This window comes from Euphorbia lathyris, chromosome 9 (genome assembly GCF_963576675.1).
Source record: "Euphorbia lathyris chromosome 9, ddEupLath1.1, whole genome shotgun sequence".
Lineage (NCBI taxonomy): Eukaryota > Viridiplantae > Streptophyta > Magnoliopsida > Malpighiales > Euphorbiaceae > Euphorbia > Euphorbia lathyris.
This window is the reverse complement of record NC_088918.1, coordinates 47,137,658-47,209,746: the sequence shown is the minus strand read 5'-3', so window position 1 is coordinate 47,209,746 and position 72,089 is coordinate 47,137,658. Positions and strand designations below refer to the sequence as shown.

The 72,089-nt window shown below is 36.9% G+C and overlaps 1 protein-coding gene across 2 annotated transcripts; it reads left to right on the top strand.

The window, feature by feature from the left end:
- The first annotated feature begins 30,894 nt into the window (after window positions 1-30,894).
- LOC136205474 (uncharacterized) lies at window positions 30,895-55,926 on the top strand. Of its 2 annotated transcripts, XM_065996080.1 has the most exons (24): window positions 30,895-31,384; window positions 31,519-31,590; window positions 31,741-31,784; window positions 31,867-31,978; window positions 32,102-32,173; window positions 33,155-33,217; window positions 33,325-33,402; window positions 33,511-33,603; window positions 33,745-33,864; window positions 34,183-34,269; window positions 34,390-34,599; window positions 34,672-34,719; window positions 35,290-35,544; window positions 36,093-36,172; window positions 36,230-36,474; window positions 45,609-45,677; window positions 45,762-45,826; window positions 45,958-46,127; window positions 51,844-51,922; window positions 53,254-53,509; window positions 53,789-53,834; window positions 54,434-54,542; window positions 55,241-55,303; window positions 55,653-55,926. In XM_065996080.1, exons 1-24 carry the CDS (start codon window positions 31,046-31,048, stop codon window positions 55,731-55,733), a joined length of 2,856 nt encoding a protein of 951 aa, XP_065852152.1. In that variant the 5' UTR covers window positions 30,895-31,045; the 3' UTR covers window positions 55,734-55,926. The 2 variants fall into 2 exon arrangements, with proteins under 2 accessions (XP_065852152.1, XP_065852153.1); XM_065996081.1 differs by lacking the exon at window positions 30,895-31,384 and having other exon boundaries at window positions 31,905-31,978.
- Window positions 55,927-72,089: the final 16,163 nt, after the last annotated feature.

Sequence of the window (72,089 nt, the reverse complement as noted above, 5' to 3'; positions counted from 1 at the left end):
TACTTTTGGCTTGTGTTGGTTTCGAGCCTTGCACTTCTTGGAACCTTTAGAGTTGGGAAACTTCCCTTTTCTCTTGTTAGATCCCTCAATAACAAGTGATGGCACTACCTTGTCTTTCTTCAAATTGGGCTCAACAGACTTGAGCATATTCAAGAGAGGTCTGTAAGTCATTCATCCCATAGTTCATGATGAACAATGGGAAGGATTGTAGAATTAAGTCGACACTTAACTCATGATCCATCACAAATCCAATATTAGAAAGCTTGGTGTAAGAATGGCCCCCGAAAGGTTCTTATAAGCCCATTATGAAGAAAAATAGGCAAACACATGGCAGCGGAAATATAATTTTTTTTTACCTATTTCCTTTAACCAAGATCCGTTAAACGTTATTTCATACAAAGAGGGATAGAACGAAATACCTTAAATGTCGATCTATCTACAGTTGCAAACGAAGTGCCCCTAACTCTTATCCCAAGTTTCATAAGCACAATAATAAAACAAACAGTCAAAGCGATTACAATCTCAACCAGGAATAACAATCAATAAAGATTGTCTCTAATAAAGCAAAACAAGATCAAAGAAAGAGAAACAGAGATAGGAATTGATTGAATGGAGACGAGCGGAGTGAATATCTTCTCTAACTTGAGTTGGCCGAAATATCAACCTTTGGTGGCTAGTACGCTTGACCGAAATTCACTGTATATGGGGTATAAATAGCCTCTTGTATTCTAAATAATACTCTATTAATATTATTTATAACTATATCTAAATATAATAGATAATATTTGTTTATTTGATAGGATAATAATTAGAGATATATAATCACATTAAACCTCCTAACTTATTTATCCTATAATTAATTTAACCACGATTATAATCCAATTATAATTTTCTAAATAAATTAAATAATATATATACATAAAATGCATATAAATTTCGGCCCCCCTTATATACATAATTAAAACAATTTTAATCTTCCATTCATTAATTACTATTATGTCCTCTTTTGGTTCTAAGTCTTATGTGTGACCCATTAGGTTCTTATTGCTACTTACCATATACAACCATTGAATTAATTTCCTAAAATTATATTCAATCTTTTGTATATCGGAATGAGTGCGCGGACTGTAAATAACGGAACCGTAAACATTCCCCCAGAGCTATAAGAAGATAGGTTGATTCCGTCGTTGACCTTTCCGCATTAGGTCCAGTATAATTCGATCTTTCATCAACTATATCCTCGAACGAATCTTATGACTATGGATATTGTGAAGTCACATATAGCGAGATGTTCATTTTACTTGTTTAGGTAGAGTTAACTCCGAATAGATAGATTAAGTGAAATCTCTATTTCAACTTTTAATCCATCACCTTGCAAGGATTTAGAGTTAAGTCTTCCACAAGCGATCCTTGGATATATCTCCCATTTATCAGGAGGAGTGACGAATGCTCAATCCAATATTAACTATTTTTCAATTACTCTGTGTGATATCCAACGCCTGCCCGCACACACCCCAGGGTCATCCCTGTTATGGATCGTGTTTGAACAGAGTCAAAGTATCACACTCCATAATCCAGAATCACTAATTAATATTCCTTTGAGTCTGAGGATTACTTATACCTACTAATACCAATGTGATGAACATGTCACATAGGATAAATCCATCCATCCTGTTATCTCAAGTCGGGTCCCTAATCCTAATGAACTCCTTCACCAGATCCATGTAATTTTCTAGATATCTCCATATCTGAAGCTTGTGAGATCAGCTTTATGTTCATAACAGAAGACACTATTACATGCAAGTCTCAACAGCATTATGCCAATCCTTATTTAAACATATTACTTGACTTGGGGAGGTTTTAAGTTTATCAGTTTATTATAAGGTTTGGTCTCACTTCATGCTTGTATGAACAGTTCATAATCACTTTAAATAAACTTTAGGATTTTTTTTTATTTGACTTATTTAGTTCTTAAAAGTAATTGCCTTTATATAGTCGAAAAAAACTATATCTTATTAAAACAAATGATATAAAAGAAGAATTCATTTACAGCTGGTTTATATCCTACAACAATTGACTATAGGACACTAGACCCCAACATACTCCCACTTGGACTAAAGCCAATTGTTTCTGTAACTAATCCCAGTAGAATTTAGATGACGATCATGAACTCTTTGGGTTAAGGGCTTTGTCAACGGATCTGCAACATCGTCCTCAGTAGGCACTCTTTCTATTCTCACATCTCCTCTTGTAATAATCTCCCTTATAAGGTGGTATCGCTTAAGGTAATGCTTGGATGCATTATGAGATTGTGGTTCCTTTTCTTGCGCAATGTCTCCATTGTTATCACAGTACAGAGTAATGAGATTTACAATGTCAAGCACCACTCCTAGTTCAGTGATGAACTTCTTAATCCAAACCGCTTCCTTCGATGCCTTCGTAGTTGTGATGTACTCAGACTCGGTCGTAGAGAAGGCTACGCTTCCCTGCTTGGAACTCTTCCAACTGACCACGTCCCCATTTAGGATAAACAGGTATCCTGATTGGGATCTAAAATCATTCTCATTTGTGAGATGACTGGCATCTAAAAATCCTTCTATTTTCAGTTCCCCTTCTCCATACACTAGGAACATGTCTTTAGTCCTTCTCAAGTACTTAAGAATGTTCTTGACGACATTCCAGTGATCATCACCTAGATTTCCCTGATAGCGACTCATCATGCTCAATGCAAACGCTACATCAGGCCAGTGCATAGCATAACATACATAATCGAACCAATCGCACTGGTGTAAGGAATTACAGCCATGCGTTTCTTATCACCTTCCGTTTTAGGACACTGATGATTATTTTGTTGGAAATTAGGCTAAGGTATAGCAGCGGAAATATAAATTTTTTAACCTATTTCCATTAACCACAAGATCCGTTAACCGTTATTTCATATAAAGAGGGATAAGAAGAATTACCTTTTGATGATCAATCTACCGTTGTTAATGAAGTGCCCACAACTCTTCTCCGAGTTCCCAAGCATGAAATAAAACACGGGAAGATTAATTTAGAATCAACCGTTGGATAGCAACCAAAGTAGATTGTCTCTAATTAATCAACACAAGATCAAGGATAAAAGAAATAGATGAAATCAATTGATCGGAAAGAATCCGTAGAAAATCTCGTCCTCGAACTAGGGGTGTCGAAATTCTCTCTCTCTCTCTCTTTAATATAGGATTTCGAAAATCACTAGGGCTTACTCTCTTTAATATAGGATTTCGAAAATCACTAGGGCTTACTCTCTTGGGGATTTCGAAAATCACTAGGGGAGGGGTATTTATAATCTCTTGTATCTAATCCCTAGTTAGATAGAATTAGGTTACTGAATAGGAATTCAATTCGGAATAAAATTCCTAATTATTATCTCATTATATATCTAATATATTAAGGATAATAATAATAACCTTATTGGATAATAATAGGAGTATTATAATCTAATTAAAACTCCTAACTTATTTATCTCTTAATTAATTTAATTCATAATCCTAATCTAATTAGGATTAACAAAATCAAATTAATTATTCATGTATTTAACTACATGAATTTCGACCCCCCCCCCCCCCTTTGTCCATGGGCCTTATTGGGGCCTTATTGGGCTCAATTGAGCTTCCATCAATTAATTAACATCTATCTCTCTTTTAGGTTCCAAGTCTTATGTGTGACCCATTAGGTTCTTATTGCTTCTAGCCGTATGCAACGTTATTAAATTAATTTTCAAAGAATTATATTTAATCTTTGCATAACGGAATGATGTACAGAGTATGTGATTAGCAAGTCCGTAATCATTCCCCCAGAGCCATAAGAAGACAGGTTGATTCTGTCGTTAACCTTTCCGTATTAGTTATAGTATAATTCGATCCTTTATCAACTACATCCTTGAACTGAATCTTATGACTATGGATGATGTCAAGTCACATATAGCGAGACGTTCGTTTTACTTGTATAGGCCGAGTCAACTCAAATAGATAGGTTAAGTGAAATCTGTATTTCAAGTCTTAAGCTATCACCTTGCAAGGATTTAGAGTCGAGTCTTCCACAAGCGATCCTTGGATGTATCTCCCATTTATCGGGAGTGATAAATGCTCAATCCAATATATAACGATCCCGCAATCACTTCCTGTGATACCCAACGTCTACTGTTCACACCCCAGAGTCATCTCTGTTAAGGATCGTGTTACACCAGAGTCAAAGCATCACATTCCGTAATCCAGAATACCAATTAATATTCCTTTGAGTCTGAGGATTAGTTATACCTATTAATACCAATGAGATGAACATGTGACAAGGATGAATCTACCCATCCTGTTATCTCAAATCGGATCCCCAATCCTAATGAACTACTTTTCATCGGATCCATGTAACTGTCCAGATATCTGTATATATGAAGCTTGTGAGATCTGCTTTCTGTCGGACAGAAGACATTGTTACATGCAAGTCTCAACAGTGATATATCAATCCTAAACATATCACTTGACTTGGGGTGGTTTTAAGTTTATTAGTTTATTATAAAGTTTTGTCTCACTTCATGCTTGTATGAACACTTTATAATCACTTTAAACAAACTTACGGATTTCCTTTTATTAGACTTTATTTAGTGCTTAAAAGGGGTTGCCTTTATATAGTTATAAAACATATATCTCATTAAAACAAATGATATAAAGAACAATTCATTTACATTAAGTTCGTATCCTAGAACAATTGTCTATAGGACACTAAACCCCAACATATTTAACTTCATCCTATGTCGCATGGGTAAGTTACCTCTTTTCGATTCAAGCATGTTAAACCGCTTTAACACCTTATCAGTGTATGTAGCTTGTGAAAGACCAAACAGTCTTCTTGATCTATCTCTATAGATCTTAATCCCTAAGATATAAGCTGCTTCACCTAAGTCTTTCATAGAGAAGTTACCTGATAACCATACTTTCACCGACTGTAGCATAACTACGTCGTTTCCCATTAGTAATATGTCATCCATATATAGTATGAGAAGCGCGATTGAGCTCCCACTAATCTTCTTGTAAATGCAAGCTCTTCGCGATTTTGCTCGAAACCAAATTGTTTTATGGTTTCATCAAAATGCTTGTTCCAGCTCCTAGATGCTTGCTTGAGTCCATAAATGGATCTCTAAAGTTTGCAAACCTTGGTTGCATCCTTTGATGTGAAACCTTCAGGTTGCATCATGTATACATCCTCAAGTTTGTTTCCAATTAGGAAAGCTGTTTTCACATCCATTTGCCAAATCTCATAATCGAAGTGAGCGGCAATAGCAAGCATAATTCTGATTGATTTGGACATGGCTACTGGAGAGAAAGTTTCATCATAGTCAATCCCTTGTCTTTGACGATATCCTTTCACTACTAACCTATCTTTGTAGGTGCTAACCTTTCCATCCATGTCTGTCTTCTTCTTGAAGATCCACCTGCACCTAATGGGTTTTATCCCTTCGGGTGGATCAACCAAAGTCCACACTTGGTTGGTATACATGGAGTCCATTTCAGAATTCATGGCTTCAAGCCAAGCTTTGGATTCTGGACTGGTGAGAGCCTCTTCGTAGTTTTCGGGTTCATCGTCTAGCATGGGAACCTATTCATCGTCTCCCACTAGAAAACCATATCTAATCGGGAGTTCTCGAACTCTTTGAGATCTACAAGTGGGCAATGGCACTGGAGTCTCATCTAATGGGACTGCTTCGGGTTCCCAACCACCTCTGTTGTTTCAGCTGGTGTTTCTTCTTGAACTTCCTCAAGTTCTATTATGCTTCCTGTTTGTGTTTCTTCCAGAAACTCTTTCTCCATAAATACCGCATCCTTAGATACTATTACTTTCTGATCATCTGGATGATAGAAGTAATATCCCATAGTTTCTTTTGGGTATCCAATAAAGAAACACTTATCAGATTTAACATCCAACTTATTTGATACTATGCGTTTAACATATGCTGAACAACCCCATATTCTCATAAAAGAGAGAGTGGGCTTCCTACCAACGAACAGTTCATATGGTGTGAACTGACGGATTTGGTGGGTACTCGGTTTAAGGTAAATAGGGTAGTTTCCAAGGCATAGCCCCGGAACGTCTTTGGAAGGGATGCATTACTCATCATGGATCGTACCATATCCAATAAGGCATGGTTTCTCCTTTCGGATACACCATTGTGTTGTGGTGTATAAGGAGGCATCCATTGTGAGCATATCCCACATTCAGTTAGATAATTCAGAAAATCATCTGAAAGATATTCTCCACCTCGATCTGATCGAAGTATCTTAATAGTCTTTCCAGTTTGATTTTCTACTTCATTCTTAAAGAATTTGAATTTCTCAAAAGCTTCTGACTTGTGCTTCATCAAGTAAATATAACCATATCTAGTATGGTCGTCTATGAAGCTTATGAAGTATCTGAATCCTCCTCTTGCTTGGACTGACATAGGACCACATACATCTGAATGTATCAATCCTAGAGTGTTTGATACACGCTCACCTTTATCGCTAAAGGGTGTCTTTGTCATCTTTCCTTTTAAACAAGACTCACATGTTTCTATTGATTCACAGTCAATTGAATCTATAAGCCCATCTTGATGTAGCTTAAGCATACATCTTTTGTTTATATGGCCTAGACGACAATGCCACAAATAAGTTGAATTATCTATCTTATGTCTTTTGGTATCAATTGTGAAAACAAAAACTTTATCATTCAAAACATAAATCCCATTTATTGATATTCCAGAAAAATAGAAAATTCAATTTCTATAGAATTCACAAATTTTGTTCTTTATTGAAATATTGAAGCCATCATCAACAAGACAGCTAATAGAAATAATGTTTCGAGACATTTCAAGAACATACAAACAGTTCCTTAATTCTACTACAAGTCTAGATAGTAAATTTAAAACATAATCTCCAATTGCGAGTGTTGCAACTCTTGCTCCATTTCCAACTCGCAGATTTATGTCTCCCTTCTTCAAATCCCTAGTCTGCCTTAGTTCCTGTATCACATCTGGTATCCAATACCCAAGACTCAGACTGTGAAACTGTATTGATTTTAATATATAACATACCATAGGTAGAAGCACAATCTTTTCCCTTCTTGAAGTAGGCTAAGTACTCCTTGCAGTTCCTCTTCCAATGCCCGTCTTTACCGCAGAAGTGGCATTCCCCTTTGGGCTTCTTCACTTGCTTCCCCTTAGCTTGGGCTGGTTTGGCTCCCTTGTTCTTCTTGGGATATCTGGGATTAGGAAATTCCCTTTCCTCTTCTTGGATCCCTCAATGACAAGTGCATGTATTGCCTTATCTTTCCTCATATTGGGCTCAACATACTTGAGCATATTTGCGAGCTCTTCAAGAGAGGTCTGCAAGTCATTCATCTGGTAGTTCATGATGAACTATGAATAACTCTTTGTGAGGGATGTAAGAATTAAGTCGACACTTAGTTCATAATCCAGCACAAAACCAATATTGGAAAGTTTGGTAATATAGCCAATCATCTTGACACAGTGTGTCATAATAGATGTGCCCTCTTGCATCCTGCAGCGAAACAATAATTTAGCTATCTCATAGCGTTCGCAGCGAGTCTGTTTCCTGAACAACTCCTTCAAGTGCATGACAATAGAATGGGCATTCATCTCCTCATGTTGCCTCTGCAGTTTTGGTGTCATAGATGCAAGTATGATGCATCCCGCATGATCATCATCGGACCAATGCTTCTGGTAAGCATCAATCTCTTCTATGGGAGCATCATTAGCTGGGGTAGGAGATATCGGTGTATCTAGTACATACCCTATCTTATCGAATTTCAAAACGATTTTGCGGTTGCGATACTAGTCGGTGAAGTTTGAACCATTCAGCTTGTTACCGGTAAGTATATTTTGCAGATTGGTTTTAGTCATGATTTTAGGAGTGTATTAATATAACCTGAGAGTGAGAAAGAGTGATGTATGTTATTCATTTGCTTTAAAGTATATCAATTTAAAACATAAGACTTTAATTCATTTTAAATTGCTTCCACTATTTTGCCAAATTAATAACCCTCCATATCAATTCGAAGAATTTCAGAAATTGTTTAGGAGCTAGGATCCTAACTCATAAAATTTCATCTTGAGTTTACTCAACAAGCTAGTTTCATTTATTAGGTAGCTTCATGCAATCAGTCACATCAACCATATAATTCCTAGGTTGTTGGGTTACTAACTACATTAGTAACTAATATACATTAATATTAATCCCAACCATATTGCCCATTAGTTTAGAATAACAAGAGTTTATGATAGCTCCCATTTATATAGGGTTTTTAGGATTAATTTAGTTTGTTTTAATTAACTTTTAGTTAAGTTTTTATATTAATTTGATAGTTTTTAGTTAAATTTAGTATTTTCTGTTATTTATGGCATTTTCTGTGTTTTCAGGTGTTTTTAAGCCTATCTGAGCATTTCCGAACCAGACCCAAGCCTATTGGAGCATTTCCGGATCATTCAGGGACCATCAAAGCACTTTTAGGATTCATCAGGGACCATTAGAGCACTTTTCGGAAGCCCATGGACCTAAACGGATAAAAGCCGGAGCAAAATCGCCCCATTTAGGACATGTCTCGTCGAGACAGGCCCTCGTATCGTCGAGACACTCATTGTCTCGACGAGACGAGGCGGGGAAAGGCACACCAGCGCCTTCCCCATTGCTGAAATGTGCGGATCAGGCCCTAAAGCCCATTAAAAACACTTTGTAAAAGCCTATATTGCCCCCGGAGACATTAGGGTTTCTCCCTAACTCTATAAATAGGGAGCTAATCTTCATTATTCGGGGGGGGGGGGGGGGATTAGCCACTCAATAAAATCGGAGAGCCGCTAGGGCTTTCTCGCCTCCACAATGTAATTTATATTTTTAGATTAGATTTCCTGCTTTCTAGATTAGGTTTATTTTCAGTTTTGTCTTTTCTTTCAAGAACGATTGATGGGAGAAGCTCCTCATCTTCTATTTTTATAATCGAATCAGACAAAGCCGGTTTTAGATTTCTATCTCTCTCTTTTATCTTTTGCTTTTATAATTTATTGGGGATGTTTTCCGTTATTCATGATTTCCTCCTATTATGATTAGTTTGTCAATGAACTGATCTCCATCCAATTTGGGATGGGGATGAAATTGATTATATGAATATGTATGATTAGGGATCTAGGACCTTTGATTGATCAGTTTATGCATGCTTAATGCCTAGAAATTGTTAGGAACATGATTTATGCTAGAATGAACATTGATAATGATCAACTAGCCTGTTTATGTATATAATGTGCTTAATGTCTGTGACCCTGACATTAAATAGGATTATAGATAGATGAGAACCTGACCACGGAATCGTCTATACCGAACTTGTGTAAATCTGACTTCGCTAGAGACCACTAGGAATGAGGCTTTGTGGCTGGGCTACGGCTTTAGCCTTAATTGTCAATAAACCTAATGCTTTGCATGACCTAGGGTATATGCCTAATCAAGCCGTCACCCGAATGCATGTAAATAGGAAGGACAATACTGATCACATTGGTCTTTCACTTAGGGCAATTACCTTCAATCATTGGGGTAAATTACATACGTGGTGTACAACCTTTACCCATTTTCACACTTTGGTGTACAACCTTCAATTTTGCACACTAAAGTATACAACCTTTTGGTGACCTCCCACTAAAGTGTACAACAGGTAATTATGACCGGTCAATCCGAAGTCAACGCACCACCTCAGCAATTTAACTTTTCTAAAAATAAAAAATTAACCCAATTAATATAGAATTACTTTTATACCCTTTATAACATCATCTTCTTCAACCTCCATACTTATTTTCTTTCTACTCCATTTCCAAAAATTATTTGTCTCTCTAACTCTCCTCTCTCTCTCATTCTCTCTCTAACTCTCATCTCTCTCTTATTTTTTCTCTCTCCATTTTCTTTTTATAAGCTTTTCTTTCTGGGTTTCTTTTCCTTAGGTCGAGCGAAACATGTCGTTTGATCTTATGTTGAAGCCATCTTGTAGCGGATGTGGATCGACCACTGACCTGTATGGAAGTAATTGTAAGCACATGACTCTGTGCTTAACCTGTGGGAAAACCATGGCTGAGAATCTTGGCAGATGTTATGACTGTGGCGCTACAGTTACTGGCTTGATTCGAGTTTGTTTCCCCCCTCTCAATTTGTTTGGATTTTTGTTTTCTGTTTCCATTCTACAGGGGGTTTGATTTTGTTATGTTTTATTTTTCACCAAGTAATTGTATTATGTAGAATTGTCTTCGTTTTCCCTTTTCTTCCATGATTTTTCTGTTGTATGCAATTCACAAGGAATTTCCATAAGATAACTGCATTTTACTCTTTTGTATCCTTTGCATTACCTTTTTTTTCTTATTCCATTCAAAACTTTTGATGGTCTTGAACTTCTTATAATCAAACTCCTTTTGCAGTGCTTACGAATTAAAAAGAAATAAATTATATGTTGCTGCTTTGTTATGTTTGGAATGTTATATTGTTGATTGCTTAATTATATATTTACTCATTTTGCAAGGGAAAATTGACATAGTGTTGGTTCTATTAGAGAGAGAAATGAAAGTTAGAGAGAGAAATGAGAGTTAGAGAGAGAGAGAGATAAATAATTTTTAAAAAATGAGTAGAAAGAAAATAAGGATGGAGGTTGAAGAAGATGATGTTATAAAGGGTATAAAAGTAATTTTATATTAATTGGGTTAATTTTTTATTTTTAGAAAAGTTAAATTGCTGAGGTGGCGTGTTGACTTCGGGTTGACCGGTCACAATTACCTGTTGTACACTTTAGTGGGAGGTCACCAAAAGATTGTACACTTTAGTGTGCAAAATTGAAGATTGTACACCAAAGTGTGAAAATGGGTAAATGTTGTACACCACGTATGTAATTTACCCTCAATCATTGGTAAAACATAAATCTGAACTCCCTAAACTCATACATAGGATTTAATCAAATGATTCCTCAGCCTAGATTTTGCCATCCATTAATTCACCTTCTACCCTGTCAATTGTTCACTTTATTTTGTATCTTTATTGCTTTCGCTTAGTTAATTAGTTATTAAAAACCCAAATCATTATCCAACCCTCTAAACAATTAGATCATTCTAGGTAGATTTGCTAGTTATAACAAATAGTCTTTGTGGTTCGATCTCGTGCTTAGCACAATATTACTTGTTGCGATAGGATACACTTGTCCTATTAAATGCTATATATTTTACGAGCATCAAGTTTTTGGCGCCGTTGTCGGGGACTATTTTGTTTATAATTAGATTAAATTTTCTTGGAACTATTTTATTTATAATTAGATTATATTTCGAAATACCCGACAACAACGCCATCAAGTTTTTGGCGCCGTTGCCGGGGACTATTTTGTTTATAATTAGATTAAATTGAATAGGTTGAAGTAATTGTTTAGATTTGTATATAAAAATAAAATAAAATATTTTTTTCGGGTTTTTCGTGTCGTTTCGTCGAGACACCTGGCTGTCTCGACGAGACACATTAAAAAAAATTCCGTCTCGTCTCGGCGAGACACTGTTCATCTCGCGCGAGACGGACATGAAAAAAATTAAAATAATAAAATAAAATTAAACGTTTTTTTTTTTCTTTTTCTTTTTCTTTTCTTTTGCTTTCTCTATTCTTATGTTTGTTTCTTTTTTTTCTATTGGCAGAACCCTCTAATCAGAATACTCATCGACGCCGGATTGATTTTCAGGACTGCAGCTTGGATTTGAAAATTTAGCATCGGACATTCAGGGTTGGATTGACAAGCCACCCCTGAGGGAGTTTTTCTATCCTATTTCTTTTCTGCACTTTATGTTTTACTTTTATGTAATGATGGAAGTAAATGCATGTTGTAAGTGTGGGAATGAGATACTAGGATATGATGATTTTTTATTCTGCCATTTGCATGTTTTTAATTTCTTTTTGTTTTTATATTAGGTTGCATGTTTTTGTTTTAATTTTAGGATTTAATGCTTTTTGTTTTCGTTTGCTTTTTAATTCTAAGAATAAAAAGAATCTTAGGCAGTTGAATTTGATACATTTAGCTACCCCGCAATACAGTTGACAATGCGCTTAAAAATTTGCACATTCTAAATGAAATTTATGCATGCGAAAAATCTTGAACAACGTTTGAGTCTCCAAAGAATATTATTTGCCTAAAATTGACATGGAACGGAACGTTAGTTGAGGCTAGGATTGATACAAATAACCCTTCAATTGTGAGTTAGAGCCATACAGATCAATATTTTAGACTCATGATTAGGAACAATTGATCTCTTAGGTGTGAGATTACATTCATTGTCTTTGTGCTCATAGGAATTGCATCCAATACTGGTTGAATTTTGTGTTCTTATTAAACTTGAAATGATTAGGCAAACTAGGTATAGCCCTTTGTGAATTTAGCCTATTTCTTTGTTTAGCCAAAATCCCTTAACAATTCCACTAGATAAGCCCCTTTGAGCCTTTTACCCCTTTCTTTGATCAACCCTGTTACAAACCTTAGTCTTCTTAAATATCCTTTCTCACCCAAGTTAATTGACTCAATTTAGTTTTGATAAATCCTTAGACACACATATCCTTCAAATTCTCGCTAGCAATCATTAAAAGGTTGTACTTTTAATAGAAGAAGCAACCTTTACCCATTTGATTCTCACTCTTTATCCTCTCTATTCAAAAGAAAAAAATGGTTAAAAACCAAATAAAAAAAAGATGAAAGGATAAAAGACGTGTTTATATTTTTAGTTGCTTCCCGAATACTTCATTGCCTCATAAACATAACCTTGAGCTAAAACCTTCTTATACATAGCGGATAACGTGTCCCTTTTGGATTCTGACTTGCTTGAGGACAAGCAAGATTTTAAGTGTGGGGAGGTGGTTTATAGCTCCCCAATGCTGAAAATATGTCATTTTTGCAAAATTTTTAACTTTTTGAGTCATTTAACTTTTTGTCTATAAATTCCCTTTTTCCTACCCCATCCTTTAGCCAATGTTACAACCCTTCAAGACCTATGATTTTGTTTAATTTTAATGCATTAATTTTGACCGGATGGATGATGCAATCCCAACGTGACCACTTTGTGCAATAAAATGTAAAGCGTTTTCAAAAAAAAAATTTACACCCAAACACTTGAGCGTTAGAGTGACCACTTGTGAGCTATCAATTTTAGTCATTTTCTTTCGTTTTCATGAAGTGTTGATCGATAAAACCAAATTAATCAGTTCTGGAGACTCGTCTGAGGTTCATTATGTTTTTAATTGCAAAATGAGTAGTCTGAACTGTTAAGGATAATAAAGTGTAGTAGATTCTTGTTTTTGTAAGGGAGCTATTTGTTGATTTTTCTCTGTTTTAGATTGTGTCTTGCTTGAGGACAAGCAAGATCCAAGTGTGGGGAGGTTGATAGCTCCCATTTATATAGGGTTTTTAGGATTAATTTAGTTTGTTTTAATTAGCTTTTAATTAAGTTTTTATATTAATTTGATAGTTTTTTTGTTAAATTTAGTATTTTCTGTGTTTTCAGGTGTTTTTAAGCCTATTTGAGCATTTCCGAACCAGACCCAAGCCTATTGGAGCATTTCCGGATCATTCAGGGACCATCAGAGCACTTTTGGGATTCATCAGGGACCATTAGAGCACTTTTCGGAAGCCCATGGACCTAAACGGATAAAAGCCGGATCAAAATCGCCCCATTTAGGACCTGTCTCGTCGAGATAGGCCCTCGTCTCGTCAAGACACTTGTCTCGACGAGATGAGGCGGGGAAAGGCGCTCCAGCGCCTTCCCCCTTGCTGAAATGTGCGGATCGGGCCCTAAAGCCCATTAAAAACACTTTGTAAAAGCCTATATTGCCCCCGGAGACATTAGGGTTTCTCCCTAACTCTATAAATAGGGAGCTAATCTTCATTATTCAGGGGGGGATTAGCCACTCAATAAAATCGGAGAGCCGCTAGGGCTTTCTCGCCTCCACAATGTAATTTATATTTTTAGATTAGATTTCCTTCTTTCTAGATTAGGTTTATTTTCAGTTTTGTCTTTTCTTTCTAGAACGATTGATGGGAGAAGCTCCTCATCTTCTATTTTTATAATCGAATCAGACAAAGCGGGTTTTAGATTTCTATCTCTCTTTTATCTTTTGCTTTTATAATTTATTGGGGATGTTTTCCGTTATTCATGATTTCCTCCTATTATGATTAGTTTGTCTATGAACTGATCTCCATCCAATTTGGGATGGGGATGAAATTGATTATATGAATATGTATGATTAGGGATCTATGACCTTTGATCGATCAGTTTATGCATGCTTAATGCCTAGAAATTGTTAGGAACATGATTTATGCTAGAATGAACATTGATAATGATCAATTAGCCTGTTTATGTATATAATGTGCTTAATGTCTGTGACCCTGACATTAAATAGGATTATAGATAGATGAGAACCTGACCACGGAATCGTCTATACCGAACTTGTGTAAATCTGACTTCGCTAGAGACCACTAGGAATGAGGCTTTGTGGCTGGGCTACGGCTTTAGCCTTAATTGTCAATAAACCTAATGCTTTGCATGACCTAGGGTATATGCCTAATCAAGCCGTCACCCGAATGCATGTGAATAGGAAGAACAATACTGATCACATTGGTCTTTCACTTAGGGCAATTACCTTCAATCATTGGTAAAACATAAATTTGAACTCCCTAAACTCATACATAGGATTTAATCAAATGATTCCTCAGCCTAGATTTTGCCATCCATTAATTCACCTTCTACCCTGTCAATTGTTCACTTTATTTTGTATCTTTATTGCTTTCGCTTAGTTAATTAGTTATTAAAAACCCAAATCATTATCCAACCCTCTAAACAATTAGATCATTCTAGGTAGATTTGCTAGTTATAACAAATAGTCTTTGTGGTTCGATCTCATGCTTAGCACAATATTACTTGTTGCGATAGGATACACTTGTCCTATTAAATGCTATATATTTTACGAGCATCAGTTTACCCATCCAATTATTATAATCTAGTTTAAGTCATTACCCCATATTCGTGAAAACAATTTTTCAATAATTCAGGTGTTCCCCAAAAGACACGAGCTTGAGTTTACTCAACAACCCAAAGTCCCTAGATACTACCGGCTGAATTATAATATGAGGGAGGGGCAACCTATTTTATAACTTATTTATGGACTTAACTTTTGATTAGTGAGGAATTTATTTTAAATCTCATAATCTAACCTAGTCTTGATTTGCTTTAGCATACATCAGACGCATACAATTTACATTGGTGGTTATGGACATATTATCTAAATTATTCCGTTGAGCCATAAATGGAATAAATGGTCAACCCTAGGGAAATACTAACTATTACATATTTCTTCTTCAGGTACTCCGTCTTGTCCTTGGCGCCTTGAAATTACATCAATATTAATTTCTATACTACTTAAGAATACTTCAACTAATTTGAAGGGATTTAGATGAGAAGAGAAATTACAATAGAGAGTAGATAAGGCAGGACACACATGTCCTATTTTCCAAAAATACCAAAAGACTAAATAACTATTATATAAGGTCTTAATATGTCCATAACACCAAACATGCAAAGACCCAATTAAATAAATTTAATTGGTTGATTACATAAACTATTTTATGTAATATTTAAGTTAATCAAATTAAACCTTTTGAATCAATTATTATTCCATTTTAGATTTTGTATCCTTTATATTTTAATCTAATCAAGATGCATCAAAATACAAATTAGATAAAATATAACCTATACAAAATAAGATTATGCATATCCAATTTAATTTTATTATTCACTTAATATTTTGATAAAATCAAACTTTTAAATAAACTTTATAAACGAGCCTTATTCTGAAAATATATGTTTATATATATACATAAAACTGTTTTTAAACTAATTTTGAAAACCCTTTTTAAAAATTAAAACACATTGGGCCGAGCCGTTTCAGCCTGACCCCCTTTGCTACTGCCGCAAGGCAGCAACCAATATCGCAAGGCAGCAACCCCACTATATATATATATATATATATAACACTTTTAATTAAAACAATTTTAATTAAAACAATTTCAGAAATACAGTTTTAATTATCAAAAATTAAAATGCCCATTTAACTTTAGATCAATTAGACAAATCAACCATTTGTCAAGTAACCTAACGCAATCTCGTTTCATCGATTAATAATTAAATTAAGATTTATGCATAACCATGTGTTAGCGATATTTTGCGAATATGCTAATTTCAACCTTGTCACGTGTGGTTAGGGTGCGGGCGTGCCAGAGAAGATTATTTCTCAATTAAAAATGGTTAAGTTTATGGAATTTGCGCGCCAAAACTTGAAATCTAATCTAAGCGATTGGCGAGGGACGCAAGGATTGAAAAAAAGTCCCTCTTGGGTCTCTAGCGCCGTTATAGAAACTTTGCTAGATGAATCAATTTTATTTAAGCTAATGCGGGTAAATTGAAGTTGTGTAAAATAAAGAAATTAAAGTGCGAAATTGACACGAGATTTGGAAAAATTGGTATTTATTGATATGGATAAGTGTTTGAATACATGTGTTCAAAGTAAGCATTAAAAATGAAATGAATTACAATTGAAACATCTCTATATTAAACATATAGATAATCAATTGAATTATAATAAACAAATCAATACAAAGAATTGAAATGCGATAAAATAAATTAAAATTCAACAACAAACTCGGAGCCACAATAGCTATCTCGGATTGACGTTGAATTTTGGTGTTGGTGCGAGGTTCTCGGAGAGCCGGTATGTGCTCTTGGTAATGACTAAACGTGTGGTAGGCAAATGGGGCAGATTTAACCTTTGACTTTGGTGGGCTCGTTTGAGTGCTTAAGAATACAGAATTGGACGAGTAAATAGGCTAAATTTAACTTCGGGAGGTCAGGAACAAACTTCTATAAGGGATCGAAGGCTAAAATGGACTCTAAATAGACGAAATTGGGAGTTGAAAATAACTGGACGAATCTGGGAAATTCTAGAAACAGAATATCTAAAAGAATTTGAGCTGTAAAGATTGGCTTGTAACTATAGTTTCTGGGCACGGAATTGGGAAAATAAATATACTAGATTGAAATTCAAGACGTCAGGAACAACTTTGTTGAAGGGATCGAAAGCAAAAAATGAATTTAAATGGACGAAATCGGGCTTTGAAAATACTTGGACGAATCTGGAAAATTAATTTGAAAACAGAATTCTAGCTATGAATTGAGCAAATTAAAGGCTTGAGAATGCTAAATTGAATTGAAAAACTTGGAAAGAGGCTATTGGAACTTGGATTAAAGCTAAAGGAAGCTAAAAGAAGGAATTAAAACTAAGAACTTGAAGAACAAAAAGAAGAACTTGAAGAACTAAGAACAAAAAGGAACTAGAGATTAAGCATTGGAGCTTTGAGAGGGGGTTTTTGTTGTGTTGAGTGTGTGTTATTATGAAGAATGGAGGGCCTATTTATAGTTTTTTGGAGTGGAGTTTTGGTAATTATTTAGTGGTATTTTGGTAATTATTTATCAACTAACCCTTATTTTTCTCTCTAACCTTGCCCACTACCTTGCCACATCATCAACTTCCTCCAACTACCACTAACCTCCACTAACTTCCATGCCACATCACCCCACTACCTTGTGGTTAGAGAAAATCTTAAGGCTTGGGCCTAGATGTGGGGATGGGGCTAAGTTTGTAGGCTAGCCCGTGGCTATGTCCGGATGCGTTCTGAGAAATTGGTGACCGACAACGGGCTCCGGGCGAGAACTGATCTCTAGTTCGCCGAGAGAAAGAACACGCCCCGCGTAAGTCTGGCTACGCCCTGCGTAGTGCAGCTTCTGAACCTGATGCGTCTTGTTGATGCGTTTTACGCGTGGCGTATAGGAAGATATGCCCCGCGTAGTGGAGTCTCTGAAGTGGAACGTCTTCGGGTGTGTGGTATACGCCCCGCGTATAGAAATGCACACCTCGCGTACTTGAGGTGAGTTTACGAATGTATTTTTATTTTTATTTTATCCTTTATTATTTTCTAGATAAAATATAAACTATATCCTAAAATCAAAACCCAAGCATTCTATATACATAAAATAAAATTTATTTTATTTTGGGCCAACACCATGTTTAATTATCAAATAATTAAAATTACTATTTATCTTTTAGATTAATTAACAGATTAATTAACCTAACAATAAATCTATTCAATCTAATTAAAAAAACTTTATATTATTCATATATGAAATAACGGATTTAACGCAGACTCTGATCCCGAGTTTCACGAGCACAAACAAAACAATCAGTCAAAACGATTAGAATCTCAACCAAGAATAACAACCAATAAAGATTGTCTCTAATAAATCAACACAAGATCAAAGAAAGAGAAACAGAGATAGGAATTGATCGAATGGAGACGAGCGGAGTGAATATCTTCTCTAACTTGAGGTGGCCGAAATATGAACCCTTGGTGGCTAGTATGCTTGGCCGAAATTCACTATATAGGGAGGTATAAATAGGCTCTTGTATCTAAACCCTAGTTAGATAGAATTAGATTACTTAAATAGAGTTTTATTCTAAATAATACTCTATTAATATTATCTATAACTATATCTAAATATAATAGATAATATTTGTTTATTTGATAGGATAATAATTAGAGATATATAATCACATTAAACCTCTTAACTTATATATCCTATAATTAATTTAACCACGATTATAATCCAATTATAATTGTCTAAATAAATTAACTAATATATATATATATATAATGCATATAAATTTCGACCCCCCCTTATATACATAATTAAAACAATTTTAATCTTCCATTCATTAATTACTATAATGCCCTCTTTTGGTTCTAAGTCTTATGTGTGACCCATTAGGTTCTTATTGCTACTAGCCGTATACAACCATTGAATTAATTTCCTAAAATTATATTCAATCTTTTGTATATCGGAATGAGTGCGCGGACTGTGAATAGCAGAGCCGTAAACATTCCCCTAGAGCTATAAGAAGATAGGTTGATTCCGTCGTTAACCTTTCCGCATTAGGTCCAGTATAATTCGATCCTTCATCAATTATATCCTCGAACGAATCTTATGACTATGGATATTGTCAAGTCACATATAGCAAGACATTCATTTTACTTGTTCAGGCAGAGTTAACTCCGAATAGATAGATTAAGTGAAATCTCCATTTCAACTATTAATCCATCACCTTGCAAGGATTTAGAGTCAAGTCTTCCACAAGCGATCCTTGGATATATCTCCCATTTATCAGGTGTGACGAATGCTCAATCAAAAATGAACTATTCTTCAATTACTTCGTGTGATACCCGACGCCTGCTCGCACACACGCCATGGTCATCCTTGTTATGGTTCGTGTTTGAACAGAGTCAAAGTATCACACTCCATAATCCAGAATTACTAATTAATATTCCTTTGAGTCTGGGGATTACTTATACCTACTAATACCAATGTGATGAACATGTGACATAGGATAAATCCATCCATCTCGTTATCTCAAGTCGGGTCCCCAATCCTAATAAACTCTTTCACCGGATCCATGTAATTGTCCAGATATCTCCATATCTGAAGCTTGTGAGATCAGCTCTCTGTTTATAACAGAAGACACTATTACATGCAAGTCTCAACAACATTATGTGAATCCTTATTTAAACATATTACTTGACTTGGGGTGGTTTTAAGTTTATTAGTTTATTATAAGGTTTGGTCTCACGTTATGCTTGTATGAACACTTTATAATCACTTTAAATAAACTTTAGGATTTTCTTTTATTTGACTTATTTAGTTCTTAAAAGTAATTGTCTTTATATAATTGAAAACAAAACTATATCTTATTAAAACAAATGGTATAAAAGAACAATTCATTTACAGTTGGTTTATATCCTACAACAATTGACTATATGACACTAAACCCCAACACATTAGTCCATACTTTTAGCTGGCCCACTCAGGGTCCCGAGGTCTTTTGATAGAAACAGCAAAGATAAAAGGCCTTGGACCTCAAACACACGCTAAAGTCACTTAATACGAGAATTTAGATTCCAGACCAATCTAGTGATGACACGTGTATCCAAACACAAGTTTAAATATCTATAAATAGGAGCCAAGTTCAAGAAGGAAGGTACCAACTTTAAATACTAAAACACTATTACTTTCTCTCCAAGCTTTGTATCCACATACTGACTTAGCATCGTAGAGGGTTTGCTGGACTTCGGTCCCCTGTCTAATTATTTTCTGTCTTCTAGGTCCTTGGAAGACACATCTAAGTACTTTGAGGATATTCCAATATCATTTGGTGCGGTGAACATGGAGTGAAATTCATTTCAGAATGGTCTATGTTCACTCGTTTGTTGTTCATCCCACGGTGGAGCCTGTTCTTCAACAAGTGATTCCACATGTTATTCAACCTAATATTCCTTCAACTTTTCCAATTAACCAGAGGAAGGAAGATATTCCGAGCTCTTCAGTTGCACCTCCTCGTGGCTTGACGGATTCAAGCAATCATCTGATTCCGCCTCTATTCGTCATGCCTGTTTTAGATCAACAGATCGAGGATTGCTTAGGATCTCTGGATCCTCAATAGAGATGTTTCATGGATGGACTTACGAAACAACTCATATACAATATAGGTTTGGTTCAGGAGTCAATGAATATTTTAAAAGGTGAGCATGCTTCACAGATTGAAGCAATGCGGTTAGAATTGCTGAAGTCAAAGAGAGTAAGCAGGTATGGGGGAGATGGAAGTTCCGTCGCATGTACTATTGGACATTATGATACTAAGACATGTCCAAGGAAGAGGGATCCTTCGGTGGAATATCACCCAAAAAGAGGAAGAGGCAGATCCAAAGAAAAGTCGTATAGTCCTCATTACCAAAGGTACGGGAACTCTCCTTCTCCGTTAAAATTAAAATTAACGAATGGAGGAAGAGATTCAAGATCTCCGAAGAGGCAAAAGCATTACCGAAGGGACTCTCCCAAAGGTAGAGGGCAACAATATTATTCTCGAAGAAGAAATTTAGGAGAATCCAGATCTCTTGGTTATCACAAGCCCAATTTTGCCAAAGTAAATTTCGAAAGAACTTTCGCTGAAGGAGGAGATGTTGAGTCTGATAAAAGGAGAACTTATGCAAGCCATGAAGGATGAGGGGTTGCATGCTAAGGGAGATGTGGCAATGAAACTGAAACTTCTTTGAGTGCAGACATCATGGGCCAGTCGATGCCCAGGGGATTCAAGTAACCAGTATTGAAAGATTATAATGGGATGACTGATCCTACTTTGCATGTCAAAAACTTTCAAAGAGCTCTTCAAACTACTACGGCTACAGATGTTGTAATATGTAGACTTTTTTCCACAACTCTGCGTGATTCGACAGCCTATTGGTATGATCAGTTATTGATAGGATCCATTCGTTCGTTCAAACAAATGTCACAAGAGTTATGTGATCATTTCATTACATCCATTCCTGAAAGCAAAACTATGCAAGATCTGAACTATTTAGTTCAGGAGCCAAACGAATCATTGAAGGAATGGGTGGAGAGGTTCCAAAAAGTGGCTATCCAGATCAAAAGTCTCAATGTGGATGGAGTAGTGGAGGTAATGGCAGGAAACTACCGAAGTAAAGATTTGTCCAAAGAGTTAACTACAACAAGACCTCACACGTTTCCTGATCAGATGAGAAGAGCTAGGGATTTTGTAAAGTGGGATGGTCATTGGTTAAATCCTTTGCTAAAGGACAGATTGAGTTCGGTGCACCAGCCGAAGGAGGGAAGAGGCGACAGAGGCGGGGAAGAAAATAAAAAGGTTAGAGAGCATGTTGATCGTAATTATATTCCTTTGAATGCCTTTAGAAAGGAGGTTCTGTATTGGGTGGAAGGCACAATGGCTTACATTGCGAATTCCATAAAAGTGAGGGCCATGACACCGAAGACTATAGGCAACTGGCTGCTGAGTTGAACAAGATGGTCGAAGCAGGAAAGTTAGACAACTTCCTAAAAAACGCTATCAAAGTCAGAGAGACGAAGGAAAAACAGCAAGGTGATCGTGCCCCAAGGGGAGTTATACATGTAATTGCTAGAGGGCCTAGTGAAGATCATTCGGCTAAGAGACGAAGGATGGAAAAGGGGAAGGAAAGGATTTCTAGCTCAAGAGCAGATTTCTCTTTTGGAAATTTTAATCGACAAGCACATAACGATGCTTTAGTTATAAAGGCCAATGTAGAAGATTATAAAGTTCGAAGAGTTTTCATTGATACTGGAAGCTTTATGAACATTATCACAAGGAAGGCATATGAGGCCTTGAAGCTTAATCATGATCGGCTGGTTCCCACAACGTCGCCGCTGGTAGGAATTTCTGGTCATACTGTGCCTTTGTTGGGAAGTGTTCATTTGAAAATATCCATTGGGGATGGGCCAGTTAAGTGGAACTCAATGGCAGAATTTCTGGTTATTGATTCGGTGCTACCATACAACATTGTTGGGCGAATTCCGCAAGTGCATGGTTTTGCTTGTAGTAATAAAAAGATATCCATCCCACATAGAACGTCTGATAATTTGATTAAAATTTATTGTTTGATTAAATTCGTTTTCTCAAGGTTTATAGAAAATCGTTAATGGTTTAAAAAAGGTTTCTAATTCTAATTTTGGTTATAGTTAAGATTACAATTTATAGAAATTATATTTAGATTAAAGTAATATTCAAGGCTTATTTACACTAAGCAAGAAAACAACTTATAACTTTGATCTGATTATTAAGATGTAACAATTTATCAATTAATTCAATTTAATAGGATTTGAACTATAATCAATCTTTCCCCTCGGTCTAAGACTGAAAGCCTTAATCAAATTCGGTGTTTATATCCGATTAATCGATCTCTCGCAATGACCAAATATAAATCCGAATTTGCTTAAGTGTCCAACAAAGTTTTCATGGAAAATATCGGATTTGTTTATGAATGTTTTTATGAAAACATCAAATAAATTACTTTAAGAATATCGCCTAGATCAGACTTAAAATAAAGTTCGAAGAGTTTTTATTGATACTGGAAGCTTTATGAACATTATCACAAGGAAGGCATATGAGGCCTTGAAGCTTAATCATGATTGGCTGGTTCCCACAACATCGCCGCTGGTAGGAATTTCTTGTCATACTGTGCCTTTGTTGGGAAGTGTTCATTTGAAAATATCCATTTGGGATGGGCCAGTTAAGTGGAACTCAATAGCAGAATTTCTGGTTATTGATTCGGTGCTACTGTTGTCCTCTGAATAGACTCTAGCAAGTGCACTAGATACAAGTAATAAAGTGATAAATAGAGTATCGTCTCCACAGGGATTGAGGACCAAATTTTACTAGAAAAACCTTGCAGAACATGGTGTTCGTGGTGTGTGAATTCTTTAGATTGAGAGATATCGTGAATAGGTAACAAAGTCAATGATTTAACTTATAAAAACGATTACTTGATAATGGATAAAAGGTAGAACAGGTTAGGCACAGCGGAACAGGTTACTTTAAGTCCCTAAACATCCTATTTATTCATGAATGAAGTAAAGTGAAGTCAAGGTTTCTGCTTTAATGCTCACTTAAGTCAACTCTCGTGTGTTCTTAAGATTCTAAGACTTACTACAACCATAAGCGTCCCTAAGGTTGGTTCTTTCTTGCATTACGATCGAAACAGCATTTTAATAAAGAAAACCCTTGATACAACCTCCTAACATTCCTGCTTCGGGGTTGGATGTTTGATGAAAAGTTCCGTGAAGATGAAAGCAGTTCCCTATCATTCATCTAACACTAGCATACATGCATAAGTAATGGAATAAGAAGCTTCATCAAACACTTCATAAATTATCAACATTCATTCATAAATAGAAAATAGAGAGCTTCTTCCTCGAGAGCTCTTCTCTCTACCAAAACGTCTATTTTTTAGTTCACAAAAAGGTATATCCTTCCTTTCCCCCCACTACGTCTATTTAAAGGAGAAAAGAAAAAACGGTACCGAAAGTATGTGATAAAATATTACAAAACCAAATAAATTGTTCATAGATCCTATATTACTAGAAGTGGTTAAGATCCTTTTGACCCTTGAACACTCAAGGGTCGAACACTCTTATCATCATGCTTTTTTAGCTGCTCTTTTCCTGCCTTTCCTACCTGCCGCTCCTGCCTCCTATCAAGTCGCTATCCGTCATCAGAAACACAATGTTAGACCGCTGGATCATAGGTTGCTCATCTCCTCATGGTTTGTGCAAAATAGGCTGCTTACAGTCTGTTTGACTTAATCTTTCCCAATCTGCATAAAAACACTTATAAGACCTTCTTTTACGTAATTTAACCCTAAAACATCCTTAATTCATCATAAATAATATGTTAAATTGTAGTCAAATTCATGCCTAACAAATACCCCCAAATTAAATCTTTGCTTGTCCTCAAGTAAACAACAGATAGAAAACGAGTCAACTTACTGGGAAGAATTTAGATATGAAAGAATACGGAGGATGAGTTGGAGGAGAACACGGAGAAGAAAGGGATTATAACAGATCAATTATTCTCGAAGAATTACAGAAAAACGCAAATCATGATTATAAATGAAGTTATGCCAGTGTTTGATCATATAACCCTTCTCAAGAAATTCCTCAAAGCTTAAAGTTAAACCTCAATTTTCAAATGAACAACCTGCCTGCCCAAGATGCCTCACTAAGGAAGGGATGTTTCACTCACTCTCGAATGGCCCTTTTTTTGCCATAAGGAAGGGAATGCAACTTCTCTCCTCAGCTCAGTAATTACACCCGTAGAGTGTGAATTTGCTTATCGGTCCTATTTCCATGGATCCAAGTTTTTCAAACAAAGTCCAAAGGTCTTTTAATGGTTGTAATGTAAGGTTAAGGTATAGGTGTGGAAGTGAATGGCTTTTTATGTGTAAGAATTCTGTCCTCATGCACTTTACACAAATCCCTTGGTTTTTACATACAACTTTGCACAGTTTGTTTTAACAAATGATTTACCAACTCTTTCCATTAACTCCTACCACTAAACAACCAATTTCAATGATTTTGGGCACACATTGTGATCGTGTGCCATGAATAAAGAGGTTTTTTACTGCTTTTTATTTTTCCTCTCAATCATTTTCTTTTATTCAACATTTTATTTCAATGTGCATGCGAGTTTCCTCAGCCAATAATATTTTCAATCAACACAGCTTGCATGAGGCAAATTCTTGGCTCTTTAAGCACACAGTGAAGGGATTATGGTTATTCATAGGCTAAGTTAACGAAAGAAAAGGGTAAGGCTCAAATGGTTCATCCTACTATGTGAGTGCTATGCACGAGTTATGTCTTTTAATGGTTGAGTTGGGTGCCTAGTTGCCTTTATCATTCTAAGCTTGTCCAAAATTTATCCATTTCTATAGGGCATACCAAAGCAAATTCTCCCTAAAGATAGTAAGTACTAGCCCACTCTTTAAAGAATCAGTGCATTTTATATGCAATTGTAGGCTCAAGTTCTCACTACTTTGGGGTTTCATGCATTTAGGCAAAAGGTCCCTCACGTGAATGCTGATTTAGAACTTAAAAATTTTTGGAACTTCAAGACTCGGGCATTTAAGATTAACACAAGGCTATCACCACACCTTTCAATCATAACAAACACAATCCGTTTAGTGATTACTGCAGAGTCTAAACAATCGAAACACTAGAATGTTTACAAGAAAATGAACATAAATAAGGAATATTTACTGAGGAAGGTTAAGGATTTTCTTTTGTTCATGCAAAGATCACAGGGGGATAATTTATTATTCAGAAAATAACCCAAAAGCTTTCGAACAACCCTCAATAATCACACAAACTTGTCTAACAGCTCTCCTCGACCTTTATCCATGGTTAAGAGAGTTCTCCTTATCAATGCCTGAAAGCAACGATAGGGTACATCTTCCCCCTACTTCCACCAAAATGGGCATGCTCATCCATTTCCTTGAGTGGGAAATGGAATTTCCCTAACCCCTAGGCATATTAGCCATGTTGAACGAATTCAACCTCTACCCTTCTTAGATTACACCCAATGCCGGGCTAGAACTCCTTGCATTTCACAAGATCTGTAAAGATCTTAGCATTAGACTCTCCGGACCTCTCTTTCGGCACTTCTAGCGTCCTACCAAAAAGCCGAAGGAAGACTTCGTATATTGGGTTTTCTCGAAGAAATAGTTGAATTTTCTATCAAAAAAGGTGCAGAGCCTGAAAAACTTTAAACCCTACTGGTTCTTGATCGAGCTAAAATGTGTAGATCCAAACCACACCTATGTTCTTGGAGGCTTTCCGTTTTCCCAACGATGGAATGAGCATCCCAAAGAAGTTCATACTTGGAAACCTGCCCGGATCCTATCTCTGATTGAAAAAGTCTGGGCACATCGAATAACCTCCTATGATTTTAAATGGAAATATCCTCTTTTTTATGAGAGTTCTTTAAGGGGATGGCCGAACCTGCTTCTTCAGTGAAGCCAATGGGATTATCTATCCCAAAACTGAACTTTTTGCAGGTATTTAATCTTGTTTTTTGCATTTATTCTTATCTCTTTTTAATGCATGCCTTTTTCTGATCATGTCTACTGGTACTCAAAAAATGCTAGCCCAATTGGAAAAGCTAAAGTAGAAAAGGAATAAGCAGAAGTCGCAGCCCGAAAACATCAACTACACATGTTGCCGAGAAGGTATTCATCATTCCAACTGTCATGGTGACAACTCAAACTCCGACAACGTTACCGCTCTCCGAAGGACTAGCCTCCCTTGAACTAAATAAAATTCCCACAGAGCAGGTCAGTCAAGTAGTCATTGCACTTCCTTCTTCCTCTTCAGACCGGACTCTTGATGCGAATCTGAATACCGAAGACATCCCCTTCGTCTCCACAACACCTTCTATTGACATCAATCTGATGAAGGATGATAATCCTCCTCCCAATGGATTCGATCTAAACGTCGATGACTACTTTGAAAATGATCCTCAGCCTTCTCCTGAAGCTCCTTTGAAAAGATGAACCAAGAAAGAAAAGAATGGTGAAGGCACCTCTGCTACTAATATCAATGTTCCTCGAAGGAAACTAAAGAAAATAATCATTGATCCAGAAGAAGATGGTAGTACTGATTCAGACATCTCCGATACTGAGATGGAGATGATGCTAGAGGAAGCCAACAAAAAACTGTCCCGAAATTCTCCCCTTCGAAGGATTCAAATTCCTCTAGTTGAAGACACATACTTCTCCAAAAAATGGGACAAGGAAATTGAAGTCACTGATTTGGGCTAACCTGTTCCCTAGAAGAAAAAGGAATACAGAGAAATGAGAGCGAAAATGAAAGCCCAAGCCAAACTTTCCATTCCTCCGGGGGTTAACTTGGAGACTGTTCAATAGATTACTGAGATTATTACCCCCGAAGAACTGGCCAAGTACACTCAATATGACCATTTCAAGGTGAGCCTGCTCATTCTCTGTTATTATTACATATATTATTTATATAAAATTTAATCCCTATCTTTTTACTTCTGACCTTACAGCTATGGTCTGCTCTTTTCGGGGATCATTTGACCCTTCAGATCTTCGACATTACCGAAGACATTGCATGTCTTTCGGTTATGCTAGATTATGCCCAATTTTTTCAAGCATCTGAATGCTTTCGAGACTTCTAGCGAAGCTTTGGAGAGGAAAGTTGCTGTAAGTTCTACTTTTCCCATTGTTCTTTTACCGCTCTTAACTTGTTCGGTCATTCACCCCTTTCTCATTTTTCCGGATCTATCTTCTACAACTTTACCCATTGAACAATTTCACAACCTGGCTGCAAAATATCATGAGTTGAAGTCGAAGATGAATGATCAGCACCTCTCCACTGCCGCAACTTTGAAGGAATTGGATAATGTGTGAAGCGAGCTATTTATAGCCCGAGAGGAGCTTAACCAATCACAACAAAAAGCTCCAGCTTCAGAAAAAGCCAAAAAAGTAGCCCTTCAGAAAGCAGATCGTATTGATGAACTCAAAGAGCTCATTTCTACGAAGAATGATCTTATCAAGAGACATCTTCTGACTCTGAAGGATATGTAGTAGAAGCATGATACTGCGAAGAACGATGCTGATAAACACCTCAAAGTACGAAACCGTTTCGAGAACAAACTTGAAGCCTCGAAGAGTGAACATAATGCTTTAAAGGATAAGATGACCGAAATCATTCTACTACTAGATTCTGCAAGAACTGAGGTCGACGCAGCAAAAGATAAAGCAAAGAAAGCCGAAAAGGCAATATCCTTTGTTCAAGTCAACAATGATGAGCTTCGAGAAAAGATAACCCTCTTGAACTAAGAAAAATCCAATTCCGAAGTTCATTTTACTAAAGCGATCGAAGATTTGAAAACTCAAACTGTGGATGCAATTGCACAAGCAAAAAAGGAAGCAGAAGAGCTTGGAAACAAAAAATCCCTTTAACATCGAGTATATTTTCTGTAAACTCTGAAGGATAAGATTCATGAAGATGACTTTGACTTATGGGTTAATATTTTTCCTCCGGAGGATCCAGATTACCCTCAGATCCCGGACGAAGGAGAACTTCCCGATCCAAGACCTCTAAACTGATTTCCTTGTAATTTATCTTGTTGCATTGTTGAATTTTTAGACATATTTTTTTTATCAAAATTACATCTATTTATTCATTTTATGTGTAGATAAATTTCCTTATCTGTTTCAGAATTTTTTCGACTTAATGATTGTGGCTAGAATCCTTTAATCATGCGTAAGAATAGCCTTTAATTTAATAAAAAAAGATTCCAAGTAAGATTTATGGACATGAAAAAGACCTTATTTTTTTCATTTTTGGTATGGGGGCTTCCGCTTTCGGGAAATCGAATGTAGTAGATTTCAGACGATCTTAGTGAGATTGTGAATTCAACTCTAACCAAGTCTGTCATTCTTGACTGATTCTTTAAGCTACACTTGTGAATGGGAAAATTACAAAACTAGGTCAAATGGGAAGGCCATTTACATATTTAACCCATTTACTCAACCTATTACATATCTAGACTCATTTTGTGTGACTTTCCAAAAATACCCCTGACCTTCCCACTTCCCCCCTATCTCCGCGAATCATCGCTCCCCCCTATCTCCTTGGTTATGCGAAAAGTTGCTCCTGCATTAATGATTTCAAGACTTTTGATCTTCCTTTCTTCCTTTAAATTGCACGAAATCTGCACCATTTCGTCAAAATCACAATGAATTTCTCATTTTCCTCTTTTCATCTCTTGATTCTGCAACTTCCGAACCCTAGAAAACGAAGCCATGGTTTTTCATCTTCATGTTCGTTGCTTGGTTTCTTTCTTCTTGTTACCATCAAAGAAATGGTTTTTCTACGTTATTTCCTTCGTTCTTCCCATGTTATCATATTGTTATTGTCGCTTTTGGGGGTGAAAGGGGCGAAAAATGTAAGTATCTGTTTTTTTTTTTCTGCGTTTTATCATGAATTCACTTCGCAATCGATGGTTTCGCTAAGCTTTGCGAAGAGAACGAGCCTGGAAAGTGATGATCTACTTCGTGTATTGATGATTTCGCGACGTTCTGCGAAGAGAAAGAGTCTGAAACGTATGGATCTACCTCGCGAATCTATTAGTTCGCGAAGTCTGCGAATAGATCCTTACGTTTCAGACCTCGCAGACTTCGCGAAAAAATCGTTATGCGACGTAGATAGTCACATTTCAGACCTCGCAGACTTCGCGAAAAAATCGTTATGCGAAGTAAAATCACCTCTTCCCCTGCACATTTACATTCGCATGCTTCGCTAATTTTCATTTCGCGAATCCAAAATCGTCCTTTTTCATAACTAACACGGTTAATTTTTTCTGTAGATGGTTGAATACGTAACATCCCTTTCTGGAAGGCGGCGTACTGAGCTGCAGGGAAGATGATTTTCCTTCCTGTATAGGGATGAACTTCCCCAAGATTGACACATTCACTCCTGAAATGATTCGTTAGGAGAGGTTGTGTCAATCTCGGGGTGCACCATGGGACACGTCCATCCCATGGTGCCAATCTTGTTAGTAGATTTTGATAATGTTATGATTTGAATGTCGTTATTGTGGCAATCTTGTTGTAAATTTTGATAATGTTAGTAGAGTTCATTGTGGCAATCTTGTTGTAAATTTTGATAATGTTATGATTTGAATGTCGTTATTGTGGCAAGTGGCAATCTTGTTGTAAATTTTGATAATGTTATGATTTTAATGTTAGAATCCGTTGTTGTTTGCCCTTTTTTGTTATATACCACTTCGCGAATTAGCTTCAAAACACATCCAGGCTTCGCATATGCGAACTAAATTCATCAAGCAAACCCAAACATTTACTTCGCAGACTTCGCATAGTATGGAATATGCGAAGTCAGACGGGATGGGGCGAGCCGCGCGTAAATATTGGAGGTATTTTTGAAAAGTCACACAAAATGAGTCTAGATATATAATAGGTTGAGTAAATGGGTTAAATATGTAAATGAGTCTCCCATTTGACCTAGTTTTGTAATTTTCCCCTTGTGAATTTGATTTAAGTTGCATTGAAAAAAATATTTTTTAAAAAATAGAGATTCTAGAATTCCTATTTTTTTAAAAAAATATATTTTTTTTTTCGCAAACCGTAACCGCAACCCGCAACCAAAATAGGAAGGTAAAACAAACGTTACATCTTGCATCATATGACAACACCAACTGCCAATGGAGAGAAGACGCACGTGGCTCCATTCGAGGTGTCGGTATTCTGCCGTCCTTCACCTTATAATATTATTCAAATTTATGCCGTCCTTCACCTTATTATTCAAATTTTTAAGCAGGAAGCTGACCGCAATGCTTGCTTACTTCTCCACTCCCACTCTGCTCTTTTAAGGGAAAACTTCAATTCTTCCTTCTCTCCATTACCGTCTCATCATTTGAACTTTTTGCTCTCGTTTTCCTTTTGTATGGCGTCTCTTGCTTTCGCTTCAAAGCTATCCGTGCTTCAGCAGTTCGACGCCGCTGGATGGAAAGCACGCTTTGCCGTGCACAAATCGTTTTTCGATTCCACAAACATATTGAAATTGAGTCGAAGATGGAAGACTTATCCTTATTCAAAGACGCAGTGTTCTGGAGCTGGAGTTCCACGCGCCATCTTTGAAGTCGTGGGTGATCGAACTTCGAAGACAGAGGACCAGGAGCCGGAGGGTCGCAGAGTTCTTAGAGTTGGTCTTATATGTGGAGGCCCCTCTGCAGAGCGAGGAATTTCTCTGAATTCTGCTAGATCAGTTCTTGATCACATTCAGGTACTTTTACCTCGTAATCATGCCTAGGTTTTTACATAAATTTACATTAGAAAAAAAGTGCTCCAATTTAATCAGCATACGGCTATTGCGTGCTTATGAGTTGTGGAAGTGTTTGATTATATTTTCTGTATCAGGGAGAAGATTTTCATGTAAACTGCTATTACATTGATTATGAACTCCATGCGTATGCTATATCCTCTGCTCAGGTTTGTGTTAATTAGTTATGCTGAAGTATGCGCATTTTGGCTCTGGTGAATTGTTTTACGGATTAATTGTGGTTTTATGTGCACTGAAAAAAAGTTGATGATTAATGAAAATTACTTTGGTTATCAGTTTTTCTGTTATTCATTTTACAGGTATACTCAAATACTCCTGCAGATTTTGACTTTAAACTTGAAAGGTAAGCCAAGTTTTCAGACTTTGTGATACCATTTACAGTGGATTTGAAATTGTTAAGATGGCTAATTTTCTGTTCTTTGCAGCCTTGCCCAAAGTTTTTCATCTCTGTGTGAATTTGCAGAACATCTTGCTGCCTCAGTGGACATTGTATTCCCTGTAATACATGGTAAATTTGGTGAAGATGGTGGCATCCAGGTGAAGCATAGATAATTCTTCTTTAACATCATACGTGCAAAGAAGTTTGTATAGATAGAACGAGACCCTTCAAATGTTGGCTTTATAATGTTTGATGTTTACCCCTCCTGGTGGATTGTTCAGGAACTGTTGGAAAAGTATAATATTCCATTTGTTGGAACAGGATCAACTGAATGCTGTCAAGCATTTGACAAGGTAGAAGAAACTTTCTTTTTTCATATTGCCAAAATTACTTTGGCTTCACTTCAAGTCATAACCTAGGAAGCACCGATACTTCTAGGAGGTTAACGTACGAGTCGGGCACTCCTGACATTCGACACTCTGTGAGACGCACCCAGCACTCCAAAATAAGTGTCCCCTCTTTTTCTTTTTTGTGGGGACACTTCGGGGACACTTTGAGGGCACCGCTTCTGAGTTAATTAAGTAGAATATAGAGTTTTTTTTAACACTTTTACAAAAAAAGGGGTTGATATATAAAAAACCCTAATTAAAAAAAGAAATAAAAATCTAAAGTAAAGAATATAGCAGTCGCCCCTTTTTTGGTAGTTTAAATAGTTTGAAGTATTAAATGTTTCTTTTTGATGAATTAATGACTTATTATGGATGTTATTTATGGTGTCCCGGCTGTATCCACGTCTCATATTTTTAAAAAATGCTGTTTGCGGCACCCGTACCCGTACGAGTACCCATGTCGGTGCTTCCTAGGTCATAATATAATTTAGTTTCATAGCTAAAGTTGAATTGGTGTTTTCTTGCACTAAATGTTGAGCATTCAGATCAGAACATAGTTGTTCTTGAACCAGTACCAAGACAGTGAAAAGTCGAAAGGTGAACATCATATAAGCCTTTGGAAATTGAAAATTTTCCCTAGCATTTTTTGATTTGTTTGAAGTTTAGAATGATGTAGGGTCCATAATTTCTGTTTCCTAGGTTGTACAGAAACTGATGTGTAGCTTTTGGGGGCTATACCTAACATTAAATTTTTATCTTATTTAATTCACTGGTGTGATTTCTATTCGCTCAATTTCAGAGTCATACTTATGCAAGTCATTTAACATGATCACCACATAACATCATTGTTGGTTATCTACTAAAACATTTGGTCATAGCTTATGCAGCTTTCTGCTTGTTCACAATATATTATGGCTAACCATTATATCATTCAATCACTGGCAGTATCTCGCCTCCTTGGAGCTCAGCAAACAAGGATTTATTACTGTACCTAATTTCTTAGTTGAGGTATGTTTTTAACTATTGATTGTATTAGTTATGCCTTTAGCATCTATATGTAGGTGAAACCAGTAAATTTGTTTTTATGTCTCTTGCATTGTAAAATTGTTTTTTAGGGAAGCATAACCAATGAGTCTGATTTATCTAAGTGGTTCCTGAGCAACCAACTGGACCTTAACTCAGGGAAAGTTGTGGTAAGGCGAGTTTCTTGCATCTACTTGAGATGCTAGTATGCTACTTGGTAAATCATGTTGATATGGTTCAGCTTTAGGAACTCAAAATTGCATTCTTGTATTTTGCAGGTGAAGCCGGCTGTAGCAGGATCAAGTATTGGTGTAACAGTGGCATATGGTGTTACTGATTCTCTTAAAAAAGCGAATGACATAATTTTGGAGGTGATTTGATTTCATACAACTTGCTATTGATAATTGATGTAATTCTATTTGTGAGAACTGGACAGGAAAAGAGTTGCATTTAGTATTGTTGTTGGAAGATTACAAATTGACAAGAATTATGTACTTTTTAATGTCTGAAAGGGGATTGATGATAAAGTCGTCGTTGAAATATTTCTTGAGGGAGGGAGTGAATTTACAGCCATTGTGATTGATGTGGGATCTGGCTTTGAGTGCAATCCAGTTGTTTTACTGCCAACTGAGGTAGATTCCTATTCTATTTTTGCCTTTTTCTTTTCTTTTCTTGCAACATCAGTTTAAATTTCACAAAACGCTTCAAGACATAGAGGGATTTCATTTTGCTTATCAATTGTATTCTTATATGATGTTTTCTAACTTAAGTTGTACTTGTTCATTACTCTCAAAGAGTGCATCTTTATATTGCTTATAATCCACTTGTGTTAGATATGCTTAAGTTTTCAAAAAGTACCTTTAGTTGTAATCCTGAATATTTTAGATTAATCAAGAAATTACAAGTAGCTTGATTAAGGATTTCATTGCAATAATGATACTGTTTTCCAGGTAGAGCTTCTATTTCAAGGTAGCATTGATATAGGGGAAAAGGATGCAATTTTCAATTATCGAAGGAAATATCTTCCAACACAACAGGTAAAGCAACACTAAGTTGGACCCTTTCCCATCATAGTTGTATTTTTGAAGTTTATAAAATGTTACTTTCTGTATGGCTTCTCTCATTTCCATTTTCAGCAATTATCTCTTTCTTCGCAGGTTGCTTATCATACTCCACCACGTTTTCATGTAGATGTAATTAAAAAGATTCGAGAAGGAGCTTCTATATTATTCCGACAGCTTCATCTACGTGACTTTGCTCGGATTGATGGATGGTTTTTGCCTTCTTCCCTTAATGCCTTCTCTTCTTCGGATGGGAAATTTGGACACACCGATTTGGGCACAATAGTATTTACTGACATTAATCTGGTAAGTCACTGTAAATGCATAGGGGACTGTAGGTTTTCACTGTCATACTGAAATTTGTTGTTGCATTTTCAGATCAGTGGAATGGAGCAGACCAGTTTTTTGTTTCAGCAAGCTTCCAAGGTACTTCTCATTATTGTGTTATGCTACAGGCTTGAATTGAAAGCTGAGAATGTGATATAGAAGAATGGAGCTGTGTGGCTCAAACATATGCTCTTTATCCAAAAGCCCATCAGCTAAGCACCTAAACTAGGTTTAGATAGCATTATAGTAGTCTCATTTGACATTGTCAATATTGAGTTGCATTCTTCTTGAGAATGGAGGCAGCTCTAGTAGGTCTTTGGTAATTAAGATAGATATATATATACATGGCACAGTTTCTCAACCTATGCACTCTCCCACAATAAATAAATAAATGTTAGTCCATTAATATATAGCATAGTTATAATTACATAATCATGTATAGTTTTCATTATCTGTCCACCTCACCACCAAAACATTTAAAACGAGCTCTGCCTTTGGGTATGCATTGGACACTACAGCATTCTGTTTTAGTCGTTTAAACTGTGGAGTCCATGCTTCTATATGGTTTATTATTAGATGCTTCTAATTTTTTTTTTTTTTTTTTTTTTTCCAGCATTCATCTGTTTTGGAACTGCTATTATTGTAACAAGGTTCCTTTTTGTTCTCCAGGTTGGTTTCTCCCATTCAAATATACTGCGTAGCATCATCCGTCGTGCCTGTTTGAGGTTTCCCAATCTTGCTTCAAACAATACTGTATCAGATCATTTTCCAAGAGGATCAGAATTGTTGCACCTCACAGAAGCAATCAGCAAAAATGAAGAAACCGGTGAAGTGTTTGTTATATTTGGAGGTGACACTTCGGAGCGGCAAGTATCCCTTATGAGTGGAACAAATGTCTGGCTTAACTTGCGAGCATTTAGTGATGTAAGTTAAGACAACATGCCAGTTGGATGAGACTTTTGATGATCTGAGAAGCTATATTTAATAGATCCAAGTCTGTTATTATAATGTTCATAGCAAATAATACACCATATTAACCTTTGCATACTAAATTTGAGATGCGGTGTTAGTTTCATAAATTTGTTATTAATATGGTGAAGGATTCTAGGTATGTATAATAGTGAAGTTCTTTACTATCAATTAGTAGGTGTCATGTTGATGGTTGGCTAATTGACTTTATCATCTGAAGGCTTGATCATATGAATTTAATTACAGTTCTGAAATTTGACTGCAGAACTCCTAAGATAGGAGAGTGGAACTAGTTTAAGAAAAAGAGAAGTTTCTTTGCCTTGCAACTTCCATGAGTAGTTTTATTTATCAATTTTTTGCATTGAAGTACACCATGTTTGCTTTCTACTTCTACACAACAACAGATTCTCAGACCCTCATGTCTACTCTTGTACCTCACTTGGCATTGTGGTTTTTATATTTGTAAGCCTATGAATAATATCTCTGATTTGTTTTCTCTGCAGCTCAATGTAACTCCTTGTTTACTTGCACCTTCGGACTCGTGTTCTTCTGATGTTAGTTCTAGAGCAGTTTGGTCATTGCCGTAAGTAAACAATTTATATTTCTACACATGTTTACATAGTATATCTTTTGAATATAGTTACTCTCTTGTGTTGAGACACACTACAGAGGAAGTTCTTGATGCCTGCATCGAGGCAATTGAACCAGCTCGAGCTGCATTTACATCTTACTTGCGCAACCAAGCAACAAAAGATCTCATTGAAGGTTTGAACAAGCATAATTGGTTTGATGGGTTTGATATACCTGATGCACTACCTCAAAAATATACATTGAAGGAGTGGATCAAGCATGCCAAGGAAGTTCAAGCAACAGTTTTCATAGCAGGTTCTATTTCTCAACTATATCATTTCACAGTCAAGTTTTGCATTACATTTTCTTATCTCACCATTGAAGCGTGATTGCATATTTCATGAATTTCAAGCAACAGTTTTCGCAGTGGGTTCTTATTCTTCAACTATATATCTTTTCACAGTCAAGTTTTGCTTTACATTTTCTTGTCTCATTATTGAAGTGTGATGACACGATTTTTCATGTTTGATCTTGGACAACTAGATGCTGATTTGAGATAGAAATTTGGAATATCTTATCCTCGTTGTGTCCAATACCAATGATGTTCCAACTGAAGCTGAGTATGGGAACTTGATTGATTGTCTTACCTCTCTCTCTTTACATTTTCTTGTCTCGTTATTGAAGTGTGATACACGATTTTTCATGTTTGATCTTGGACAACTAGATGCTGATTTGAGATAGAAATTTGGAATATCTTATCCTTGTTGTGGCCAATACCAATGATGTTGCTAGAGCTAGCGATGAAGATGTGGATTATTATTATTATTATTATTATTTTTTCAATTTGCACTAGGCGAGCCTTGGCGCAACGGTAAACGTTGTTGTCGTGTGACCAAGAGGTCACGGATTCGAGTCTTAGGAGCGGCCTCTTGCCAAATAAATTGGCAGGGGAAGGCTTGCCCCCAGTACACCCTTGTGGTGGGACCCCTCCCCGGACCCTCGCTCAGCGGAGACGCGTAGTGCGACCGGGCCGCCCTTTTTTGCACTAGGCACATTGTTATAAACTGCTGAAACTTACTGGGCTTTGTATAACGAGGGCTTTGCCAGAAGTGACCATTGTTCATTTTGTATACCTTTTAGTGGAATCTATAGACAAACATGGGTATATTTGTATGATCTATCATTCTAAGAACTCTCTGTTGAATATATCACAGTATTAAATTCAGTCAACACATTTTGTAGGGGTAAATTACACACTTGGCCACTGAACTTTGCTCATTTTAACCTTATGGCCACTAAACTTTAAAACATAATAGGAAAGTAATTCAACTTTACATTTTTCAACATAAAAGTCACTATTACCCATGGACCAATCATTTTGATCTTTGACTACTCTTTTAACCGATAATCCCATCTTCTCTTCCCACCCATTATTCTTTTCTATCCCTATTTTACCGTTAAAATAATCTGTGTGAGGAAATGAGAATAGAAGAGAAGAGAAAAGAAGATAAGAGAGAAGATAGAGAGAGAAGAGAGAATTAGGAGGAAAAGAGAAGGAAATTCTTTATCAAAATTCAGGAATAACTACCAGGTACATATATGACCACTAATATAGGAATGAGGAAAAAATTGGTTACAAAGGATAACTGCCATTGAGCTGGATAACTGCCTCACTAGTGTTCAAAATAGGATGATTCTAGCTACTTTAGCTAATACAGCCTTTAGGGAAATAAACAACGCACAGCAAGAAAAACATAAAGTAAAATATCAAAGCAAAACAACAATAACAGAATTAACTAACAAGGCTAATATCACAATTAGTCCTTGGACCTTTTCCCCTTATGCTTATACGTAACAATACCCCTTCACTGCATTCTTGTCCCTAAGAATGGTAGAACTTTCGAAATTGGCCGGCAATGGACTTCGCAAATGGCTAGACCAAGACTCGAACCCTCGACCGTTTGGTCCAAGAGGCTCTGATACCATGTCATGAAACCGATTGAACTAAAAGCTCAATCTGATAATTAAGGTCCAATCATAGATCTTATATTAATCTCTGACACCAAATCCATCCTCTTCTCAGGAACCACATCAACAGCCAGAAATATTTCTGGCACTAGGTAACCCAGTTCTCCACATCAGTGCCCTCAAAGTGAGGAAGATCGCATTTAGGTAACAGTTTGTTGAAGTAGGGTGGTTTCGAAGATTGATCTCCCATCTGAAATGGGTATTTGTTGTTTAGAATTCCTTTACTGATGAAGGAGGAAGGTTGGTTATCAGAAGGGGATCCCCTCCATGGATTCGTTCAGCTCCAACAATGTCTGTTGAGTGGTCAAATGATCCTTTCGATTCTGAGCCTGCTCATGGCTAAATGAGTCCATGCGTTGCTGTTGAGCCTTATGCATATCAGTCATCTGGGTTTGCATAGTATGTAGTTGCGAAGCTGTGGATTCTCCTTTTTTCTTTCTTCTAGTCGAGTCAAGGTAACTTTGTTTTTCTTCAAACCCCCAACCCGCTCTCGAATTTCCAGTATCTGTGCATTAATTTCCTTAATCTTTTGATCGAACGGCCAAGAATGGCAGTCTCTGATACCAATGTTAGAACTTGAGATTCTAACATTTAATAAGAAATAGATTTAGGTGAGAAAAGAAAGAGAACAGGTAAGAGAGAAACAGAGGAATTGAGGAGAGACCATTTCATTGATTAATTGCATACCTTTCTAATACAGAAAACGTTCTCCATATAGAGGACGAAAGAAAGAGAAACAGTTAGCATTATAGCTGACATAATAGAGCTGGCTAACAAACTCACTAGACTCCAAATAACAAACAACTCATTAGACTCCAAATAACACACAAGCTAGCTAGAATACATGCCAAAGGCTAAATAATTGCCTTTTGAAGAAAAGAGAAAACATGTTACTGGAAGAAATAGCAACTAACAAAACCTGGAATAATTACATATCCAATCCTCTAAGTTTTACCCCATCGCTTATATGTGACACACAACCAGAATTGTATCATTGCAACAGGACTTGGAAAGTTTTTCTATGAAGTCTATCACAATGTCCTTCCAAGCCTCTTGAGGAATGGGCAAGAAGTAACCTAGGGTAGGCTGAGTGGTCTGCCTTGCACCACTGACAAGTGTCACATTGAGAAACCCAGGAGATCACCGATTGAGAGAGATTAGGCCAGAAGAAATGTTGGACTGTGAAATTTCCAGACCTTCCTGCTGCCTTGAAAGTGCATCAGCAGCCCTATTCTCACTACCCTATTTATACTGAATGATGTAATCTAACCCCAGATGGGAGAGTAAGTTTAGCGGCCGTAGGAGTAGGGAGGCAGGGACAATCACCCTAGATGGGAGAGTTGTTCAGGCCTCGGATTGCTTCCGGTATTTAGGATCTATTATCCAAACGGATGGAGAAGTAGATGGAGATGTTGCTCATAGGATTAAAGCTGGTTGGTCGAAGTGGAAGAGTGCTACGGGTTTCCTTTGTGATCCCGGCATCCCTAATAGATTGAAGGGAAAATTCTACCGGACGGCAATTAGACCAGCATTGTTATATGGTACGGAGTGTTGGGCAGTGAAACACTGCCACATCCATAAGATGTCGGTGGCGGAGATGCGTATGTTGAGATGGATGTGTGGTCACACGAGAAAGGACCGGGTGCGTAATGAAATAATTAGGACAAAAGTAGGGGTCACATCTATTGAGAATAAAATGAGAGAAAACCGACTAAGGTGGTTTGGCCATGTGAGACGTAGAGCGCTTGATGCGCCGGTTAGGAGAACCGAAGAGTGGCAAAGGGATGTAGTGGTGAGGGGTAGGGGAAGACCTAAGCAAACTTGGAGGAGGGTGATCGAGAGTGATATGAGTTTATTGGGAATTGAGGAAAATATGGTAGTGGATAGGACGGAGTGGAGGGAGCGAATCTGTGTCGCTGACACGACTTGATTTTCACGGTTTTATATGATGGTTCATGTTAGCCGACCCCGAATCATTTCGGGACTAAGGCTTTGTTGTTGTTGTTGTTGTTGTTGTTGTTGATGTAATCTAACCCCAAAAGCTTAGAGATACTCTTATGTTGTATATAAGCATGTAATTTCTGCTCTAATAGATGCTTGATACTTTCATGGTCTGTCTTGATGATGAAAGCAGAATTCTCAAGATAGTATCGCCAAGTAGAACATGCTTGTAGGATTGCTAGAAGTTCCCTCTCATATGCAGAGAGCCTTTGATTTCGAGGAAGATAACAAATGGCCTCCCATTTTGCATTAGAACTGCTCTTATGCCAGAGCCACTCGCATCACATTCCAGTGTGACTGGCTGGTCAAAGTTAGGAGTGGAGAGTACAACAACTTGAGTTATGATCACCTTAAACATCTTGAAGGTAGATTGAGATTCAGGGGTCTAATTAAAACTATCATTCTTCAACAAATCTAGAACCATAATCCTGTATAAATCTCCTGTAATAGCCCGTAAGACCTAAGAATTCCCGTAATCCCTTCAAATTGACAGGAACATGCCAATTTTGCATGGCAGCAACCTTTTCTGGATCAGTGGCTACCCAAATAGCAAACACATGACATTCCAAACTCACACTTGGATGCCTTAGCACAGAGTTGGTGATAAGCTAGTAGTTGGAAAATCATTTCAAGATGAGCTAAGTGCTCTTCATCAGATTTACTGTATATAAGGATGTCATCGAAAAAGACTGACGCAAATTTCCTCAAATAAGGCTTAAACACAATGTTCATTAGGGACAGGAAGGTTGCAGGTGCATTAGTGAGACCAAAAGGCATCACTAGGAACTCGTAATGGCCTGTGTGGGTTCTGAAAGCAATCTCTTCTTCAGGTTTCATTCTTATTTGATGAAATCCTGCTAAAAGATCATTCTTAGAAAAGACTCTAGCTCCCCTCAATTCATCAATAAGTTCCTGAATAATTGGAATGGGAAACTTATTCTTAACTGTGGCCTTGTTTAACTCTCTATAATATAATCCACACAAAATCTCCGAGTCCCCTCATTCTTAATTAGCAAACGAGGGATGCAAAAGGACTAGTGCTAGGCTGTATTACCCCATTAGCTAACATTTCTGCTACTAGTCTCTCAATCTCAATTCTTTTGATGGTGGGAATACCAGTAGGGTCTAACATTGATGGGATCTGTGGCATTTTTAAGTGGAATAGCATGGTCATGTGACCTGACAGGAGGTAAGGTAGTAGGTGGTAGGAAAACAATGTGATATTTGTTGATAAGTGGTTGGTATGTAGGTGAAACTTGGGGTGTATGTTTGGCCAATTCTGAATTTTTAGGAACCTAAGAAACATACATTAGAAAAAGCTTAGCAGTAACTCCCTTCCGTCCCTTAGACACTAAGTCATTTACACTTTTAAGAGACATAATCTTAAGCTTAGTGCTCTCAGACATTCCTTGTAACTCTAGAGGCTTGTTATCCTTATGAATAATCTTAAGCTTACTTGTAACAGGGGCAATCTGGTCTCCATAGCTATCTTCAGATCTACGAAGCTATTCGTGATTCCACTGTCAATGAGAATCATGATGGCTCTTTTATTCAGTACCTGTTTCAATCGCAGGGTATTCTAATGCCACAATGAAATGACTTATGTACCCTCCCCCTGCACTTCATTGCCATTAGCCTTTACTTGTAACAGGGGCAATTCTGAATTTTTAGGAACCTCAGAAACATACATTAAAAAAAGCCTAGCAGTAACTCCCTTCCGTCCCTTAGACACTAAGTCATTTACACTTTTAAGAGACATAATATTAAGCTTAGTGCTCTCAGACATTCCTTGTAACTCCAGAGGCTTGTTATCCTTATGAATAATCTTAAGCTTACTTGTAACAGGGACAATCTGGTCTCCATAGCTATCTTCAGATCTACGAAGCTATGCGTGATTCCACTGTCAATGAGAATCATGATGGCTCTTTTATTCAGTACTTGTTTCAATCGCAGGTTATTCTAATGCCACAATGAAATGACTTCTGTACCTCCCCCTGCACTTCATTGCCATTAGCCTTTACTTCTTCCACAATCTCCCCTTCCACGATCCCCCCTTCCTCTTCTGAATTCAAGGCATTAAGCTTCTAAGTAGTACATTTGTGGCTGGAACCTTTCTCCACACTTCCAATAGGCCCTGGGTTTTTTTTTATAGTTAAGGGTTGGTAATGGGGTTTTGGGTCAGGAGGGTTTGGTATGCGCGAAGAGGATATATGGGAATTGAAAGGTGCTGTGTTTGGTTTATATGCTATGAAGCACAGACTCTTCCCTGGGGTCGGCGTGGCGGTGTCGGACTCAGGGACTCGCAGGGGACACGGCCGGACACGTGTCCAACACGGCAAAAACGTGTACCCTGCTTTTTTTTTGTTTGTGACTTGGGACACGGTTGTAGGGAAAAAATTGTAAAAGTTTAGGGCTTTTTCTTAATTTTTTTAAAAGAGATTGTTTAATTATAAAATTTTGATAAAAAATCCCTAATATATAACCATCGCGTTCTCTCAACATTCGCGACTTTTCCTTCTCATGTGCGATATATTTGCTGCTTGTCTGTGCGTTTTTGTGGCTGTTGCTCTTTATAAAATGGCTTATTTGTGATTTATCAAGTTTTTTATATATTTTTATATGTAATATATATAACTAGGGGCGGCCCGGTCGCACTACGCGTCCCCGCTGAGCGAGGGTCCGGGGAGGGGTCCCACCACAAGGGTGTACTGGGGGCAAGCCTTCCCCTGCCAATTTATTTGGCAAGAGACCGCTCCTAAGACTCGAACCCGTGACCTCTTGGTCACACGACAACAATGTTTACCGTTGCGCCAAGGCTCGCCCCCATGTAATATATATAACTAATTATATAAAATTTGCCGTGTCCCGCCGCACCCGTGTCTCATATTTTCCAAAAATGCCGTTTGCCACACCCGCACCCGAGTCAGTGCTTCATAGTTTATATGTGGCTAAAGGAGTAGGATTCCAAACATTGCCGGGAATGGTTGGTTTGAAGGTTGATTTTGGCTTGACTGCATCAATCATCTCCTTGACTTCAGTCTCCTGAAATCTCTTCACTATTTCTTTACTAAATTCCTCCCAAGTAGCAACAGGATGAACCTTATTCCAATTCTTGAACCATTTATCAGCTCTTCCCTGCAAATATATTCCGACCAAATCCAGCTTCCTCTCCTCTGCAACTTCGAAGATCCGGAAATATTTCTGACATTTGCTAATCTATTTTTCTACCTCAACTCCGTCGCGCAGGTAGTTCACATTTTGTTGAGCAAGGGTGGTCTGGTATTAGTTTCCCCAGAAAAATTTGGGTTCTGAGGATTCCCTTGTCAGAATGGTTTCCCGATGAAGGGGAAGCTCCCTGAGAAGAACTCTAGGTATTGCGAATTAAAAGAAACAGGTTAGAAATAGAGTTCAGTTGATCTTTCATGAACTGATTCTGCTCATGAATGAGCGTGTCAATGTGTTGATTCTGGACAGTTTGCACATCTTGGAACAAGGATCGCATTGAATCCAGCTGCATCGCCGTAACCTCTGCTAGCTCCTTCATTTGGGCAGTAATCGCCTTAACTTGCTGCTCAAGACTTTCCATGAATCTTTTGGTAGGTGCTCTACTTCGTTTGGCAGTGTTACTGACCATTCATTAATCACCGGCCGGAGGTCCATGATCTCTAATACCAATGTCGGTGTGAGGAAATGAGAATAGAAGAGAAGAGAAAAGAAATAAGAGAGAAGATAGAGAGAGAAGAGAGAATTAGGAGGAAAAGAGAAAGAAATTATTCATTAAAATTCAGGAATAACTACCAAGTACATATGTGACCACTAATATAGGAATGAGGACAGAATTGGTTACAAAGGACAGCTGTCATTCTGTACAGCTGGATAACTGCGTCACTAGTGTCCAAAATAGGATGATTCTAGCTACTTTAGCTAATACAGCCTTTATGGAAATAAACAACTCACAGCAAGAAAAGCATAAATTAAAATATCACAGCAAAGCAACAATAACAGAATTAACTAACAAGGCTAATATCACAATTAGTCCTTGGAATTTTTCCCCTTCGCTTATACGTAGCATAATCTCTCTTCCTCTCTTCCCTCTTCCAAAAGATAACACCATTCTCTCACTTTTCTTTCATTTTCTCCTTAACTAACTGAACCAACAGTTTTGTTAAACCCTTTTAGCGAATGGAGTTTCTATTGGAGTTTGTTTTTCTATTTTTTTCAACAAAACAATGGAGACATCTGTTTTTCCCGTCAGTTTCCTTCTCTTTTGTTAAGCATTTTTGTGAATTTTTAGCCATTGGATATCTGCTCTGTTCTTCTTATTCACATTATTTTTTTTTTGTTATTTATTTATTTTTTCTGGTTTTGGGTTGTGAACTGTGTTTCTTTCAAGGTGGGGGTATTTGGGACTTGGATTTTCTTTTTTTTTTTTTTAATTATGAATTGTAAGTGTCGTTTTTTGTTATCAATTTTTGAATTTAATTAGGGTTTTGGATGTTTGTTTTTCTTAATGGTGTTTTACTTAAACACCAATCGAGACTCTAGAGATGGAATGAAATTTTCTTATGTGGAATGGCGTCCGTTCTTTTTTATGAGGCTGTTCCTGCAATTTTGGAGCCTTTTCTATGCTGGTTTGATTTTGAAAATGACTTTCTTTCTCTTTCTTCCCCCATCTTTTTTTCCCTTGAATTTTGACTTTAAGAAATCAAAATTGAACTTCTATGCTAATTGATTGTACAGTTTATTTCATGTCTATGCTTTTAAGTTTCCTTCTCCATAACGTGAGCTAAAAAATCCCTCAATCTTGAACTGTTGATTGAAGTTATAAAGCCCATTATGTATTTTGTTAATTTTCTTTATTCTAAAATGTGTTGTTTGGTTGAAAATTTCTCAGATATTTTGGTATAAATTGTGTTGTTTTCCCATGAATTTGATAGAGAGAGAGAAAAGAGAGGAGAAAAATGAAAGAAAAGTGAGAGAATGGTATTATTTTTTGGAAGAAGAAGGAAGAGAGGAAGAGAGGTTTTTTTAAGGGTAAAATAGGGATAGAAAATAATAATGGGTAGGAGTGAAGATGAGATTACCGGTAAAAAGAGGAACAAAAGTCATAATGACTGGTCAATGGTCATAGTGGATTTTATGTTAAAAAGTATAAAGTTCGGTTACTTTTATGTTACATTTTGAAGTTTAGTGGCCATAACGTTAAACTGAGCAGATTTCAGTTGCCATGGGTGTAATTTACCCTATTTTGTAGATTCCAGTATTTCCAATTATGGCAAGTTCTATGTGGTTTATATATTCAGATACTGACCCCTGCATCATTTGTTTTGTTAATGGCATAGTAAAGCTCAGAGGCAGAGCATTTCCTTTTCCTTACATCATATGTGAAGTTTATAGTGTTTTTCTGATGTTTTCTGCAGTGCATGGTGGCATTGGTGAAGATGGTACACTTCAGTCTCTGTTGGTAGCTGAAGGAGTTCCTTATACAGGTTTTATTTTTGAACTATACTTAGCACACAGAGAATTAACTAGCTTTGGAGCTAGATGATTACTTTTCCTTGTCTGAATTACAGGTCCTGGTGTAGCGGCTTCAAGGACTTGTATGGACAAGGTTGCAACATCTTTAGCACTTAGTCATGTATGGTAAAACAAAATAAACTGTGTTGTTTCACTTTGAAAAGTTCGCAACATTCTCTCATTTCGTTGTTTATAGTCTGAATATCCTTATTTTTTCCTCCTTTTCATTTGACATCTCATAGCATTTAACAGCTTGCAGATCAGGGAGTTCTTACCATAAATAAAAAAGTTTACAAAGAAGAAGATTTGCTAAATACGCCTGTACATGAGATTTGGCATAACTTGATTTCAACTCTTCAGTGTGAAACTTTATGTATTAAACCAGCAAGGGATGGATGTTCAACAGGTGTTGCGAGATTATGGTAAGCTTATATCGTTTTATATCCTTTGTTATTTTATATCGTTTTAATCCTTTGTTATTTCTGATGTTATTTTCCTTTTATCTGGGAGTTGGGTATTTGATCATGTACAGATTCTTTAATTATTTAGGTTCATGATTTTATGTTTGATTCTTGAACATAAATAAAATATATACTTAAGAGTGAGTTTAGGGTACCTATGAAATGTTGTAATTTTAGTATTTAACTCTGTGATTAAAGTGATGAAAGTGTTTTACAATTCATAACAAATACAGAAACCTACATATCTATATATACAAAGAGGATGTATGGGTAAAGGTATGGTCTGTAACAGACTATATGGGTGTTGAGTATGGGTATAGTCTGTACCCTATCCTAACTTGCCTATCTCCTTGAATTGTGTAACAGTCTTGAATTCTGTAACACTCCCCCTCAAGCTGGAGCATAGATATCTATCATGCCCAACTTGTTACAAATATAGTTTACGTGAACCCCATTTAAAGCTTTAGTAAAAATATCTCCAAGTTGCTCATCCGTCCTGACATAGGCTGTAGAGGTAATATTTTGTTCCAGTTTTTCACGGACAAAGTGACAATCTATTTCAATATGCTTGGTTCGTTCATGAAATACTGGGTTAGAAGCAATATGAAGCGCTGCTTGGTTGTCACACCATAGTTTTGCTGGAGTATTGACTTTGAATCCAAGTTCAGATAGAAGGTGACGAATCCACATAATTTGACCAACTGATTGGGACATGGCTCGATATTCAGATTCGGCACTAGAGCGAGTTACGACATGTTGCTTCTTGGTCTTCCACGAAATTAAGTTTCCTCCAACAAAAACACAATATAGCCTGTAGTCGATCTCCGATTTTCCTTATCTCGTGCCCAGTCTGCATCGGAGAAACATTCAATCTGTGTATGGCCATGATTCGTATAAAATATTCCTCGTCCAGGAGCTCCTTTCAAGTAACACAAGATCTGTTCTAGTGCAGTCCAGTGATCAATGGTGGGAGAAGACATAAACTGGCTAACAACACTGACAGAATATGCTATATCAGGTCTAATCACTGTAAGATAGTTCCGTTTTCCCACCAACCTTCTATATCTACCAGGATCTTCAAATAGTTCTCCTTTTGATGTGGGATGCGGTTTCGAAGTCATGGGCGCACTGCAAGGCTTAGCTCCAGATTTTCCTGTTTCTGACAACAGATTAAGAACATATTTTTTTTTGAGACAGGAAGATTCTTTTCTTACTTTTTGATACTTCAATTCCCAAAAAGTATTTTAGAGCTCCCAGATCCTTGGTATGAAATTGGCCATGGAGAAATGTTTTTAGAGATGAAATGCCTGAAATATCACTTGCTGTAATGACAATATCGTCTACATAGACGACAAGGAGAATGATACTTGATGCAGAGTGTTTATAGAAAACAGAGTGCTCGCACTTGCACTTCTTCATCCCAAACTTGTCAATTGCTTGACTAAACTTCCCAAACCACGCTCGAGGAATCTGTTTTAGGCCATATAGAGATTTACGAAGACGACAAACCTTGCCATACTCCCCCTGAGCAACAAACCTTGGTGGTTGCTCCATATAGACTTCTTCTTGAAGATCCCCATGTAAGAACGCATTTTTGATATCCAACTGATGCAAGGGCCAATTAGAACAGGCTGCCATGGAGATGAAGAGCCGAGTGGAGGCTATTTTAGCTACCGGAGAGAACGTATCAGAGTAATCAACCCCATAGGTTTGAGCATACTCCTTTGCTACCAGACGTGCTTATAAATGAGCCACTGAGCCATCAGAATTAAGTTTAACAGCATATACCCATCGACATCCAACCGACTTCGTGCCGGACGGTAAATCTACCAGATCCCAAGTACCATTAGCATCTAAAGCATTCATTTCGTCGATCATGGCATTGCGCCATCCAGGATGTGATAGGGCCTCCGAGACAGATTTAGGAACAGAAGTAGAGTCAAGTGAAGTAATAAGACAACGTGAAGTAGATGAGAGGTTAGTATAAGAAACAAAAGCTGAAAGAGGGTAGGTGCATGAACGTTTACCTTTGCGTAGGGCAATAGGAAGAGTAGAGTCATCTGGACTCATGGCAGGAGGTGGATATGATGGCGAAGCAGATATAGGTACTAGACTAGAAGCAGGAGGATGCTGACGCCGAGAATAGACTTGAACAATTGGTGGCTTAGGCATTGTTGGGGGCATGGGCGGTAGAGAATGGGAGACTCGATAGACTAACACATTATCATCGTCCGGAGTAGGAAGTAAATCAGAGGATGCAGGAAAGAATGGAAGGTGTTCCATAAATGTGACATCAGAGGATATGAGATACTTATTTAGAGATGGACAAAAACATCGATACCCTTTTTGAAGACGAGAGTAGCCAAGAAAGACACATTTGAGGGCTTTGGGGTCAAGTTTAGTAATGTGTGGTCGAACATCCCGAACAAAGCAAGTACTCCCAAAAATTCGTGGAGAGATAGGAAACAATGGTTTGTTTGGGAACAAAGTACCATAAGGAGTGGCGCCGTGTAGCACTGTGGAAGGCATTCGATTAATAAGAAAACAAGCTGTCAAAATTGCATTAGCCCAAAAGTCTTTAGGAACATGTGTTTGAACTAAAAGAGCTCTGGTTGTTTCAAGGAGGTGGCGATTTTTACGTTCAGCTACACCATTCTGAGATGGTGTATCAACACAGGAGGATTGGTGAAGAATACCATTCTGGAGCATGAAAGCTTGAAATGAGCCAGAAAAGTATTCTTCAGTATTATCACTTCTTAAGGTGTGAATTGAAACATTAAATTGGTTTTTAATTTCAGCACGGAAAGCAGTAAAATGAGTAAATAATTCGGAGCGATTTTTCATCAAATATAACCAAAAGTCATCTACAAAGGTAACAAAATACTTAAAACCAACTTTAGACACAACCGAACAAGGTCTCCAAACATCAGAATGAACTAATTCAAAGGGAAAATTAGACCTTTTATTGACACGTGGATAGGAAGACACACGATGCTGTTTACCAAACTGACACGACTCGCAATCCAAAGTAGATAACTGTGAAACTGAGGACACAACTGCTTCAAAAGGGGAAGAGATGGGTGTCCTAACCGACAGTGCTCATCAAACGGAGTGGATACAGTGGAACAAGCAATAGGTCTTCTAACATGAGTATCCAACACGTAGAGACCTCCAGATTCTCATCCATTACCAATAATCTGCTTCGTCAGGAGATCCTGAAACACACAATAATCAGGGAAAAATGAGATAGAGCAATTTAGTGAACGAGTAAGTTTACTCACGGGTATTAAGTTAAAATCAAAACCAGGTACATTGAGGAAAGAGGAAAGAGAAAGTGCAGGAGTAGGATTAACAGTGCCAGTGCCCATGACAGATGAAGTTGTGCCATCAGCTAGGGTTACATGGGAAGGAAAAGTATGAGAGGAAGATAAGAAATGTTTTGAATTACCTGTCATGTGGTCTGTGGCACCGGAATCAATGACCCATTGGGAGGAGGATGAAAGAAGGCATGTATTGGTGTTACCTGACTCGGGAGGAGCAGTGATGGACAAAGATGAATGTCGGGCAGCTAATGTTGCTTGGTATGTGGCATACTCAGCTGCAGTAAATGTGTAGGTTGGGTCTGATGATGAAGATGAAACATCAGTAGTGGCAACATGAGCAAACCGATTCTTTGGATTTTTGTGGTGTAGGTACGCTTGGTATGACCAGGCTCATGACAATAATAGCACACAACAGAGCGGCTTCCTTCTCCGAATGGTTTAGCATCTTGAGTGATACCCTTAGTCAGACCCGTAGGAAAGCGGGTTGACCCATGCTTGTGACTGAGAAGAGCACTAGAGGCGGGAACAACAGGAGGAGCGGAGATAACAAGCTCACTACGTAGAACACGAGTAAGAACCGCATGGGAGTCAGGAATGTCAGCACCGGAAAGAATTTGAGAAGTAATACCCTCATATTCTGAGCCGAGTCCACATAAAAATTTGAGAACAAACATTTGGTCTTGTTGAGTTTGTAGTACTTTGATATCAGTGCTCAGGGGCACTAACTCTTTCAACTGTTCAAAATTTGAATAAGTTGCATATAGTAGTTCTGGACAGATTGACCTTGTCGCTCGGTAGTGTAAAAAGACTTGTAGATATCATATATGCGTGAAACATTACCTCGACCGGAGTAGACAAATTGGAAGAAATCCATCAATTCTTTGACATACTCACAATGTTGAATCATGCCAACGATACTCGTATCAATGGAATTTTAATCTGAATAAATAAACGAGAGCATCGTCCTCCAGCCAATCCTCGTCAGTTGTGTTCGGAGCATCAGATAAGTGACGAATTTTTCTAATACTACGAAGATAAATTTTGACAGTTTTGGACCAATCAACATAATTCAAACCAGTCAATTTGTGGCTGGTGATCTTCTGAGACACCAGAATAATATTAGTAACAGTAGGAATATGAGTTTCGACTTTCTTTCCGTCAGCCATAACTATATAGTCCAAGGGAGAGACTAAAAAAAAAAAAGGAACAGAATGGCAGCAACAGCAATAAGGGGAACACACAGGAACCCAAATTTGGAAAAAGTGCAGGAACCCAACAACTGACCCGAGATGCTGATAGTGGAGGATGGGGCGACGCCGGAAAGTGAAGTCCGACGATGAACGGCCACCGGACGCGCCTTCATTCGCCGGCGCGTGGGTGACGGGCGAAGGGTGCAGGTGGCGCGTGAGACACACGCGCTACAGGTCTGGTGGCCGGAGTTGGACGAAACGACCGCTCGGAGGATGGGTGGTCTTCTAGCGGCGGCGGTGAAGCAAGAAGATGATCAGAACAGAATATCCTTCCTCAACAGTCTATACGCAGGGATAGAAGAGAGACCGGGAAAAAAAAATTTTACCCAGAACGCTGCTCACGGGCAGCTCTGATACCATGTGATTAAAGTGATGAAAGTGTTTTACAATTCATAACAAATACAGAAACCTACATATCTATATATACAAAGAGGATGTATGGGTAAAGGTATGGTCTGTAACAGACTGTATGGGTGTTGAGTATGGGTATAGTCTGTACCCTATCCTAACTTGTCTATCTCCTTGAATTGTGTAACAGTCTTGAATTCTGTAACAAACTCAAACTAGCTTTTTCTTCATGTGATTTTCTTACAGATAATTAAAATAAAATCATGTCCAAATCCTTTTCTCACGAGACTTCTCCATCAACACAGTTGTTTTGCTGGAACATTCTTTACTGGTTGCCTTTACCTTTGTTCTTGAATACTGGAATATTCCTAAAATTTAATGTGCCAAACCTGATAATTCATGCTACACCCATTTAAATGTTTTTTCTTTTGGTGGCAAAAATCACCCTGAGGCCCCGATCTTTCATTTTTTCAAAAAATCTGTACAAACCTCATTTCAAATTGTAAAAGAATAATTTCAAAAACACATGAAATAAATCACTGATCCGAATTAGATGTTTACAACTAACTAATTTGGCAAGAAAGGGTTTAATCTGACAAAAAAGAAAAAAGATCAGGGGCTTAATGTGTCCAAATAAAAGGTCAAGGGCTTAATGAACTGAAAATGAAAGATCAGGGCATCAAGATGCTTTGTGCCATGTTCTTTTGGTGTATCATTGTTGAGGAATAGTGTGATTATTTGTTTTTGTCCATGTAGTTGTGCAGATGACCTTTCAGTGTATTTAAAAGCATTGGAGGATTGCCTTCTACGGATACCACCTAATAGTTTCTCAAAGGTACGTGTTGGAATCCTTGCTAGATTGATGGCATCATAAATTAGTATGACAGATGCTCTTGGCTGAAACCAAAGGTGTTGTGATGCCTACAATTGATAATAAGGTGACTACTAAGTAAGAAACAGAGTGTTAGGTACCATCTGTATAAGAGTGAATGTACTTCCTGTGAACCTAACACATGCAAGGATTAGCTGCCTGTTTTCTGAATCATAAATGCATCTAAAGTTTCATAGTGAAGATTTCACTGCTTAAGCCATTAAGCAATCTTCTGTTTAAATGTAGTGAAAAACAGCTGCTCTTTTACTTCTACATTTTTTTTGTAGTTGTCATTGTGATTACAAGTTGGTCTGATTTCATTTGGATGAGATATCAATTTATTGTGAAATATGCTTTCCATTTCTAGAACTGATTTTTTTTCATTGTAGTGATGATTATTTTGAAAGCAATTTTCAAATTGACATGTCCATGAGTTTTTTCTAAATTAACAAAAATGTTAGAGAGTGTTCGGAAACCCATTTTAGGTGGAATCTAATTTATTTCTTTTTATTCCAATTTCATATTTGGAAAAAAAAAAGCAATTCTCTCATGTTTAAGCTTGTGATGTGAGAATCAGAAATCATGCCAAACTTGGCATGATTTTTTGAATTCAATTGGGAGTGACGTATGGAGGACACGTTAGTTCGATTAGGAATTGAATTCATTTATATTAACAATGTTCTCCAAACCTTGGAAATGATTTGGTAAGCGAGTTGAATTGAATGCTAGTCAGGAAATTCAATTCTTTTTTTTGCATGTAATTTGGTTTCATGACATGCTATCAGATGCTCTTTGACCAAGTGATCAAGAGTTCGATTTCTAGCAATCCTATTTGTTGATTTAATTTCAACACATGGTAAGATGGGCATGCGTTGTGTACGCTTCAGGCCCAGGTGGTCTTTGCGTGTGTGAGTGTGTCAGATATTAATATGAATTGAGCTTTTAACTACCAGTTTAAGCTTTTAGTTCAATTGGTTCCATGACATAGTATCAGAGCCTCTTTGATCCTGACAACTCCATTTGTTGATTTAATTTCAACACATAGTAAGATGGGCCTGGCTTGTTCACTCTTCAAGCCTAGTTGGTATTCACATATGCGGGGATGTGTTAAATATTAATATGAATTAGGGCTTTAACTATCAGTTTAAGGTTTTAGTTCAATTGGTTCCATGACAATTACAAACAAGGGGTGACAGTTTTCCTCACTTTACTAACTTGGATATCATGCATAATTGATAAGGAATCTCTCAATTGCGTCTGAATTACTTGCATCTCTGATTTGGTGTAATATTCAGGCACATGGAATGATTGAGATGCCAAACCCTCCTCCAGAGCTCTTAATCTTTGAACCCTTCATTGAGACTGATGAAATCGTTTTTTCTTCCAAATCTTTGGCTGGAAATGCACATGGTCTTGATTGGAAAGGAGAAAGTCGATGGGTGGAAATAACTGTTGGTGTTATAGGGAAACGTGGATCCATGCATTCACTGAGTCCAAGTATAACGGTCAAGGAATCTGGTGATATTTTATCACTTGAGGAGAAATTTCAAGGTATGCCTTTGCTTGTTGCCATTAATTACCTTAGATATCAGTGTGGATTTTCATCTGTGGTTTCCTTTGTTTTTTCATGCTGGCTATGGTCTTGATCATTTTTTGAAGTTGTATTGAATAATGTAGAGATGATGTAAGATTTGAAAAAGTGGACCAGCGAAGAAGATTTTTAATTACATAGGAAGTTTCTAAAGTTTGATGTCAAGCTGTAGTTAGTTCACTATATCTGTTGAAAAAATATCCTTGTGTATTGTCTGATGTCTTTCAAAATTATGACAGGTGGAACCGGCATTAATCTTACTCCTCCTCCAGCATCAATTGTTAGGTTTGTAATAGAACCTTCATTCTGAATTTTATGATGTTTATATTTCTTGCTCGAGTTTTTCCATTTTAATTTGGAAAAAGGAAATGTCGCTCTGGACACCATATGGTTTACTCTTGCGCTGGAAATTATATCATATGGCAGATTTGTGATAATTGCACTATTCTTTGTTCTGAAGCTTGTGTTGTCCTTCCAGCTATGCATCAACCTTTAACTATAAACATTTTCAGTTTCTAGGAGCTTTGTTTTTAAAATATCTCTCATTGATCTTTACTTTTGGATATGCATTCTTACGGCTCCCATTATAAAATTTTATTTCTATCATTTGAAGGAATGTAATATGTTTTAATATTAAGTACTTGATTCGTACATCGAGTGCAGTTAATATTTGTGGTGAGAAATGTGATTTTAACATGTAGATTGGTATTCCACAACACAGACTTATAATGATCTACTCGTTATTAAATCTGATATAGCTCTAGTTCATGCATCAAGACCTCCATCTACAATTTCTCTTTTGTCATCACATCATTCACAGCTGTTAAGTATAATATCTTCTTTGGTTGTGAGTTGATTAAATAAATGTTTTCTTCTTCAACCAGTAATGAGGCTTTGGAGAAATGCAAACAGCATATAGAACTTATTGCAAACACTCTGCAACTGGAAGGATTTTCGCGGATCGATGCTTTTCTTAATGTTGATAGTGGAGAGGTACGTTGATCTTTCTACTCCATTGGATATGCCCCATTATGCCCTTTAGCCGAGTCAAAATCACAACTACTCCATGATGTTGTAGGAAATGCTTGATTTGCCTGAAATAGATAGAGTTTCAGCTTCTTCTTTTTTTCACCAAATGTGCAAGTTTGGTGTAATTAACCATCATTACCAAGTGATTCGGACTCGTCAACAGTTAATTGATTGAAGATGCTATATGAGTTAGGTTTAGATTGGAGCAAGGCTGTCATAAACATTGTTGGAAAAAAATTAGGCCATATTCATTAAAAAAAAAATAATACTTTCATATAATGATAATGTATAATAATTAACATATAAATATAATAAAAATACTTTTAACTTGAAACACCAAAATACTTTTAACTTGATTTTTAACATATAAATATAATAAAAATAATTAAATTAGATATTATATAATAATAATAATAATAGACTGGACACCTTAAGACTCTTAGAACATTGACTTTCTGGATAAGTTAACATTTACTTAATTTTTCACATAATAATTAATAACAATAATTTATTTAGATTTGTATAATAAAAAAATTGGGTCCCCTTAAATTTGGGGCCCTGTGCAGGAGAGCTCCTTGTACACCCTTCTCCTACTCCCCTGATTGGAGCATCTATTTTGATAATATTTCTTAAATAACTTTGGTCCATGTCTCTGCTTGCAGGTGTTGATTATAGAGGTCAATACTGTCCCTGGAATGACTCCTTCCACTGTTCTGATTCATCAGGTAATTACTAATAAAATAAATTGTGGAACACAAGTATGTTTTACTGTTTGAGCATTTTTATGAGAACTGGGTGGTTTTTGGGTTTTGTGAAATAATAAACATTAGCAGAGAAGTGGAAGTTCTTCTCAAATATTCTAAACTAGTTCCATATTATGCTAAACTTGCTAGCAATTTAAGTAATTTATCGTGCAAAATAAGTTAACACGAATTGGAATGATGCATTTTGCATGAGTTGAATGGTATGAAATAATAAAAGCATGAGCAGAGAAATGGAATCTTTTCTGAAACATTTAAACAATTTCATATTATTACGCATCATTGATTCTGCTTTGCGCTTTGGTTTGTACAGGCACTAACAGAACAACCTCCTATGTATCCTCACCGATTCTTTCGCACATTGCTGGACTTGGCATCAGAGAGAAGTATGTAGAGTTATGTTTACCAGTTGCTGTATTATATTTGCTGGGTTTGTTGAATTTGAGATTTTGGTTTGTACCCCTTCACCAATTACCCTGGTCATGATGATTATATTGGAAGATTAGAGAAAGTTGTGCAAGTGATCATGCAATTTATGGTCGTTTGTTTTGTCATTAATGTATTTGAATGAAAAGCATTTGGATTGAGATTGATAATATGTGGATGTTATTCTCGAACCTTATGTCTGAGCTGGATGTCCATAAAGTACCTAACGAGGATCCATGTAAAAGCTAACGAGAGGTTACTCGAATGTCTTGTGACCATATGCAAGGGTCTGGACAAAGTGCTGATGCAAGTCTTTTGAGTGCCTCAACTCCACAGAACTGAGATTCAAATAAAGGTCGGAATGAATGTTTGTGTATTGCTAGACTACATGTCAAGGATCGAATAGTAGCATATAATCGTCTGGATGTCCGTTGATTGCATATTTGGGATTCAGTCGATTAACCGCAGATGAAGGTCATAAATTGTGCATCTAGAGGAGGTCAGTGTGAACATTGCTAAAGAAATGTGATATACGTGGACAATGATCCTCCAATAGGAAGATGACATTATAAAACCTTATTAGGAAAAAACCATATAAATACAGAGTTTAAGAGAATTTCTAAGTATTCTAAAAAACTTAGCTTCCATTTCTTCCACTATTTTTAACCTTCCTAAAACTGGGGTTGTAGATTTTTAACTTCCTTTTACCACCATAACGTACAATATGTGGAACCACTCGTTCTCTTTGGCTAACCCTATACCATATTCCTATGTAGATATTTTAGTCCTTACAATAATGTTCATGGATACAAGGTTAAACGGATTCTGGTTAACACCAGAAGCTTTGTGAATGTGATTACTCGTGCTTTCAACAAGCTACAAGTAGATCCAATTAGGGTTGAACTGGTATAGGTTCTGTTGATAGATGTTACAGGACATTCGACCTAAGTGCGAGACCAAGCGGTGTTGGAGGGCTAGTTTAACGATAGGACGGAATCTGAAAGGGTGATTGTGAGTTCACTATAATGGATAAGCATCAAATATAACATCATCATGAGGCAACCATTTTTATCTAACTAAGAAGCCTATATTTTTTATAAGGCATTTGGCCTCACGGATTCCCACATGTAACAGACCAGCAATAACATGGGCCAATTAGAAGATGGCATAATAAACATATTTAGCCTCATTGTGGAATGTGGCCGAAGAGGAGGAAGAAGATGAGCCCAACTCTGAACATATGAACGAGGTAGAAATACTAGTTGTAGCACTCGATAAGAAGCTCCAGATTGTAGAGAACTTATAGTCGAATGTGAAGGAAGATTTTAAGAAGAGGACATATTTGTGTGGTAGGTAGCAGAGGTGAATGGTATAAGTCCAGATGTCATAACACATAAGTTGAATATTGACTTATCAGCCAAGCTAGTGGCCAGAAAAAGAGAAACCACTAGAAAGGCAGAGGGCCATAGAGGAGGAAGTGAAGAAACTATTAGATGTTGATTTTGTAAGAGAGGTACATTACCCAGAATGGATGTCGAATGACGCGTTGGTGAATAAACCAAATGGTCCTATTGAGTAATCAAAGATTTGAACAAGGCAGGCTCTAAGGACAAGTATCCTTTATCTTATTAATCAAATGGTTGATTCAATAGTTGGACATGAGGTATATTCATGCACGACCACCATAATGGGTTGTAATTAGATTAAGATGGACCCGAATGATGAGGAGAAACAAACCTTCATCACACACCAAGCCATATATTTCTATAATGTCATGCCATTTGGCCTAAAAATGAGGGGGCAACATACTATATGTTAGCAAATAAAGTTTTTGCAGACCAAATTGGTAGGAATGTGGAAGTATATATTGATGATATGATCATTAAAAGTGTGTGTTGCAGATCTTCTAAAAGGTGCATGAATCATTTAGGGTAATGAAAAAATAAGGCGTCCTCTTGAGCTTAGAAAATTTCACATTCATGGTTAGTTTAGGAAAGTTTCTCAGTTACATGATTAGTCAGAAGGGATAGAAGCAAATCCTAAGAAGATAAAGGAAAAAACTAGAAGTGAAACCTCATCAGAACCTGAATAAGGTACATAAGTTGAATGGACGGATCACGACCTTGGGAAGATATGTCTCATGTTCAGTAAGAGGATGCATGCTTTCCTATAAGGCTATTAAGAAAGCTTAACACTTTAAATGGACTAAGGAGTGTTAATCGACATTCGAGGATATCAATTAATTACTCTTCACTCCTTCGTTAATGAGCATGCCTATAAATGGAGTGTTATGTATATACCTATTGATTATAAATGAAGTCGTATGCACAATGGTGGTAAGAGAGGAACTAGGCTAGTAGTTTCCAGTATGTTATGCCAGCAAAGTCTTGAGGGGCATAAAGTCAAGGTTTTCGAAGATAGATTAGAGATTTCCACCTCGATTAAGCTGCGACCATATTTTAAGACATATATGGTAGTGGTTCGCACGAATATGCCCCTACATAAACTTTTGCAAAAGCTAAAGACTTTTGGGTAACTATTGGACCGGTCCGGAAAACTTGGTGGATGGGACATCAGGTATGAGAATCGACCATTATTGAAAAGTCAAGTGTTGGAAGATTTCATCAATGAATTCATGGGAAAAGAGCGGAAAGTACATAAGGAAGTTGAAAGATGGGAAATGTCTACTGATTGTGCTTATTATTGCTGTAAGTGAAACCTCATCAGAAGTGAAACCTCATCAGAACCTGAATAAGGTACATAAGTTGAATGGACGGATCACGACCTTGGGAAGATATGTCTCATGTTCAGTAAGAGGATGCATGCTTTCCTATAAGGCTATTAAGAAAGCTTAACACTTTAAATGGACTAAGGAGTGTTAATCGACATTCGAGGATATCAATTAATTACTCTTCACTCCTTCGTTAATGAGCATGCCTATAAATGGAGTGTTATGTATATACCTATTGATTATAAATGAAGTCGTATGCACAATGGTGGTAAGAGAGGAACTAGGCTAGTAGTTTCCAGTATGTTATGCCAGCAAAGTCTTGAGGGGCATAAAGTCAAGGTTTTCGAAGATAGATTAGAGATTTCCACCTCGATTAAGCTGCGACCATATTTTAAGACATATATGGTAGTGGTTCGCACGAATATGCCCCTACATAAACTTTTGCAAAAGCTAAAGACTTTTGGGTAACTATTGGACCGGTCCGGAAAACTTGGTGGATGGGACATCAGGTATGAGAATCGACCATTATTGAAAAGTCAAGTGTTGGAAGATTTCATCAATGAATTCATGGGAAAAGAGCGGAAAGTACATAAGGAAGTTGAAAGATGGGAAATGTCTACTGATTGTGCTTATTATTGCTGTAAGTCTTGGGGTAAATTACATACGTGGTGTAGAACTTTTACCCATTTTCACATTTTGGTATACAACCAAAAATTTGTCACACTAAACTGTACAAGCTTCATGTGACCTCCCACTAAAGTGTATAGCCGGTTTTTGTGATCGGTCAACGCTGGTCAACTATGCCACATCAGCATTTTTCATTGTAGAATTAAAAAAAGTGGGACCCACTCTTTATGGAATGACTAATATAGCCTTATTCCTTATAAAATTACTAAAATACCCTCATCTTCTTCCTTCAACCCTCTCTCCCATTTCTCTCTTTATGTCTTCTCTCTCACTCATCTCTCTACCATTTATATGCATTTCCCCTAATATCGTAGAATTCCTTTGCTTGTCTTTTTTTCTTAGTTTCTTACCCAATGTTAATTGAGCTTTTGTACGACACAACATCCTCACCCTGAGACAGATGGTACCTTATCCAGCCTTCTGTCCACGTGACAATTTCATGTCCCTCATATTTCAAATCTGTATATAACTCCCAAATACTCTCTACGCTCTACGAACAGTAAAAATGAAATCCCGCTCATGGCTAACCACATGCTCCACCAGCACTTGCTCCGCCGCTACGACGGACTCCACAAATTCGTCCACCAATAAACCACCGTGGTCTCCCAAACATTTCGCTTCTGACATTAACAGCTCCTCCGATTCATCGGCCAGCTCCGCAAGTAGTAGTGTTATTAGCCTCTAGAGCAACATCTCTCTCCACGTCCATTCTCTTAAAAAACTAACACCTGAAAATCTCAACCTCTCTGTATCTCATCTTTGCATAGACTCTCTTCAACCACGGTCGAGTCTTCCAATCACTTGCCTCACCGGACACGGTGATCTCCTATACACCGCCTCTAGTCATGAAATAACATAATTTTATTGACTTCTCACCGTAAATTTCAAAATATGGTTTCTTTATTATTATTATAAAATTTTAATTCATGTCCAATCCAAATTTTAATATTTGGGTAATCTCTAAGACCTGCTCAAGGTATTGTATGAGATTGTATATGTGATAATGGGAAAGAGAGGGTTGAAGACGTGGAGAGAGAAATGGTAGAGAGAAGAGTGAGAGAGAAGACGTAGAGAGAGAAAAATGAGAGAGAGGGGTTGAAGGAAGAAGATGAGGGTATTTTAGTAATTTTATAAGGAATAAGGCTCTATTAGTTATTCCATAAAGAGTGGGTCCCACTTTTTTTTTAAATTCTACAGTGAAAAATGCTGACGTGGCATAGTTGACCAGCGTTGACCGGTCACAAAAACCGGCTGTAAACTTTAATGGGAGGTCACCTGAAGCTTGTATAGTTTAGTGTGACAAATTTTTAGTTGTACACCAAAGTGTGAAAATGGATAAAGGTTGTACACCACGTAAGCAATTTACCTGTAAGTCTTGTTCATATTGCAGGGGATTGGGAAATTATTTTTTAATGGGAGGAGAACCAAGTTCTGGACAAATACTTAGTGTGCAAGATCCATCTTGCTCAATTTTTGCTTGTGCGCATAATCTTTCTAATGATGAGCTTAATTAGAATGTGAATGATTGTTGGCATGCGAATGGAAGCTGGTGGAACTAGCCCATGATTAGTAGTGTTATAAATGTTAGTATGCTTCTTCGTATTGCGAGCTTTGTGTTCTATCCTGATAGCCAAATTAAGGACAATTGGTTCTGGTATCTTAATTCCTCTGGAGATTATATAGTCAAGTCCGGGTACGAAGCCATTAGAGAGATCCACTACCCAAACTCGAATTCAATTTGGGGTGTAATTTGGAGGATGTGTCTCCTTAAGAAAATCAAATGTTTTCTCTGGATGCTTGTGCATAACAACATTTTATGCAATTTTAATAGTGTAACCTCACCTCTGATGCTCTGTGTCCTCACGGCAATATCGTGGAGACTGATCTTCATTGTTTACATGATTGTGGAGTTGTAATTCTACGAGATATAAATCGACTTTTTTTAACAAGTAATCTTAATGGGCGGTTTAGCTATAGTTTGGGTTTTCATGGTGCCTTTAGCAATAGTCCTTGTTGTTGGTCCCGTGCAACGTGACAAGATTAGTTCCAAGGGGGGGAGGGGATAGGAACTATTCTAAATTTTTGTCCGTTAAGGCTGACTTCTTTTCCTTAAGAGGAGATTTACACAGCGGTGCTGAGTAGTTTAAGACACAAGCTTAGTCAACTAGTGACTAAGTCTGTTTCTTTTCTTGAGTCAGGAGATAGCACTTGAGTCTATTCCTGAACTCAGCTTCTCAGTGCACTATACTCAGCGTGAGTCCGTTACTTAGTCAGTTTTATAGCAAGTAATTTATATAAAGGAGTTAAGGGTTAGAAATATGTTACTCAGCAGACGTATCCTGGTTCGGCCTCTCCGCCTACGTCCAGTCCCCGGAATTCCTTCCGAGCTTTTTGAATCCTCTACTGAGCTCTTTAAAGGTAGAGTACGAAACCTTTTACAACAGAAGCTGAGTATACAAGAGTACCTTCCTCTATTCCTCTACTCACTCCTATCTCTACTACTGAGTACTATACCGAGTACTCAGCTTCTCCTTTCTATACTTCTAGAAATGGTAAGTGTTTGTCCTAAACAACAATTGCTAAGACACTTTAGATGAATAAGATCACTCTAGACTTTTACACAAGATTGGAATTGGTGTAAGATTTGCTTTGCTTTTCTCACAGAACTTCGAATATCAATTTGGTCAGCGTTTCGACTTGATTGAAGATCTGCATAGAATGAAGCATTTGAGAGGCCTATTTATAGTGACACTTGAAGCACTGGTGATTTTGAATTTCGAAATAACCGTTGGACGGAAACGGCTTCCTGTCGCTTTCACTCAGTATGTGCTCAGCGTCCTCGGCCAATAACATTCTTGTATCTTCTGTCTTCGGCAGTGCTCAACAGCTTTTCGTCAGACAAAACAGAATGTTTCCACATTTATAGTAAAGTCTTCCAGACAGCTTTCTGCGTCTTCTGAGCTTTACCCAAAGTAGAAATACTTTGTCTCTAAGTTTGTTCAGGTCAACTGCTGACTGGACTATCTTGTCGCTCAACTCAGCAGCTTCATCTTGAAGCTATTTAGACGAAGGCTTCTCGATCCTTCTCCAAGCTGGGCTTGCGTTTTACTTAGTACGACTGCGTTTTGGTCTTCTTGGGCCGTGAGGCTATGATCCATTGACTTGGGCTTGACTTTCTTTCATGGGCCTTGGGGCCATTTAACTTAATGTCTTATAAATCAAATAACTCAACATTGAACAAACACATTAGTGTGAATAAATCAAAGCATTTAAATTTAATGTGTTAGAATATTTTTTTATCATTAATATGAATAATTTTGTCAAATCAAAATCATGTGGAAAGGTGTTTCAACACTTGTCCTATTTTCTTTGCTAACTATATCTGGTGGATTTGAAATGGTGGGATGATATTGTGTTTAATGGAAAGCATATCCCTAGTAACCATCTAGTCTTTTTAATCCAAAGTTGTAACGAAATTGTGGATGCTCAACAGATTATAAAGCTAGGGTCCCTCGTAACTTCTCGCACTATTTGGATTTTGTGGAACCTCCGTAACCCTAGTTGGGTTAACCTGAACACATATGGTGCATGCAAAGGTAACCTAGGTCACATCTTAACTGGAGGCTTTTTACATGATGAAAAAGGCTTGTGGTATAGCGGCTTTGGTGCTAACATTGGGTTCTGTACTTCGTATGTGGCAGAGCTTTGTGGTTTGTACTTTGGGCTCGAGCTTGCTTGGGGAAAGGTTTCAGAAAGGTTACTGTTGAATTAGATTCCCAAGTTGTGTTGCGATTCACGACCTGCTTCGTTGAGATTCATCATCCGTTTTCGTGGCTGATTCGTCGTTGGTTATCTCTTCGGGATCAGGATTTGAGTCCTGTGTTTGTGCATACTTATAGGGAGAGTAATAGACTTGCTGACTGGCTAACGAACTTCCTAGATTCTTGTTCCTTAGGTCACTATGAATTTGGTGTTCCTCCTATAGGCTAGCATATTCTTTCGAAAGATCATAAGGGCTATGTCCTCAACATAGTTGTTCATATCTAATTTCTTTTTCTTTCTTTTCTCGCTTTCTATTCATATCATTTAAATTTTAAATTTATTTATTTATTGAATAATTAATCTCTTAATAACATTATTTTTGAAGCCACTATTTCCTTATCTTAAAAATCATTTTCATGTATCCTACTTCTTTCCTTCATTTTTGTAATTCTTAAATTTTGATGGGATGGAGGGTTCATAAGGGTATATAAATATATTTTTTCCTTCGTGGATCTTGTATCGGCTTTAGCCTGTATTTGTGGAAGGTTTATTTCTCATTATTTTCTTGTTGTATTATTTTTAATCTAATGTAATGATATAAGCAGTTTCATAAAAAAAATATATAAATGAATGATTAGGAAGGAAAAGAATAGTTTGAGTAGAAAAACAAAAATTAACCTTACATTTGTTTGTGAGTAATATGGGTGACAATGGGGCGGGGATTCCTCGAAATTTGCAGATGCATACAAGCTCAACATGGCTCCTAGAAAGACATACATGTTAAGACTAATAAACACATCTTTAAACATGCTTTTTTTTTGTGATGGGGATTCCCTGTCACCCGTGGTGACCCATGCAGGGGTAAAAAAAATTTAGAACCTTTTTTTAGGGATTCCTTGAAACTATCCATGAAAGTATTAGGAGTGGAATGACAAATGCTTTCCCACCCATGGCTCGCCCTGTTGCCACCCTTAGTGAGTGATGTATGGATTTATAAGAACTAATATTTTTACCAGTAGTGCTCACCTGGACCTTGAATGACCAAATGACTTTGGTCATTCACCGTTAGATCCAAACTTATTAGGATCATGTGGTGGAGATGCAAATCATCCTAAATTTAATAAGGTTGGATCTAACGGTGAATGACCAAATTCATTTGGTCATTCAGGGTCCAGGTGAGCACTACTGTATTTTTACCTTGTTTTGTTTGAAATGTTCATAAGGAAATAATAAATAATAAAGTTACTGAAATACTAATTGATAAATTGTTTCAATATATGAAATCTCAAGGTTCCCAATCTTCAAAAGTGAATCCTTGCAAAATAAATTATGCTTTTTGGCGTAAGCACTTCGATACTTAAATTATTATCATTCCGAAGAAAAGTGAAAAAGTAATAAAGGATAGAGTTTTAAGAATATGTAGGAGATTCTCTTAAACCTTATATTTATAGGTTGTTATGGCTTCTATTAGGGTTTTTTTTAGGTGTCCCATTTCAATTGAGAGATCGTTTTGTCCTAGTAGAAAAACTTCACGTTATTACATTTTCTTTATTGTGCTCACATTACTGACCCTTTGTCCCATAATGATCGGTATTGAATCTTATCTGAATCTCGGACTCTCCGAACTAAAGGAGATTGGAACGATCCCATATTGAATCTTAGGCACATTTTTAGGATCTAGATTCTTGGTGGCCACTCATTTTCCTTTATCCAAACATTCTAAAATGCTCTTTGGGACATCCTGCTTGAACTTTGTTGAAAACTCCTTAAAATGATAAATGTATGGTATCAAAAGTCCCCATAAAAAGAGGAATACAAATATCTTTTAAGAGTTTGGTGATTTCTCGATTTCCGAGTTCTATCTTCTCAACAGATTATAAAGCTAGGGTCCCTCGTAACTTCTCGCACTATTTGGATTTTGTGGAACCCCCGTAACCCTAGTTGGGTTAACCTGAACACATATGGTGCATGCAAAGGTAACCTAGGTCACATCTTAACTGGAGGCTTTTTACATGATGAAAAAGGCTTGTGGTATAGCGGCTTTGGTGCTAACATTGGGTTCTGTACTTCGTATGTGGCAGAGCTTTGTGGTTTGTACTTTGGGCTCGAGCTTGCTTGGGGAAAGGTTTCAGAAAGGTTACTGTTGAATTAGATTCCCAAGTTGTGTTGCGATTCACGGCCTGCTTCGTTGAGATTCATCATCCGTTTTCGTGGCTGATTCGTCGTTGGTTATCTCTTCGGGATCAGGATTTGAGTCATGTGTTTGTGCATACTTATAGGGAGAGTAATAGACCTGCTGATCGGCTAACGAACTTCCTAGATTCTTGTTCCTTAGGTCACTATGAATTTGGTGTTCCTCCTATAGGCTAGCATATTCTTTCGAAAGATCATAAAGGCTATGTCCTCAACATAGTTGTTCATATCTAATTTCTTTTTCTTTCTTTTCTCGCTTTCTGTTCATATCATTTAAATTTTAAATTTATTTATTTATTGAATAATTAATCTCTTAATAACATTATTTTTGAAGCCACTATTTCCTTGTCTTAAAAATCATTTTCATGTATCCTACTTCTTTCCTTCATTTTTATAATTCTTAAATTTTGATGGGATGGAGGGTTCATAAGGGTATATAAATATATTTTTTCCTTCGTGGATCTTGTATCGGCTTTAGCCTGTATTTGTGGAAGGTTTATTTCTCATTATTTTCTTGTTGTATTATTTTTAATCTAATGTAATGATATAAGCAGTTTCATAAAAAAATATATAAATGAATGATTAAGAAGGAAAAGAATAGTTTGAGTAGAAAAATAAAAATTAACCTTACATTTGTTTGTGAGTAATATGGGTGACAATGGGGCGGGGATTCCTCGAAATTTGCAGATGCATACAAGCTCAACATGGCTCCTAGAAAGACATACATGTTAAGACTAATAAACGCATCTTTAAACATGTTTTTTTTTGTGATGGGGATTCCCTGTCACCCGTGGTGACCCATGCAGGGGTAAAAAAAATTTAGAACCTTTTTTTAGGGATTCCTTGAAACTATCCATGAAAGTATTAGGAGTGGAATGACAAATGCTTTCCCACCCATGGCTCGCCCTGTTGCCACCCTTAGTGAGTGATGTATTGATTTATAAGAACTAATATTTTTACCAGTAGTGCTCACCTGGACCTTGAATGACCAAATGACTTTGGTCATTCACCGTTCGAGGTCATTCACCGTTCGAGGTCATTCACCGTTAGATCCAAACTTATTAGGATCATGTGGTTGAGATGCAAATCATCCTAAATTTAATAAGGTTGGATCTAACGGTGAATGACCAAATTCATTTGGTCATTCAGGGTCCAGGTGAGCACTACTGTATTTTTACCTTGTTTTGTTTGAAATGTTCATAAGGAAATAATAAATAATAAAGTTACTGAAATACTAATTGATAAATTGTTTCAATATATGAAATCTCAAGGTTCCCAATCTTCAAAAGTGAATCCTTGCAAAATAAATTATGCTTTTTGGCGTAAGCACTTCGATACTTAAATTATTATCATTCCGAAGAAAAGTGAAAAAGTAATAAAGGCTAGAGTTTTAAGAATATGTAGGAGATTCTCTTAAACCTTATATTTATAGGTTGTTATGGCTTCTATTAGGGTTTTTTTTAGGTGTCCCATTTCAATTGGGAGATCGTTTTGTCCTAGTAGAAAAACTTCACGTTATTACATTTTCTTTATTGTGCTCACATTACTGACCCTTTGTCCCATAATGATCGGTATTGAATCTTATCTGAATCTCGGACTCCCCGAACTAAAGGAGATTGGAACGATCCCATATTGAATCTTAGGCACATTTTTAGGATCTAGATTCTTGGTGGCCACTTATTTTCCTTTATCCAAACATTCTAAAATGCTCTTTGGGACATCCTGCTTGAACTTTGTTGAAAACTCCTTAAAATGATAACTGTATGGTATCAAAAGTCCCCATAAAAAGAGGAATACAAATATCTTTTAAGAGTTTGGTGATTTCTCGATTTCCGAGTTCTATCTTCTTAAACTAAATGATACTGCTTCTTGGGCGTCAAGATGTTTAACAAGTGTAAGGTGTAGATGCAAAGCGACCCAAAGGCCTTCTCATTATGACCGTTTTTGAATTTGATCTTCTACTATAAATATGAATCGAGTATCATGCTTTCTTTTTTCATACTCTATTGTCTTTGACATGTACTTCATTTTTACGACGTTTCTTCTTCCTTCAAAGTCCAGAGGTTTCCTCCTTTGAAGTCTCACATATTTCTTGCGGTAAGCTTTCTTCGTTCTTGCTTCATACTTGGATTCTTTTGCTTACTTTATATTGATCTTTCTTGTATCATTTAAAAAAAAATTAAGATGAATTAGGACGAGAAAAACCCTTCTTCCCAGATCATCCCCGCAGTGGATCTTAGTGAAACGTTCTACGAACCTCAAAACCTTGATCATAGGGAAAATTCTGATGATGAAAACTTTATTAGCCTGAAATTTGGTCAAGGTTGGCCACATTAGCCTTCCTAGGAAATAGTATAGGGCCAAAAATTCCCCGTTCAAGGTTATGGATCTATCATCCATTGTAATCGCTACCTATATTGTAGAAATGAAGCATGATCTCCCCTAGTTCGGGTGGTTAATGTTAGGACACGTGTTCTTGGGGTTAAACCTTTCAACCCCTTAACCATGGTATTTTTTTATATACATTGAGAAAATAAACCATGGATTTTTCTTACCCCTTCTATGGCCATATGGCCTCTATCAGTGACTATCAGTTGTGTCTTGGCCAAATTCACCTAGAGTATTTGGTTGGCCTGGTGCAGTAGCGGAGCCAGGACTAAAACCTCGGAGGGTCTCCACTGCATGTAAAAAAAATATCGTACGACGACTCAATAATTTGATTCCTATAATAAATGTATTTATATACAAAAAGTTGTTTTGGATTTTTTTCGGTATGTTCACCGTTCACTAATATTTGATTGAGCTAAAATCTAAAAATGCCTAAACTAACAGGATTGGGTTTGTGGGTTGGGGGTGTTCTTCGTCATGAAGATGGCTCATTCTATGCCATTCTTAATGAGCAAAATCCGTTTATTTCATGTTGCAGAAGTGATTGCACTATAAGAGAGTTTGTCTTGGATTCGTTCCATGGGTTTAATTAATGTGAGCTTCGAAGTCGATGCTAAGAGAGTCGTGTACGACATCCGTTCCGATGTTCCCAATATGTGAGATTATTAAAGGGTGCCGAACTCTTTTACAAAACCGGTCGGATTATACGATTGCTGTAAATTGATTATCCTTTCAATTTCACATGTAGATCATAAATGAAGACATCAATCAAATCCAATATGAACTTTCCAATATAGCATTGTTCAGCAGTATCTTTCTCACCAGAGATGTGATATCCGAATTAAAAACAAATGGCGACCAAGCATAATAGGCAATAGGAGATGCCTCAACAGATCTCTCTCTTCCATTCAAAAACCAACTTGTTTGATGAAATTCATATGAACATTGAACTAGTTTAAAAGGTGTAAAATGAAAATCTAAGTAAAAGAGGCAAAATAAGCATAATGCTTAAAATCCCTAAATATCACCGATTCAATTTAATCAAAATCCCTCAAACTAAAATACCTAAATATCACCAATTCCATTCACCAATTCAACTCAATTCACCAATTCAATATAATCAAAATCCCTAAAACTGAAATGCCTAAAATCCCTAAATATCACCAATTGAATCCAATTCGATTCAACTCAATTCACCAATTCAATTTAATCAAAATCCTTAAAATCCCTAAATATCACAAATTCAGTCCAATTTAATTCACCAATTCAATTTAATAAACATCCCTAAAATCTTAAAACTAAAATCTCAAAAATCCCTAAAAACTAAAATCCCTAAACAATTCAAAATCTAAATTAAAGATTTACCTCTCTCTATCTCTCTCCTCTAAAGCAGTGGCGACGTCGGCTTCTCCTCACCACGTTAGTCTAATTCCGGGTGGTGTCTCTTCCTCCCATCGTCAACATTGCAGCGGTTCATTCTTCCTTAATCGTGAAAGAGCTTGAGCAGTGAGGAGAAGAATCTTCTTAGCAGCAATTGTGTTTTTGCTGCAATAAGGGCATAAATGTCTTTTCCAAAGTTTTCATTAGACTTAAATGAAATGACGTCGTTTTAGAAAGCCCAAAACGATGTCATTTCATTCATCCTCAACCTAAAACAAATACAGGATACATCGATGGGGCTCAGCCCCTATTTTTCTTTCTCCTTCGCCATGGCTGGAGGGGCTCCCAGCCATGGCGTTGTCATCCTTAACCATGGCGGAGCAGTCCTAATACAGTGTTTTCTGGATGGTCGGAGGGTCGACCGACCCTCCCCGTCCCTTGGCTCCGCCCCTGGCCTGGTGTAACTCTTTTGTCTATGTGGGGGTATGGTTCGATCCCTGAACTCTAAAATTTTTAGCAAATTATATTATTCAGCTCCTTGAAATCTACACAACCTTCTTTTGTATCTCTAGTGCTACATTAATGCTTTCCGTGATAGCAAGCTTTCTTTCAACGAAGATTGGAAGCATCATTATTTTTTCTTAAAGAGATAGATAGACATTCCTCTAAGTTTCCTTGAGCTCTACTCTCGAGGATGAAGATGATGTTGCTCTGTTGCAGAGTTTTCTGCCGAATATCTAGACTCACTCCAATGGCCTTATGGTGTGTGTCTCTATGGGAAGTCATTGGAGGGATAATGGATCGAATCACCACTCATTGACATATTTTTCTAAACCCTTTACAAGTATCTCTAGCTTTATTCGTTATGATTTTTTACCATCTTTAGGACGAGCGGATTGTCTAAGCCATTCAGTAAGTCACAATGCCCTTACACCCTCGAGATAACGAGGGGGAAAACTAGTGTAATGATATCAAGGGAGATGGCAATCAAAGGTATGAAAGTATGCTGTCTTCCTCTTATGACTTACTTTATTGATTTTTTTTTGTTATCAATTGGCTTACTTTTGTTTCCTACCTTTCTCAGATTATTTCTCCCTACAGTCTTTGAGTGTATAGTGGTCACACCTGGTGGTGATTTTAGAGAACATCAAGAAAGCCTAACCTCACATGGCTTAGAGCCCTTTGACTTTGATCTTCCCTCAAAAGAGGAGTTGGAGGCCTTTTTGGCAATGTTGCCCAAGATGATTGTGGATGGTCAAGGGGACAAGGTTTTGTGAAAATTATGTTGTCATTCTCTCCGATCCGGATTTGGCGTGTACCTCCACTTTTGCTGCTCCCGTTGGGAAAAAAAAAGACTTTGCTCCCATTGTATATTTTTTCTTTATTCTTATTTTTCTCTCATTTGAGTTTGAAGGGTAATTCAAGGGAGGGTAGGGAAGAGTTAGTGGAAACCCTTATTTAGAAGATTAAAAAATACGAGGGTAAGAGTTTTAAAGGGTTAATGGAGGGTTTTGAAGGGTTCAAAATGGAGGATTTGAAGCGGAAGCATGTTGGTATTTAAGAGACGAATTTCAAAAAATTTCCCTAAACAAACAATCAGTGGATCCAATCACTCTGATAAATGATTAAACATCGGATGTCTGACATCAAATCCTTAACCAAGATCATTAAGTTCTTCAATAATCAAATTGATATTTATACTACGAGATTGAAAAATACCTCTTGTAGATTCCAATCGGGTATTAAAGCTTCTCTAGTGGTGAAGCCTCTAATCAGTCCACTAAGTCGATTAGATCAAGCATTGCAGAAATTGATTAATTTTGCTCAAAATCGAAAACTGATTCCGAATATGATTTCTGAACCGAAATCGTATGTCTATTTCTTTCGAAAATTATCAAGTTATATAACTTGATATATATATATATATCTTATCATAAGATAAGAATGATAATGGTGTAGTAGGACACGTACATACATTATAATAATAATAAAATATTAAATATAATAATAATAAATTATATTATATTATTATTTTTTTGAATCAATTATATTATTATTATTAATATATATATATATATATATATTAATTAATTAACAACTTAATTAATTACCATTATATCCTTTCACAAAATAGACACCTCTCAATACTAACAGTCAACGCTTGACTATTGTATTTTGAAAAAGCTATCAATTTAAATTGAGCAAGAATAATTATTTATAATTTCCTAATTTCAATTGAATATCAAACAATGTTAGAATGTTTTGTCAATCCCATTGACATATTCAATTGTGTCAATTAATTAATTAAAACACTTTTAATTAATAAATTTAACTAAAGCTTGATACAAACAACTTATATGTGTGTGACTTTCTAGGTTCATCTTTAACTGGCATCAGGTGCATAATAATAACACTTATTAATTATGTTAGGAATCCAATTCCTTGTACTACAAGTGTATCCTATATAAGCTTAGCTTATATATACTTATAGTCCTCTAAAGGCCATGATCTCCAGCTAACACACTACGCCATGACGTTCCAATTAAGGAATGAAGTTACTTGAAGTAAATTCATAATTAAACTAATTATGAACCATCGATCATAATTTCCATGCACTAAAGTCCTTTCATTAAAAATCTCAATCTTGACTAGAGTCACAAAGTGTCAAGCTCTAACCGTCAAAATACTAAGAAATATTGATTAAGTTTTTGATAAAATAAGACTTTCATTAAAGAACCATTCTTTGATACTTATCTCATAAGGTGAGTCTTATTGTTCTGGCCAGGAACTCATTCCATCAAAAAACTAATCAATAACTATCTTAGGATTTTTCTCTATTTACTTAGAGTAATGAATCCTCTATTAGCAAACTCTTGTTACACTACACAACTAACTATAGCGATTCACTACCGGATTACCATAATTAAGATCCCAGTACAAGGCAGGAACAAACTATAATTACCTGCGCAAGAACAACTAAGTTTCCTCAAGTCAAAGGACTATATGCACTATTATGACCTAGATAATAATTATGTTGACTAGGAGTAAACCTTTGTGCAATTATTATCTAACGTCATAGTTCGAACCATTCACCTCTTTGTATGTCCACATATTTATTCTGATATCAACATATCAAACAGAATGAGATTTTCTGTTTCTGATTAATATCTCATACTAATCGAG

Bases quoted from the DNA above. Each gene is read 5' to 3' on its own strand.
- LOC136205474 (XM_065996080.1), top strand. From the start codon at position 31,046: ATGGCGTCTCTTGCTTTCGCTTCAAAGCTATCCGTGCTTCAGCAGTTC. The intron at 34,270-34,389 runs GTAAAGCAACAC...CTTTCTTCGCAG, and splicing joins AATATCTTCCAACACAACAG to GTTGCTTATCATACTCCACC. The intron at 55,304-55,652 runs GTAATTACTAAT...TGGTTTGTACAG, and splicing joins CCACTGTTCTGATTCATCAG to GCACTAACAGAACAACCTCC.